This window comes from Schistocerca nitens, unplaced genomic scaffold (assembly GCF_023898315.1).
Source record: "Schistocerca nitens isolate TAMUIC-IGC-003100 unplaced genomic scaffold, iqSchNite1.1 HiC_scaffold_468, whole genome shotgun sequence".
Classification (NCBI taxonomy): Eukaryota; Metazoa; Arthropoda; class Insecta; order Orthoptera; family Acrididae; genus Schistocerca; species Schistocerca nitens.
Window position 1 is genome coordinate 10,064,497 of NW_026046001.1, and position 72,089 is coordinate 10,136,585.

A 72,089-nucleotide genomic window follows, 5' to 3' on the forward strand; every position below is an offset into this window, starting at 1 on the left:
TGCATCAACTTAGATGCTTCTTCTGTGTTCTACTGTGCTGCTTGTATTGTCCCCACATACCGCAGCACGCGACAAGGGCTGGCAGACCATAAATGTAACCGTTTCAGAGAGAAATGCGACCAATGTGACGATCTCGCGTTATATCGATTCGATGGTGAATGACGAAACACGGAGATTTTCTAAGGTTTTTACTAAATATTAACACTTTTCACATTTTCTCGTGATACGTGGGTGCCAGTCCTCGGTTCATGCAAAATCTTAAGGTCCTCGGTCATGTCCAAGGCACCAAATCGACCAATAATTCAATAATCGATATCTAAAACTATAAATGTAGCTCTTCTTACTGGGCGATTGCATCAACTTAGATGCTTCTTCTGTGTTCTACTGTGCTGCTTGTATTGTCCCCACAAACCGCAGCACGCGACAAGGGCTGGCAGACCATAAATGTAACCGTTTCAGAGAGAAATGCGACCAATGTGACGATGTCGCGTTATATCGATTCGATGGTGAATGACGAAACACGGAGATTTTCTAAGGTTCTTAATACATATTAGCACTTTTCACATTTTCTTGTGTTACGTGGGTACCAGTCCTCGGTTCATGCAAAATCTTAAGGTCCTCGGTCATGTCCAAGGCACCAAACCGACCAATAATTCAATAATCGATAACTAAAACTATAAATGTAGCACTTCTTACTGGGCGATTGCATCAACTTAGATGCTTCTTCTGTGTTCTACTGTGCTGCTTGTATTGTCCCCACAAACCGCAGCACGCGACAAGGGCTGGCAGACCATAAATGTAACCGTTTCAGAGAGAAATGCGACCAATGTGACGATCTCGCGTTATATCGATTCGATGGTGAATGATGAAACACGGAGATTTTCTAAGGTTTTTACTACATATTAACACTTTTCACATTTTCTTGTGTTACGTGGGTACCAGTCCTCGGTTCATGCAAAATCTTAAGGTCCTCGGTCCTGTCCAAGGCACCAAACCGACCAATAATTCAATAATCGATAACTAAAACTATAAGTGTAGCACTTCTTACTGGGCGATTGCATCAACTTAGATGCTTCTCCTGTGTTCTACTGTGCTGCTTGTATTGTCCCCACATACCGCAGCACGCGACAAGGGCTGGCAGACCATAAATGTAACCGTTTCAGAAAGAAATGCGACCAATGTGACGATCTCGCGTTATATCGATTCGATGGTGAATGACGAAACACGGAGATTTTCTAAGGTTTTTACTACATATTAACACTTTTCATTTTTTCTCGTGTTACGTGGGTGCCAGTCCTCGGTTCATGCAAAATCTTAAGGTCCTCGGTCATGTCCATGGCACCAAATTGACCATAAAATTCAATAATCGATAACTAAAACTATAAATGTAGCTCTTCTTACTGGGCGATTGCATCAGCTTAGGTGCTTCTTCTGTGTTCTACTGTGCTGCTTGTATTGTCCCCACATACCGCAGCACGCGACAAGGGCTGGCAGACCATAAATGTAACCGTTTCAGAGAGAAATGCGACCAATGTGACGATCTCGCGTTATATCGATTCGATGGTGAATGACGAAACACGGAGATTTTCTAAGGTTTTTACTACATATTAACACTTTTCAAATTTTCTTGTGTTACATGTGTTCCAGTCCTCGGTTCATGCAAAATCATAAGGTCCTCGGTCATGTCCAAGGCACCAAACCGACCAATAATTCAATAATCGATAAGTAAAACTATAAATGTAGTTCTTCTTACTGGGCGATTGCATCAACTTAGATGCTTCTTCTGTGTTCTACTGTGCTGCTTGTATTGTCCCCACATACCGCAGCACGAGACAAGGGCTGGCAGATCATAAATGTAACCGTTTCAGAGAGAAATGCGACCAATGCGACGGTCTCGCATTATATCGATTCGATGGTGAATGAGGAAACACGGAGATTTTCTAAGGTTTTTACTACATATTAACACTTTTCACATTTTCTTGTGTTACGTGGGTACCAGTCCTCGGTTCATGCAAAATCTTAAGGTCCTCGGTCATGTCCAAGGCACCAAACCGACCAATAATTCAATAATCGATAACTAAAACTATAAATGTAGCTCTTCTTACTGGGCGATTGCATCAACTTAGATGCTTCTTCTGTGTTCTACTGTGCTGCTTGTATTGTCCCCACATACCGCAGCACGCGACAAGGGCTGGCAGACCATAAATGTAACCGTTTCAGAGAGAAATGCGACCAATGTGACGATCTCGCGTTATATCGATTCGATGGTGAATGACGAAACACGGAGATTTTCTAAGGTTTTTACTAAATATTAACACTTTTCATATTTTCTCGTGTTACGTGGGTGCCAGTCCTCGGTTCATGCAAAATCTTAAGGTCCTCGGTCATGTCCAAGGCACCAAATCGACCAATAATTCAATAATCGATATCTAAAACTATAAATGTAGCTCTTCTTACTGGGCGATTGCATCAGCTTAGGTGCTTCTTCTGTGTTCTACTGTGCTGCTTGTATTGTCCCCACAAACCGCAGCACGCGACAAGGGCTGGCAGACCATAAATGTAACCGTTTCAGAGAGAAATGCGACCAATGTGACGATCTCGCGTTATATCGATTCGATGGTGAATGACGAAACACGGAGATTTTCTAAGGTTCTTAATACATATTAACACTTTTCACATTTTCTTGTGTTACGTGGGTACCAGTCCTCGGTTCATGCAAAATCTTAAGGTCCTCGGTCATGTCCAATGCACCAAATCGACCAATAATTTAATAATCGATAACAAAAACTATAAATGTAGCACTTCTTACTGGGCGATTGCATCAACTTAGATGCTTCTTCTGTGTTCTACTGTGCTGCTTGTATTGTCCCCACATACCGCAGCACGCGACGAGGTTGGTTGGTTGGTTTGGGGAAGGAGACCAGACAGCGAGGTCATCGGTCTCATCGGATTAGGGAAGGACGGGGAAGGAAGTCGGCCGTGCCCTTTGAAAGGAACCATCCCGGCATTTGCCACGCGACAAGGGCTGGCAGACCATAAATGTAACCGTTTCAGAGAGAAATGCGACCAATGTGACGATCTCGCATTATATCGATTCGATGGTGAATGACGAAACACGGAGATTTTCTAAGGTTTTTACTACATATTAACACTTTTCACATTTTCTTGTGTTACGTGGGTACCAGTCCTCGGTTCATGCAAAATCTTAAGGTCCTCGGTCATGTCCAAGGCACCAAATCGACCAATAATTCAATAATCGATAACTAAAACTATAAATGTAGCTCTTCTTACTGGGCGATTGCATCAACTTAGATGCTTCTTCTGTGTTCTACTGTGCTGCTTGTATTGTCCCCACATACCGCAGCACGCGACAAGGGCTGGCAGACCATAAATGTAACCGTTTCAGAGAGAAATGCGACCAATGTGACGATCTCGCGTTATATCGATTCGATGGTGAATGACGAAACACGGAGATTTTCTAAGGTTTTTACTAAATATTAACACTTTTCACATTTTCTCGTGATACGTGGGTGCCAGTCCTCGGTTCATGCAAAATCTTAAGGTCCTCGGTCATGTCCAAGGCACCAAATCGACCAATAATTCAATAATCGATATCTAAAACTATAAATGTAGCTCTTCTTACTGGGCGATTGCATCAACTTAGATGCTTCTTCTGTGTTCTACTGTGCTGCTTGTATTGTCCCCACAAACCGCAGCACGCGACAAGGGCTGGCAGACCATAAATGTAACCGTTTCAGAGAGAAATGCGACCAATGTGACGATGTCGCGTTATATCGATTCGATGGTGAATGACGAAACACGGAGATTTTCTAAGGTTCTTAATACATATTAGCACTTTTCACATTTTCTTGTGTTACGTGGGTACCAGTCCTCGGTTCATGCAAAATCTTAAGGTCCTCGGTCATGTCCAAGGCACCAAACCGACCAATAATTCAATAATCGATAACTAAAACTATAAATGTAGCACTTCTTACTGGGCGATTGCATCAACTTAGATGCTTCTTCTGTGTTCTACTGTGCTGCTTGTATTGTCCCCACATACCGCAGCACGCGACAAGGGCTGGCAGACCATAAATGTAACCGTTTCAGAGAGAAATTCGACCAATGTGACGATCTCGCGTTACATCGATTCGATGGTGAATGACGAAACACGGAGATTTTCTAAGGTTTTTACTACATATTAACACTATTCACATTTTCTTGTGTTACGTGGGTGCCAGTCCTCGGTTCATGCAAAATCTTACGGTCCTCGGTCATGTCCAAGGCACCAAATCGACCAATAATTCAGTAATCGATAACTAAAACTATAAATGTAGCTCTTCTTACTGGGCGATTGCATCAACTTAGATGCTTCTTCTGTGTTCTACTGTGCTGCTTGTATTGTCCCCACATACCGCAGCACGCGACGAGGTTGGTTGGTTGGTTTGGGGAAGGAGACCAGACAGCGAGGTCATCGGTCTCATCGGATTAGGGAAGCACGGGGAAGGAAGTCGGCCGTGCCCTTTGAAAGGAACCATCCCGGCATTTGCCACGCGACAAGGGCTGGCAGACCATAAATGTAACCGTTTCAGAGAGAAATGCGACCAATGTGACGATCTCGCATTATATCGATTCGATGGTGAATGACGAAACACGGAGATTTTCTAAGGTTTTTACTACATATTAACACTTTTCACATTTTCTTGTGTTACGTGGGTACCAGTCCTCGGTTCATGCAAAATCTTAAGGTCCTCGGTCATGTCCAAGGCACCAAATCGACCAATAATTCAATAAACGATAACTAAAACTATAAATGTAGCTCTTCTTACTGGGCGATTGCATCAACTTAGATGCTTCTTCTGTGTTCTACTGTGCTGCTTGTATTGTCCCCACATACCGCAGCACGCGACAAGGGCTGGCAGACCATAAATGTAACCGTTTCAGAGAGAAATGCGACCAATGTGACGATCTCGCGTTATATCGATTCGATGGTGAATGACGAAACACGGAGATTTTCTAAGGTTTTTACTACATATTAACACTTTTCATATTTTCTCATGTTATGTGGGTGCCAGTCCTCGGTTCATGCAAAATCTTAAGGTCCTCGGTCATGTCCAAGGCACCAAATCGACCAATAATTCAATAATCGATAACTAAAACTATAAATGTAGCTCTTCTTACTGGGCGATTGCATCAACTTAGATGCTTCTTCTGTGTTCTACTGTGCTGCTTGTATTGTCCCCACATACCGCAGCACGCGACAAGGGCTGGCACACCATAAATGTAACCGTTTCAGAGAGAAATGCGACCAATGTGACGATCTCGCATTATATCGATTCGATGGTGAATGACGAAACTCGGAGATTTTCTAAAGTTTTTACTACATATTAACACTATTCACATTTTCTTGTGTTACGTGGGTACCAGTCCTCGGTTCATGCAAAATCTTAAGGTCCTCGGTCATGTCCAAGGCACCAAACCGACCAATAATTCAATAATCGATAACTAAAACTATAAATGTAGCTCATCTTACTGGGCGATTGCATCAACTTAGATGCTTCTCCTGTGTTCTACTGTGCTGCTTGTATTGTCCCCACATACCGCAGCACGCGACAAGGGCTGGCAGACCATAAATGTAACCGTTTCAGAAAGAAATGCGACCAATGTGACGATCTCGCGTTATATCGATTCGATGGTGAATGACGAAACACGGAGATTTTCTAAGGTTTTTACTACATATTAACACTTTTCACATTTTCTTGTGTTACGTGGGTACCAGTCCTCGGTTCATGCAAAATCTTAAGGTCCTCGGTCATGTCCAAGGCACCAAATCGACCAATAATTCAATAATCGATAACTAAAACTATAAATGTAGCTCTTCTTACTGGGCGATTGCATCAACTTAGATGCTTCTTCTGTGTTCTACTGTGCTGCTTGTATTGTCCCCACATACCGCAGCACGCGACAAGGGCTGGCAGACCATAAATGTAACCGTTTCAGAGAGAAATGCGACCAATGTGACGATCTCGCGTTATATCGATTCGATGGTGAATGACGAAACACGGAGATTTTCTAAGGTTTTTACTAAATATTAACACTTTTCACATTTTCTTGTGTTACGTGGGTACCAGTCCTCGGTTCATGCAAAATCTTAAGGTCCTCGGTCATGTCCAAGGCACCAAACCGACCAATAATTCAATAATCGATAACTAAAACTATAAATGTAGCACTTCTTACTGGGCGATTGCATCAACTTAGATGCTTCTTCTGTGTTCTACTGTGCTGCTTGTATTGTCCCCACATACCGCAACACGCGACAAGGGCTGGCAGACCATAAATGTAACCGTTTCAGAGAGAAATGCGACCAATGTGACGATCTCGCGTTATATCGATTCGATGGTGAATGACGAAACACGGAGATTTTCTAAGGTTTTTACCACATTTTAACACTTTTCACATTTTCTTGTGTTACGTGGGTACCAGTCCTCGGTTCATGCACAATCTTAAGGTCCTCGGTCATGTCCAAGGCACCAAATCGACCAATAATTCAATAATCGATAACTAAAACTATAAATGTAGCTCTTCTTACTGGGCGATTGCAGCAACTTAGATGCTTCTTCTGTGTTCTACTGTGCTGCTTGTATTGTCCCCACATACCGCAGCACGCGACAAGGGCTGGCAGACCATAAATGTAACCGTTTCAGAGAGAAATGCGACCAATGTGACGATCTCGCATTATATCGATTCGATGGTGAATGACGAAACACGGAGATTTTCTAAGGTTTTTACTACATATTAACACTATTCACATTTTCTTGTGTTACGTGGGTACCAGTCCTCGGTTCATGCAAAATCTTAAGGTCCTCGGTCATGTCCAAGGCACCAAACCGACCAATAATTCAATAATCGATAACTAAAACTAAAAATGTAGCACTTCTTACTGGGCGATTGCATCAACTTAGATGCTTCTCCTGTGTTCTACTGTGCTGCTTGTATTGTCCCCACATACCGCAGCACGCGATAAGGGCTGGCAGACCATAAATGTAACCGTTGCAGAAAGAAATGCGACAAATGTGACGATCTCGCGTTATATCGATTCGATGGTGAATGACGAAACACGGAGATTTTCTAAGGTTTTTACTACATATTAACACTTTTAATTTTTTCTCGTGTTACGTGGGTGCCAGTCCTCGGTTCATGCAAAATCTTAAGGTCCTCGGTCATGTCCAAGGCACCAAATTGACCAATAATTCAATAATCGATAACTAAAACTATAAATGTAGCTCTTCTTACTGGGCGATTGCATCAACTTAGATGCTTCTTCTGTGTTCTACTGTGCTGCTTGTATTGTCCCCACATACCGCAGCACGCGACAAGGGCTGGCAGACCATAAATGTAACCGTTTCAGAGAGAAATGCGACCAATGTGACGACCTCGCATTATATCGATTCGATGCTGAATGACGAAACACGGAGATTTTCTAAGGTTTTTACTACATATTAACACTTTTCACATTTTCTTGTGTTACGTGGGTACCAGTCCTCGGTTCATGCAAAATCTCAAGGATCTCGGTCATGTCCAAGGCACCAAACCGACCAATAATTCAATAATCGATAACTAAAACTATAAATGTAGCACTTCTTACTGGGCGATTGCATCAACTTAGATGCTTCTTCTGTGTTCTACTGTGCTGCTTGTATTGTCCCCACATACCGCAGCACGCGACAAGGGCTGGCAGATCATAAATGTAACCGTTTCAGAAAGAAATGCGACCAATGTGACGATCTCGCGTTATATCGATTCGATGGTGAATGACGAAACACGGAGATTTTCTAAGGTTTTTACTACATATTAACACTTTTCATTTTTTCTCGTGTTACGTGGGTGCCAGTCCTCGGTTCATGCAAAATCTTAAGGTCCTCGGTCATGTCCATGGCACCAAATTGACCATAAAATTCAATAATCGATAACTAAAACTATAAATGTAGCTCTTCTTACTGGGCGATTGCATCAACTTAGATGCTTCTTCTGTGTTCTACTGTGCTGCTTGTATTGTCCCCACATACCGCAGCACGCGACAAGGGCTGGCAGACCATAAATGTAACCGTTTCAGAGAGAAATGCGACCAATGTGACGATCTCGCGTTATATCGATTCGATGGTGAATGACGAAACACGGAGATTTTCTAAGGTTTTTACTACATATTAACACTTTTCACATTTTCTTGTGTTACGTGGGTACCAGTCCTCGGTTCATGCAAAATCTTAAGGTCCTCGGTCCTGTCCAAGGCACCAAACCGACCAATAATTCAATAATCGATAACTAAAACTATAAGTGTAGCACTTCTTACTGGGCGATTGCATCAACTTAGATGCTTCTTCTGTGTTCTACTGTGCTGCTTGTATTGTCCCCACATACCGCAGCACGCGACAAGGGCTGGCAGACCATAAATCTAACCGTTTCAGAGAGAAATGCGACCAATGTGACGATCTCGCGTTATATCGATTCGATGGTGAATGACGAAACACGGAGATTTTCTAAGGTTTTTACTACATATTAACACTTTTCAAATTTTCTTGTGTTACATGGGTTCCAGTCCTCGGTTCATGCAAAATCATAAGGTCCTCGGTCATGTCCAAGGCACCAAACCGACCATTAATTCAATAATCGATAAGTAAAACTATAAATGTAGTTCTTCTTACTGGGCAATTGCATCAACTTAGATGCTTCTTCTGTGTTCTACTGTGCTGCTTGTATTGTCCCCACATACCGCAGCATGCGACAAGGGCTGGCAGACCATAAATGTAACCGTTTCAGAGAGAAATGCGACCAATGTGACGATCTCGCGTTATATCAATTCGATGGTGAATGACGAAACACGGAGATTTTCTAAGGTTTTCACTGCATATTAACACTTTTCACATTTTCTTGTGTCACGTGGGTACTAGTCCTCGGTTCATGCAAAATCTTAAGGTCCTCGGTCATGTCCAAGGCACCAAACCGACCAATAATTCAATAATCGATAACTAAAACTATTAATATAGCTCTTCTTACTGGGCGATTGCATCAACTTAGATGCTTCTTCTGTGTTGTACTGTGCTGCTTGTATTGTCCCCACATACCGCAGCACGCGACAAGGGCTGGCAGACCATAAATGTAACCGTTTCAGAGAGAAATGCGACCAATGTGACGATCTCGCGTTACATCGATTCGATGGTGAATGACGAAACACGGAGATTTTCTAAGGTTTTTACTACATATTAACACTTTTCACATTTTCTTGTGTTACGTGGGTACCAGTCCTCGGTTCATGCAAAATCTTAAGGTCCTCGGTCATGTCCAAGGCACCAAATCGACCAATAATTCAATAATCGATAACTAAAACTATAAATGTAGCTCTTCTTACTGGGCGATTGCATCAACTTAGATGCTTCTCCTGTGTTCTACTGTGCTGCTTGTATTGTCCCCACATACCGCAGCACGCGATAAGGGCTGGCAGACCATAAATGTAACCGTTGCAGAAAGAAATGCGACAAATGTGACGATCTCGCGTTATATCGATTCGATGGTGAATGACGAAACACGGAGATTTTCTAAGGTTTTTACTACATATTAACACTTTTAATTTTTTCTCGTGTTACGTGGGTGCCAGTCCTCGGTTCATGCAAAATCTTAAGGTCCTCGGTCATGTCCAAGGCACCAAATTGACCAATAATTCAATAATCGATAACTAAAACTATAAATGTAGCACTTCTTACTGGGGTGCCTTGGACATGAGCGAGGACCTTAAGATTTTGCATGAACCGAGGACTGGCGCCCACGTAACACGAGAAAATTTGAAAAGTGTTAATATGTAGTAAAAACCTTAGAAAATCTAAGTGTTTCGTCATTCACCATCGAATCGATATAACGCGAGATCGTCACATTGGTCGCATTTCTCTCTGAAACGGTTACATTTATGGTCTGCCAGCCCTTGTCTCGTGCTGCGGTATGTGGGGACAATACAAGCAGCACAGTAGAACACAGGAGAAGCATCTAAGTTGATGCAATCGCCCAGTAAGAAGTGCTACATTTATAGTTTTAGTTATCGATTATTGAATTATTGGTCGATTTGGTGCCTTGGACTTGACACAGGACCTTAAGATTTTGCATGAACCGAGGACTGTTACCCACGTATCACAAGAAAATGTGAAAAGTGTTAATATGTAGTAAAAACCTTAGAAAATCTCCGTGTTTCGTCATTCACCATCGAATCGATATAACGCGAGATCGTCACATTGGTCGCATTTCTCTCTGAAACGGTTACATTTATGGTCTGCCAGCCCTTGTCGCGTGCTGCGGTATGTGGGGACAATACAAGCAGCACAGTAGAACACAGAAGAAGCATCTAAGTTGATGCAATCGCCCAGTAAGAAGAGCTACATTTATAGTTTTAGTTATCGATTATTGAATTATTGGTCGGTTTGGTGCCTTGGACATGACCGAGGACCTTAAGATTTTGCATGAACCGAGGACTGGTACCCACGTAACACAAGAAAATGTGAAAAGTGTTAAAATGTGGTAAAAACCTTAAAAAATCTCCGTGTTTCGTCATTCACCATCGAATCGATATAACGCGAGATCGTCACATTTGTCGCATTTCTTTCTGCAACGGTTACATTTATGGTCTGCCAGCCCTTATCGCGTGCTGCGGTATGTGGGGACAATACAAGCAGCACAGTAGAACACAGGAGAAGCATCTAAGTTGATGCAATCGCCCAGTAAGAAGAGCTACATTTATAGTTTTAGTTATCGATTATTGAATTATTGGTCGATTTGGTGCCTTGGACATGACCGAGGACCTTAAGATTTTGCATGAACCGAGGACTGGTACCCACGTAACACGAGAAAATGTGAAAAGTGTTAATATGTAGTATAAACCTTAGAAAATCTAAGTGTTTCGTCATTCACCATCGAATCGATATAACGCGAGATCGTCACATTGGTCGCATTTCTCTCTGAAACGGTTACATTTATGGTCTGCCAGCCCTTGTCTCGTGCTGCGGTATGTGGGGACAATACAAGCAGCACAGTAGAACACAGGAGAAGCATCTAAGTTGATGCAATCGCCCAGTAAGAAGTGCTACATTTATAGTTTTAGTTATCGATTATTGAATTATTGGTCGATTTGGTGCCTTGGACTTGACACAGGACCTTAAGATTTTGCATGAACCGAGGACTGTTACCCACGTATCACAAGAAAATGTGAAAAGTGTTAATATGTAGTAAAAACCTTAGAAAATCTCCGTGTTTCGTCATTCACCATCGAATCGATATAACGCGAGATCGTCACATTGGTCGCATTTCTCTCTGAAACGGTTACATTTATGGTCTGCCAGCCCTTGTCGCGTGCTGCGGTATGTGGGGACAATACAAGCAGCACAGTAGAACACAGAAGAAGCATCTAAGTTGATGCAATCGCCCAGTAAGAAGAGCTACATTTATAGTTTTAGTTATCGATTATTGAATTATTGGTCGGTTTGGTGCCTTGGACATGACCGAGGACCTTAAGATTTTGCATGAACCGAGGACTGGTACCCACGTAACACAAGAAAATGTGAAAAGTGTTAAAATGTGGTAAAAACCTTAAAAAATCTCCGTGTTTCGTCATTCACCATCGAATCGATATAACGCGAGATCGTCACATTGGTCGCATTTCTCTCTGAAACGGTTACATTTATGGTCTGCCAGCCCTTGTCGCGTGCTGCGGTATGTGGGGACAATACAAGCAGCACAGTAGAACACAGAAGAAGCATCTAAGTTGATGCAATCGCCCAGTAAGAAGAGCTACATTTATAGTTTTAGTTATCGATTATTGAATTATTGGTCGATTTGGTGCCTTGGACATGACCGAGGACCTTAAGATTTTGCATGAACCGAGGACTGGCACCCACGTAACACGAGAAAATATGAAAAGTGTTAATATGTAGTAAAAACCTTAGAAAATCTCCGTGTTTCGTCATTCACCATCGAATCGATATAACGCGAGATCGTCACATTGGTCGCATTTCTCTCTGAAACGGTTACATTTATGGTCTGCCAGCCCTTGTCGCGTGCTGCGGTATGTGGGGACAATACAAGCAGCACAGTAGAACACAGAAGAAGCATCTAAGTTGATGCAATCGCCCAGTAAGAAGAGCTACATTTATAGTTTTAGTTATCGATTATTGAATTATTGGTCGGTTTGGTGCCTTGGACATGACCGAGGACCTTAAGATTTTGCATGAACCGAGGACTGGTACCCACGTAACACAAGAAAATGTGAAAAGGGTTAATATGTAGTAAAAACCTTAGAAAATCTCCGTGTTTCGTCATTCACCATCGAATCGATATAACGCGAGATCGTCACATTGGTCGCATTTCTCTCTGAAACGGTTACATTTATGGTCTGCCAGCCCTTGTCGCGTGCTGCGGTATGTGGGGACAATACAAGCAGCACAGTAGAACACAGAAGAAGCATCTAAGTTGATGCAATCGCTCAGTAAGAAGTGCTACATTTATAGTTTTAGTTATCGATTATTGAATTATTGGTCGGTATGGTGCCTTGGACATGACCGAGGGACCTTAAGATTTTGCATGATCCGAGGACTGGCAGCCACGTAACACGAGGAAATGTGAAAAGTGTTAATATGTAGTAAAAACCTTAGAAAATCTCCGTGTTTCGTCATTCACCATCGAATCGATATAACGCGAGATCGTCACATTGGTCGCATTTCTCTCTGAAACGGTTACATTTATGGTCTGCCAGCCCTTGTCGCGTGCTGCGGTATGTGGGGACAATACAAGCAGCACAGTAGAACACAGGAGAAGCATCTAAGTTGATGCAATCGCCCAGTAAGAAGAGCTACATTTATAGTTTTAGTTATCGATTATTGAATTATTGGTCGGTTTGGTGCCTTGTACATGACCGAGGACCTTAAGATTTTGCATGAACCGAGGACTGGCAGCCACGTAACACGAGAAAATGTGAAAAGTGTTAATATGTAGTAAAAACCTTAGAAAATCTCCGTGTTTCGTCATTCACCATCGAATCGATATAACGCGAGATCGTCACATTGGTGGCATTTCTCTCTGAAACGGTTACATTTATGGTCTGCCAGCCCTTGTCGCGTGCTGCGGTATGTGGGGACAATACAAGCAGCACAGTAGAACACAGGAGAAGCATCTAAGTTGATGCAATCGCCCAGTAAGAAGAGCTACATTTATAGTTTTAGTTATCGATTATTGAATTATTGGTCTTTTTGGTGCCTTGGACATGACCGAGGACCTTAAGATTTTGCATGAACCGAGGACTGGCAGCCACGTAACACGAGAAAATGTGAAAAGTGTTAATATGTAGTAAAAACCTTAGAAAATCTCCGTGTTTCGTCATTCACCATCGAATCGATATAACGCGAAATCGTCACATTGGTCGCATTTCTCTCTGAAACGGTTACATTTATGGTCTGCCAGCCCTGGTCGCGTGCTGCGGTATGTGGGGACAATACAAGCAGCACAGTAGAACACAGGAGAAGCATCTAAGTTGATGCAATCGCCCAGTAAGAAGAGCTACATTTATAGTTTTAGTTATCGATTATTGAATTATTGGTCAGTTTGGTGCCTTGGACATGACCGAGGACCTTAAGATTTTGGATGAACCGAGGACTGGCAGCCACGTAACACGAGAAAATGTGAAAAGTGTTAATATGTAGTAAAAACCTTAGAAAATCTCCGTGTTTCGTCATTCACCATCGAATCGATATAACGCGAGATCGTCGCATTGGTCGCATTTCTCTCTGAAACGGTTACATTTATGGTCTGCCAGCCCTTGTCGCGTGCTGCGGTATGTGGGGACAATACAAGCAGCACAGTAGAACACAGGAGAAGCATCTAAGTTGATGCAATCGCCCAGTAAGAAGAGCTACATTTATAGTTTTAGTTATCGATTATTGAATTATTGGTCGGTTTGGTGCCTTGGACATGACCGAGGACCTTAAGATTTTGCATGAACCGAGGACTGGCAGCCACGTAACACGAGAAAATGTGAAAAGTGTTAATATGTAGTAAAAACCTTAGAAAATCTCCTATTTCGTCATTCACCATCGAATCGATATAACGCGAGATCGTCACATTGGTCGCATTTCTCTCTGAAACGGTTACATTTATGGTCTGCCAGCCCTTGTCGCGTGCTGCGGTATGTGGGGACAATACAAGCAGCACAGTAGAACGCAGGAGAAGCATCTAAGTTGATGCAATCGCCCAGTAAGAAGAGCTACATTTATAGTTTTAGTTATCGATTATTAAATTATTGGTCGGTTTGGTGTCTTGGACATGACCGAGGACCTTAAGATTTTGCATGAACCGAGGACTAGCAGCCACGTAACACGAGGAAATGTGAAAAGTGTTAATATGTAGTAAAAACCTTAGAAAATCTCTGTGTTTCGTCATTCACCATCGAATCGATATAACGCGAGATCGTCACATTGGTCGCATTTCTCTCTGAAACGGTTACATTTATGGTCTGCCAGCCCTTGTCGCGTGCTGCGGTATGTGGGGACAATACAAGCAGCACAGTAGAACACAGGAGAAGCATCTAAGTTGATGCAATCGCCCAGTAAGAAGAGCTACATTTATAGTTTTAGTTATCGATTATTGAATTATTGGTCGGTTTGGTGCCTTGGACATGACCGAGGACCTTAAGATTTTGCATGAACCGAGGACTGGCAGCCACGTAACACGAGAAAATGTGAAAAGTGTTAATATGTAGTAAAAACCTTAGAAAATCTCCGTGTTTCGTCTTTCACCATCGAATCGATATAACGCGAGATCGTCACATTGGTCGCATTTCTCTCTGAAACGGTTACATTTATGGTCTGCCAGCCCTTGTCGCGTGCTGCGGTATGTGGGGACAATACAAGCAGCACAGTAGAAGACAGGAGAAGCATCTGAGTTGATGCAATCGCCCAGTAAGAAGAGCTACATTTATAGTTTTAGTTATCGATTATTAAATTATTGGTCGGTTTGGTGCCTTGGACATGACCGAGGACCTTAAGATTTTGCATGAACCGAGGACTGGCAGCCACGTAACACGAGAAAATGTGAAAAGTGTTAATATGTAGTAAAAACCTTAGAAAATCTCCGTGTTTCGTCATTCACCATCGAATCGATATAACGCGAGATCGTCACATTGGTCGCATTTCTCTCTGAAACGGTTACATTTATGGTCTGCCAGCCCTTGTCGCGTGCTGCGGTATGTGGGGACAATACAAGCAGCACAGTAGAACACAGGAGAAGCATCTAGGTTGATGCAATCGCCCAGTAAGAAGAGCTACATTTATAGTTTTAGTTATCAATTATTGAATTATTGGTCGGTTTGGTGCCTTGGACATGACCGAGGACCTTAAGATTTTGCATGAACCGAGGACTGGCAGCCACGTAACACGAGAAAATGTGAAAAGTGTTAATATGTAGTAAAAACCTTAGAAAATCTCCGTGTTTCGTCATTCACCATCGAATCGATATAACGCGAGATCGTCACATTGGTCGCATTTCTCTCTGAAACGGTTACATTTATGGTCTGCCAGCCCTTGTCGCGTGCTGCGGTATGTGGGGACAATACAAGCAGCACAGTAGAACACAGGAGAAGCATCTAAGTTGATGCAATCGCCCAGTAAGTAGAGCTACATTTATAGATTTATTTATCGATTATTGAATTATTGGTCGGTTTGGTGCCTTGGACATGACCGAGGACCTTAAGATTTTGCATGAACCGAGGACTGGCAGCCACGTAACACGAGAAAATGTGAAAAGTGTTAATATGTAGTAAAAACCTTAGAAAATCTTCGTGGTTCGTCATTCACCATCGAATCGATATAACGCGAGATCGTCACATTGGTCGCATTTCTCTCTGAAACGGTTACATTTATGGTCTGCCAGCCCATGTCGCGTGCTGCGGTATGTGGGGACAATACAAGCAGCACAGTAGAACACAGGAGAAGCATCGAAGTTGATGCAATCGCCCAGTAAGATGAGCTACATTTATAGTTTTAGTTATCGATTATTAAATTATTGGTCGGTTTGGTGCTTTGGACATGACAGAGGACCTTCAGATTGTGCATAAACCGAGGACTGGTACCCACGTAACACGAAAAAATGTGAAAAGTGTTAATATGTAGTAAAAACCTTTGAAAATCTCCGTGTTTCGTCATTCACCATCGAATCGATATAACGCGAGATCGTCACATTGGTCGCATTTCTCTCTGAAACGGTTACATTTATGGTCTGCCAGCCCTTGTCGCGTGCTGCGGTATGTGGGGACAATACAAGCAGCAGAGTAGAACACAGGAGAAGCATCTAAGTTGATGCAATCGCCCAGTAAGAAGACCTACATTTATAGTTTTAGTTATCGATTATTGAATTATTGGTCGGTTTGGTGCCTTGGACATGACCGAGGACCTAAGATTTTGCATGAACCGAGGACTGGCAGCCACGTAACACGAGAAAATGTGAAAAGTGTTAATATGTAGTAAAAACCTTAGAAAATCTCCGTGTTTCGTCATTCACCATCGAATCGATATAACGCGAGATCGTCACATTGGTCGCATTTCTCTCTGAAACGGTTACATTTATGGTCTGCCAGCCCTTGTCGCGTGCTGCGGTATGTGGGGACAATACAAGCAGCACAGTTGAACACAGGAGAAGCATCTAAGTTGATGCAATCGCCCAGTAAGTAGAGCTACATTTATAGATTTAGTTATCGATTATCAAATTATTGGTCGGTTTGGTGCCTTGGACATGACCGAGGACCTTAAGATTTTGCATGAACCGAGGACTGGCAGCCACGTAACACGAGAAAATGTGAAAAGTGTTAATATGTAGTAAAAACCTTAGAAAATCTCCGTGTTTCGTCATTCACCATCGAATCGATAAAACGCGAGATCGTCACATTGGTCGCATTTCTCTCTGAAACGGTTACATTTATGGTCTGCCAGCCCTTGTCGCGTGCTGCGGTATGTGGGGACAATACAAGCAGCACAGTAGAACACAGGAGAAGCATCTAAGTTGATGCAATCGCCCAGTAAGAAGAGCTACATTTATAGTTTTAGTTATCGATTATTGAATTATTGGTCGGTTTGGCGGCTTGGACATGACAGAGGACCTTAAGATTTTGCATGAACCGAGGACTGGCAGCCACGTAACACGAGAAAATGTGAAAAGTGTTAATATGTAGTAAAAACCTTAGAAAATCTCCGTGTTTCGTCATTCACCATCGAATCGATATAACGCGAGATCGTCACATTGGTCGCATTTCTCTCTGAAACGGTTACATTTATGGTCTGCCAGCCCTTGTCGCATGCTGCGGTATGTGGGGACAATACAAGCAGCACAGTAGAACACAGGAGAAGCATCTAAGTTGATGCAATCGCCCTGTAAGAAGAGCTACATTTATAGTTTTAGTTATCGATTATTAAATTATTGGTCGGTTTGGTGCCTTGGACATGACCGAGGACCTTAAGATTTTGCATGAACCGAGGACTGGCAGCCACGTAACACGAGAAAATGTGAAAAGTGTTAATATGTAGTAAAAACCTTAGAAAATCTCCGTGTTTCGTCATTCACCATCGAATCGATATAACGCGAGATCGTCACATTGGTCGCATTTCTCTCTGAAACGGTTACATTTATGGTCTGCCAGCCCTTCTCGCGTGCTGCGGTATGTGGGGACAATACAAGCAACACAGTAGAACACAGGAGAAGCATCTAAGGTGATGCAATCGCCCAGTAAGAAGAGCTACATTTATAGTTTTAGTTATCGATTATTGAATTATTGGTCGGTTTGGTGCCTTGGACATGACCGTGGACCTTAAGATTTTGCATGAACCGAGGACTGGCAGCCACGTAACACGAGAAAATGTGTTAATATGTAGTAAAAACCTTAGAAAATCTCCGTGTTTCGTCATTCACCATCGAATCGATATAACGCTAGATCGTCACATTGGTCGCATTTCTCTCTGAAACGGTTACATTTATGGTCTGCCAGCCCTTGTCGCGTGCTGCGGTATGTGGGGACAATACAAGCAGCACAGTAGAACACAGGAGAAGCATCTAAGTTGATGCAATCGCCCAGTAAGAAGAGCTACATTTATAGTTTTAGTTATCGATTATTGAATTATTGGTCGGTTTGGTGCCTTGGACATGACCGAGGACCTTAAGATTGTGCATGAACCGAGGACTGGTACCCACGTAACACGAGAAAATATGAAAAGTGTTAATATGTAGTAAAAACCTTAGAAAATCTCCGTGTTTCGTCATTCACCATCGAATCGATATAACGCGAGATCGTCACATTGGTCGCATTTCTCTCTGAAACGGTTACATTTATGGTCTGCCAGCCCTTGTCGCGTGCTGCGGTATGTGGGGACAATACAAGCAGCACAGTAGAACACAGGAGAAGCATCTAAGTTGATGCAATCGCCCAGTAAGAAGAGCTACATTTATAGTTTTAGTTATCGATTATTGAATTATTGGTCGGTTTGGTGCCTTGGACATGACCGAGGACCTTAAGATTTTGCATGAACCGAGGACTGGCAGCCACGTAACACGAGAAAATGTGAAAAGTGTTAATATGTAGTAAAAACCTTAGAAAATCTCCGTGTTTCGTCATTCACCATCGAATCGATATAACGCGAGATCGTCACATTGGTCGCATTTCTCTCTGAAACGGTTACATTTATGGTCTGCCAGCCCTTGTCGCGTGCTGCGGTATGTGGGGACAATACAAGCAGCACAGTAGAACACAGGAGAAGCATCTAAGTTGATGCAATCGCCCAGTAAGAAGAGCTACATTTATAGTTTTAGTTATCGATTATTAAATTATTGGTCGGTTTGGTGCCTTGGACATGACCGAGGACCTTAAGATTGTGCATGAACCGAGGACTGGCAGCCACGTAACACGAGAAAATGTGAAAAGTGTTAATATGTAGTAAAAACCTTAGAAAATCTCCGTGTTTCGTCATTCACCATCGAATCGATATAACGCGAGATCGTCACATTGGTCGCATTTCTCTCTGAAACGGTTACATTTATGGTCTGCCAGCCCTTGTCGCGTGCTGCGGTATGTGGGGACAATACAAGCAGCACAGTAGAACACAGGAGAAGCATCTAAGGTGATGCAATCGCCCAGTAAGAAGAGCTACATTTATAGTTTTAGTTATCGATTATTGAATTATTGGTCGGTTTGGTGCCTTGGACATGACCGAGGACCTTAAGATTGTGCATGAACCGAGGACTGGTACCCACGTAACACGAGAAAATATGAAAAGTGTTAATATGTAGTAAAAACCTTAGAAAATCTCCGTGTTTCGTCATTCACCATCGAATCGATAAAACGCGAGATCGTCACATTGGTCGCATTTCTCTCTGAAACGGTTACATTTATGGTCTGCCAGCCCTTGTCGCGTGCTGCGGTATGTGGGGACAATACAAGCAGCACAGTAGAACACAGGAGAAGCATCTAAGTTGATGCAATCGCCCAGTAAGAAGAGCTACTTTTATAGTTTTAGTTATCGATTATTGAATTATTGGTCGGTTTGGTGCCTTGGACATGACCGAGGACCTTAAGATTTTGCATGAACCGAGGACTGGTACCCACGTAACACGAGAAAATGTGAAAAGTGTTAATATGTAGTATAAACCTTAGAAAATCTAAGTGTTTCGTCATTCACCATCGAATCGATATAACGCGAGATCGTCACATTGGTCGCATTTCTCTCTGAAACGGTTACATTTATGGTCTGCCAGCCCTTGTCTCGTGCTGCGGTATGTGGGGACAATACAAGCAGCACAGTAGAACACAGAAGAAGCATCTAAGTTGATGCAATCGCCCAGTAAGAAGAGCTACATTTATAGTTTTAGTTATCGATTATTGAATTATTGGTCGATTTGGTGCCTTGGACATGACCGAGGACCTTAAGATTTTGCATGAACCGAGGACTGGTACCCACGTAACACGAGAAAATGTGAAAAGTGTTAATATGTAGTATAAACCTTAGAAAATCTAAGTGTTTCGTCATTCACCATCGAATCGATATAACGCGAGATCGTCACATTGGTCGCATTTCTCTCTGAAACGGTTACATTTATGGTCTGCCAGCCCTTGTCTCGTGCTGCGGTATGTGGGGACAATACAAGCAGCACAGTAGAACACAGGAGAAGCATCTAAGTTGATGCAATCGCCCAGTAAGAAGTGCTACATTTATAGTTTTAGTTATCGATTATTGAATTATTGGTCGATTTGGTGCCTTGGACATGACACAGGACCTTAAGATTTTGCATGAACCGAGGACTGTTACCCACGTATCACAAGAAAATGTGAAAAGTGTTAATATGTAGTAAAAACCTTAGAAAATCTCCGTGTTTCGTCATTCACCATCGAATCGATATAACGCGAGATCGTCACATTGGTCGCATTTCTCTCTGAAACGGTTACATTTATGGTCTGCCAGCCCTTGTCGCGTGCTGCGGTATGTGGGGACAATACAAGCAGCACAGTAGAACACAGAAGAAGCATCTAAGTTGATGCAATCGCCCAGTAAGAAGAGCTACATTTATAGTTTTAGTTATCGATTATTGAATTATTGGTCGGTTTGGTGCCTTGGACATGACCGAGGACCTTAAGATTTTGCATGAACCGAGGACTGGTACCCACGTAACACGAGAAAATGTGAAAAGTGTTAAAATGTGGTAAAAACCTTAAAAAATCTCCGTGTTTCGTCATTCACCATCGAATCGATATAACGCGAGATCGTCACATTGGTCGCATTTCTCTCTGAAACGGTTACATTTATGGTCTGCCAGCCCTTGTCGCGTGCTGCGGTATGTGGGGACAATACAAGCAGCACAGTAGAACACAGAAGAAGCATCTAAGTTGATGCAATCGCCCAGTAAGAAGAGCTACATTTATAGTTTTAGTTATCGATTATTGAATTATTGGTCGATTTGGTGCCTTGGACATGACCGAGGACCTTAAGATTTTGCATGAACCGAGGACTGGCACCCACGTAACACGAGAAAATATGAAAAGTGTTAATATGTAGTAAAAACCTTAGAAAATCTCCGTGTTTCGTCATTCACCATCGAATCGATATAACGCGAGATCGTCACATTGGTCGCATTTCTCTCTGAAACGGTTACATTTATGGTCTGCCAGCCCTTGTCGCGTGCTGCGGTATGTGGGGACAATACAAGCAGCACAGTAGAACACAGAAGAAGCATCTAGGTTGATGCAATCGCCCAGTAAGAAGAGCTACATTTATAGTTTTAGTTATCGATTATTGAATTATTGGTCGGTTTGGTGCCTTGGACATGACCGAGGACCTTAAGATTTTGCATGAACCGAGGACTGGTACCCACGTAACACAAGAAAATGTGAAAAGGGTTAATATGTAGTAAAAACCTTAGAAAATCTCCGTGTTTCGTCATTCACCATCGAATCGATATAACGCGAGATCGTCACATTGGTCGCATTTCTCTCTGAAACGGTTACATTTATGGTCTGCCAGCCCTTGTCGCGTGCTGCGGTATGTGGGGACAATACAAGCAGCACAGTAGAACACAGAAGAAGCATCTAAGTTGATGCAATCGCCCAGTAAGAAGAGCTACATTTATAGTTTTAGTTATCGATTATTGAATTATTGGTCGGTTTGGTGCCTTGGACATGACCGAGGACCTTAAGATTATGCATGAACCGAGGACTGGTACCCACGTAACACAATAAAATGTGAAAAGTGTTAATATGTAGTAGAAACCTTAGAAAATCTCCGTGTTTCGTCATTCACCATCGAATCGATATAACGCGAGATCGTCACATTGGTCGCATTAATCTCTGAAACGGTTACATTTATGGTCTGCCAGCCCTTGTCGCGTGCTGCGGTATGTGGGGACAATACAAGCAGCACAGTAGAAAACAGAAGAAGCATCTAAGTTGATGCAATCGCCCAGTAAGAAGAGCTACATTTATAGTTTTAGTTATCGGTTATTGAATTATTGGTCGATTTGGTGCCTTGGACATGACCGAGGACCTTAAGATTTTGCATGAACCGAGGACTGGCACCCACGTAACACGAGAAAATATGAAAAGTGTTAATATGTAGTAAAAACCTTAGAAAATCTCCGTGTTTAGTCATTCACCATCGAATCGATATAACGCGAGATCGTCACATTGGTCGCATTTCTCTCTGAAACGGTTACATTTATGGTCTGCCAGCCCTTGTCGCGTGCTGCGGTATGTGGGGACAATACAAGCAGCACAGTAGAACACAGCAGAAGCATCTAAGTTGATGCAATTGCCCAGTAAGAAGTGCTACATTTATAGTTTTAGTTATCGATTATTGAATTATTGGTCGGTTTGCTGCCTTGGACATGACCGTGGACCTTAAGATTTTGCATGAACCGAGGACTGGTACCCACGTAACACAAGAAAATGTGAAAAGTGTTAATATGTAGTAAAAACCTTAGAAAATCTCCGTGTTTCGTCATTCACCATCGAATCGATATAACGCGAGATCGTCACATTGGTCGCATTTCTCTCTGAAACGGTTACATTTATGGTCTGCCAGCCCTTGTCGCGTGCTGCGGTATGTGGGGACAATACAAGCAGCACAGTAGAACACAGAAGAAGCATCTAAGTTGATGCAATCGCTCAGTAAGAAGTGCTACATTTATAGTTTTAGTTATCGATTATTGAATTATTGGTCGGTATGGTGCCTTGGACATGACCGAGGGACCTTAAGATTTTGCATGATCCGAGGACTGGCAGCCACGTAACACGAGGAAATGTGAAAAGTGTTAATATGTAGTAAAAACCTTAGAAAATCTCCGTGTTTCGTCATTCACCATCGAATCGATATAACGCGAGATCGTCACATTGGTCGCATTTCTCTCTGAAACGGTTACATTTATGGTCTGCCAGCCCTTGTCGCGTGCTGCGGTATGTGGGGACAATACAAGCAGCACAGTAGAACACAGGAGAAGCATCTAAGTTGATGTAATCGCCCAGTAAGAAGAGCTACATTTATAGTTTTAGTTATCGATTATTGAATTATTGGTCGGTTTGGTGCCTTGTACATGACCGAGGACCTTAAGATTTTGCATGAACCGAGGACTGGCAGCCACGTAACACGAGAAAATGTGAAAAGTGTTAATATGTAGTAAAAACCTTAGAAAATCTCCGTGTTTCGTCATTCACCATCGAATCGATATAACGCGAGATCGTCACATTGGTGGCATTTCTCTCTGAAACGGTTACATTTATGGTCTGCCAGCCCTTGTCGCGTGCTGCGGTATGTGGGGACAATACAAGCAGCACAGTAGAACACAGGAGAAGCATCTAAGTTGATGCAATCGCCCAGTAAGAAGAGCTACATTTATAGTTTTAGTTATCGATTATTGAATTATTGGTCGGTTTGGTGCCTTGGACATGACCGAGGACCTTAAGATTTTGCATGAACCGAGGACTGGCAGCCACGTAACACGAGAAAATGTGAAAAGTGTTAATATGTAGTAAAAACCTTAGAAAATCTCCGTGTTTCGTCATTCACCATCGAATCGATATAACGCGAAATCGTCACATTGGTCGCATTTCTCTCTGAAACGGTTACATTTATGGTCTGCCAGCCCTGGTCGCGTGCTGCGGTATGTGGGGACAATACAAGCAGCACAGTAGAACACAGGAGAAGCATCTAAGTTGATGCAATCGCCCAGTAAGAAGAGCTACATTTATAGTTTTAGTTATCGATTATTGAATTATTGGTCAGTTTGGTGCCTTGGACATGACCGAGGACCTTAAGATTTTGGATGAACCGAGGACTGGCAGCCACGTAACACGAGAAAATGTGAAAAGTGTTAATATGTAGTAAAAACCTTAGAAAATCTCCGTGTTTCGTCATTCACCATCGAATCGATATAACGCGAGATCGTCGCATTGGTCGCATTTCTCTCTGAAACGGTTACATTTATGGTCTGCCAGCCCTTGTCGCGTGCTGCGGTATGTGGGGACAATACAAGCAGCACAGTAGAACACAGGAGAAGCATCTAAGTTGATGCAATCGCCCAGTAAGAAGAGCTACATTTATAGTTTTAGTTATCGATTATTGAATTATTGGTCGGTTTGGTGCCTTGGACATGACCGAGGACCTTAAGATTTTGCATGAACCGAGGACTGGCAGCCACGTAACACGAGAAAATGTGAAAAGTGTTAATATGTAGTAAAAACCTTAGAAAATCTCCTATTTCGTCATTCACCATCGAATCGATATAACGCGAGATCGTCACATTGGTCGCATTTCTCTCTGAAACGGTTACATTTATGGTCTGCCAGCCCTTGTCGCGTGCTGCGGTATGTGGGGACAATACAAGCAGCACAGTAGAACGCAGGAGAAGCATCTAAGTTGATGCAATCGCCCAGTAAGAAGAGCTACATTTATAGTTTTAGTTATCGATTATTAAATTATTGGTCGGTTTGGTGTCTTGGACATGACCGAGGACCTTAAGATTTTGCATGAACCGAGGACTAGCAGCCACGTAACACGAGGAAATGTGAAAAGTGTTAATATGTAGTAAAAACCTTAGAAAATCTCTGTGTTTCGTCATTCACCATCGAATCGATATAACGCGAGATCGTCACATTGGTCGCATTTCTCTCTGAAACGGTTACATTTATGGTCTGCCAGCCCTTGTCGCGTGCTGCGGTATGTGGGGACAATACAAGCAGCACAGTAGAACGCAGGAGAAGCATCTAAGTTGATGCAATCGCCCAGTAAGAAGAGCTACATTTATAGTTTTAGTTATCGATTATTAAATTATTGGTCGGTTTGGTGTCTTGGACATGACCGAGGACCTTAAGATTTTGCATGAACCGAGGACTAGCAGCCACGTAACACGAGAAAATGTGAAAAGTGTTAATATGTAGTAAAAACCTTAGAAAATCTCCGTGTTTCGTCATTCACCATCGAATCGATATAACGCGAGATCGTCACATTGGTCGCATTTCTCTCTGAAACGGTTACATTTATGGTCTGCCAGCCCTTGTCGCGTGCTGCGGTATGTGGGGACAATACAAGCAGCACAGTAGAACACAGGAGAAGCATCTAAGTTGATGCAATCGCCTAGTAAGATGAGCTACATTTATAGTTTTAGTTATCGATTATTAAATTATTGGTCGGTTTGGTGCTTTGGACATGACAGAGGACCTTCAGATTGTGCATGAACCGAGGACTGGTACCCACGTAACACGAAAAAATGTGAAAAGTGTTAATATGTAGTAAAAACCTTAGAAAATCTCTGTGTTTCGTCATTCACCATCGAATCGATATAACGCGAGATCGTCACATTGGTCGCATTTCTCTCTGAAACGGTTACATTTATGGTCTGCCAGCCCTTGTCGCGTGCTGCGGTATGTGGGGACAATACAAGCAGCACAGTAGAACACAGGAGAAGCATCTAAGTTGATGCAATCGCCCAGTAAGAAGACCTACATTTATAGTTTTAGTTATCGATTATTGAATTATTGGTCGGTTTGGTGCCTTGGACATGACCGAGGACCTTAAGATTTTGCATGAACCGAGGACTGGCAGCCACGTAACACGAGAAAATGTGAAAAGTGTTAATATGTAGTAAAAACCTTAGAAAATCTCCGTGTTTCGTCTTTCACCATCGAATCGATATAACGCGAGATCGTCACATTGGTCGCATTTCTCTCTGAAACGGTTACATTTATGGTCTGCCAGCCCTTGTCGCGTGCTGCGGTATGTGGGGACAATACAAGCAGCACAGTAGAAGACAGGAGAAGCATCTGAGTTGATGCAATCGCCCAGTAAGAAGAGCTACATTTATAGTTTTAGTTATCGATTATTAAATTATTGGTCGGTTTGGTGCCTTGGACATGACCGAGGACCTTAAGATTTTGCATGAACCGAGGACTGGCAGCCACGTAACACGAGAAAATGTGAAAAGTGTTAATATGTAGTAAAAACCTTAGAAAATCTCCGTGTTTCGTCATTCACCATCGAATCGATATAACGCGAGATCGTCACATTGGTCGCATTTCTCTCTGAAACGGTTACATTTATGGTCTGCCAGCCCTTGTCGCGTGCTGCGGTATGTGGGGACAATACAAGCAGCACAGTAGAACACAGGAGAAGCATCTAGGTTGATGCAATCGCCCAGTAAGAAGAGCTACATTTATAGTTTTAGTTATCAATTATTGAATTATTGGTCGGTTTGGTGCCTTGGACATGACCGAGGACCTTAAGATTTTGCATGAACCGAGGACTGGCAGCCACGTAACACGAGAAAATGTGAAAAGTGTTAATATGTAGTAAAAACCTTAGAAAATCTCCGTGTTTCGTCATTCACCATCGAATCGATATAACGCGAGATCGTCACATTGGTCGCATTTCTCTCTGAAACGGTTACATTTATGGTCTGCCAGCCCTTGTCGCGTGCTGCGGTATGTGGGGACAATACAAGCAGCACAGTAGAACACAGGAGAAGCATCTAAGTTGATGCAATCGCCCAGTAAGTAGAGCTACATTTATAGATTTATTTATCGATTATTGAATTATTGGTCGGTTTGGTGCCTTGGACATGACCGAGGACCTTAAGATTTTGCATGAACCGAGGACTGGCAGCCACGTAACACGAGAAAATGTGAAAAGTGTTAATATGTAGTAAAAACCTTAGAAAATCTTCGTGGTTCGTCATTCACCATCGAATCGATATAACGCGAGATCGTCACATTGGTCGCATTTCTCTCTGAAACGGTTACATTTATGGTCTGCCAGCCCATGTCGCGTGCTGCGGTATGTGGGGACAATACAAGCAGCACAGTAGAACACAGGAGAAGCATCGAAGTTGATGCAATCGCCCAGTAAGATGAGCTACATTTATAGTTTTAGTTATCGATTATTAAATTATTGGTCGGTTTGGTGCTTTGGACATGACAGAGGACCTTCAGATTGTGCATAAACCGAGGACTGGTACCCACGTAACACGAAAAAATGTGAAAAGTGTTAATATGTAGTAAAAACCTTAGAAAATCTCCGTGTTTCGTCATTCACCATCGAATCGATATAACGCGAGATCGTCACATTGGTCGCATTTCTCTCTGAAACGGTTACATTTATGGTCTGCCAGCCCTTGTCGCGTGCTGCGGTATGTGGGGACAATACAAGCAGCAGAGTAGAACACAGGAGAAGCATCTAAGTTGATGCAATCGCCCAGTAAGAAGACCTACATTTATAGTTTTAGTTATCGATTATTGAATTATTGGTCGGTTTGGTGCCTTGGACATGACCGAGGACCTAAGATTTTGCATGAACCGAGGACTGGCAGCCACGTAACACGAGAAAATGTGAAAAGTGTTAATATGTAGTAAAAACCTTAGAAAATCTCCGTGTTTCGTCATTCACCATCGAATCGATATAACGCGAGATCGTCACATTGGTCGCATTTCTCTCTGAAACGGTTACATTTATGGTCTGCCAGCCCTTGTCGCGTGCTGCGGTATGTGGGGACAATACAAGCAGCACAGTAGAACACAGGAGAGGCATCTAGGTTGATGCAATCGCCCAGTAAGAAGAGCTACATTTATAGTTTTAGTTATCAATTATTGAATTATTGGTCGGTTTGGTGCCTTGGACATGACCGAGGACCTTAAGATTTTGCATGAACCGAGGACTGGCAGCCACGTAACACGAGAAAATGTGAAAAGTGTTAATATGTAGTAAAAACCTTAGAAAATCTCCGTGTTTCGTCATTCACCATCGAATCGATATAACGCGAGATCGTCACATTGGTCGCATTTCTCTCTGAAACGGTTACATTTATGGTCTGCCAGCCCTTGTCGCGTGCTGCGGCATGTGGGGACAATACAAGCAGCACAGTTGAACACAGGAGAAGCATCTAAGTTGATGCAATCGCCCAGTAAGTAGAGCTACATTTATAGATTTAGTTATCGATTATCAAATTATTGGTCGGTTTGGTGCCTTGGACATGACCGAGGACCTTAAGATTTTGCATGAACCGAGGACTGGCAGCCACGTAACACGAGAAAATGTGAAAAGTGTTAATATGTAGTAAAAACCTTAGAAAATCTCCGTGTTTCGTCATTCACCATCGAATCGATAAAACGCGAGATCGTCACATTGGTCGCTTTTCTCTCTGAAACGGTTACATTTATGGTCTGCCAGCCCTTGTCGCGTGCTGCGGTATGTGGGGACAATACAAGCAGCACAGTAGAACACAGGAGAAGCATCTAAGTTGATGCAATCGCCCAGTAAGAAGAGCTACTTTTATAGTTTTAGTTATCGATTATTGAATTATTGGTCGGTTTGGTGCCTTGGACATGACCGAGGACCTTTAGATATTGCATGAACCGAGGACTGGCAGCCACGTAACACGAGAAAATGTGAAAAGTGTTAATATGTAGTAAAAACCTTAGAAAATCTCCGTGTTTCGTCATTCACCATCGAATCGATATAACGCGAGATCGTCACATTGGTCGCATTTCTCTCTGAAACGGTTACATTTATGGTCTGCCAGCCCTTGTCGCGTGCTGCGGTATGTGGGGACAATACAAGCAACACAGTAGAACACAGGAGAAGCATCTAAGTTGATGCAATCGCCCAGTAAGAAGAGCTACATTTATAGTTTTAGTTATCGATTATTGAATTATTGGTCGGTTTGGTGCCTTGGACATGACCGAGGACCTTAAGATTTTGCATGAACCGAGGACTGGCAGCCACGTAACACGAGAAAATGTGAAAAGTGCTAATAAGTAGTAAAAACCTTAGAAAATCTCCGTGTTTCGTCATTCACCATCGAATCGATATAACGCGAGATCGTCACATTGGTCGCATTTCTCTCTGAAACGGTTACATTTATGGTCTGCCAGCCCTTGTCGCGTGCTGCGGTATGTGGGGACAATACAAGCAGCACAGTAGAACACAGGAGAAGCATCTAAGTTGATGCAATCGCCCAGTAAGAAGAGCTACATTTATAGTTTTAGTTATCGATTATTGAATTATTGGTCGGTTTGGCGGCTTGGACATGACAGAGGACCTTAAGATTTTGCATGAACCGAGGACTGGCAGCCACGTAACACGAGAAAATGTGAAAAGTGTTAATATGTAGTAAAAACCTTTGAAAATCTCCGTGTTTCGTCATTCACCATCGAATCGATATAACGCGAGATCGTCACATTGGTCGCATTTCTCTCTGAAACGGTTACATTTATGGTCTGCCAGCCCTTGTCGCATGCTGCGGTATGTGGGGACAATACAAGCAGCACAGTAGAACACAGAAGAAGCATCTAAGTTGATGCAATCGCCCTGTAAGAAGAGCTACATTTATAGTTTTAGTTATCGATTATTAAATTATTGGTCGGTTTGGTGCCTTGGACATGACCGAGGACCTTAAGATTTTGCATGAACCGAGGACTGGCAGCCACGTAACACGAGAAAATGTGAAAAGTGTTAATATGTAGTAAAAACCTTAGAAAATCTCCGTGTTTCGTCATTCACCATCGAATCGATATAACGCGAGATCGTCACATTGGTCGCATTTCTCTCTGAAACGGTTACATTTATGGTCTGCCAGCCCTTCTCGCGTGCTGCGGTATGTGGGGACAATACAAGCAACAGAGTAGAACACAGGAGAAGCATCTAAGGTGATGCAATCGCCCAGTAAGAAGAGCTACATTTATAGTTTTAGTTATCGATTATTGAATTATTGGTCGGTTTGGTGCCTTGGACATGACCGTGGACCTTAAGATTTTGCATGAACCGAGGACTGGCAGCCACGTAACACGAGAAAATGTGAAAAGTGTTAATATGTAGTAAAAACCTTAGAAAATCTCCGTGTTTCGTCATTCACCATCGAATCGATATAACGCTAGATCGTCACATTGGTCGCATTTCTCTCTGAAACGGTTACATTTATGGTCTGCCAGCCCTTGTCGCGTGCTGCGGTATGTGGGGACAATACAAGCAGCACAGTAGAACACAGGAGAAGCATCTAAGTTGATGCAATCGCCCAGTAAGAAGAGCTACATTTATAGTTTTAGTTATCGATTATTGAATTATTGGTCGGTTTGGTGCCTTGGACATGACCGAGGACCTTAAGATTGTGCATGAACCGAGGACTGGTACCCACGTAACACGAGAAAATATGAAAAGTGTTAATATGTAGTAAAAACCTTAGAAAATCTCCGTGTTTCGTCATTCACCATCGAATCGATATAACGCGAGATCGTCACATTGGTCGCATTTCTCTCTGAAACGGTTACATTTATGATCTGCCAGCCCTTGTCGCGTGCTGCGGTATGTGGGGACAATACAAGCAGCACAGTAGAACACAGGAGAAGCATCTAAGTTGATGCAATCGCCCAGTAAGAAGAGCTACATTTATAGTTTTAGTTATCGATTATTGAATTATTGGTCGGTTTGGTGCCTTGGACATGACCGAGGACCTTAAGATTTTGCATGAACCGAGGACTGGCAGCCACGTAACACGAGAAAATGTGAAAAGTGTTAATATGTAGTAAAAACCTTAGAAAATCTCCGTGTTTCGTCATTCACCATCGAATCGATATAACGCGAGATCGTCACATTGGTCGCATTTCTCTCTGAAACGGTTACATTTATGGTCTGCCAGCCCTTGTCGCGTGCTGCGGTATGTGGGGACAATACAAGCAGCACAGTAGAACACAGGAGAAGCATCTAAGTTGATGCAATCGCCCAGTAAGAAGTGCTACATTTATAGTTTTAGTTATCGATTATTGAATTATTGGTCGATTTGGTGCCTTGGACATGACACAGGACCTTAAGATTTTGCATGAACCGAGGACTGTTACCCACGTATCACAAGAAAATGTGAAAAGTGTTAATATGTAGTAAAAACCTTAGAAAATCTCCGTGTTTCGTCATTCACCATCGAATCGATATAACGCGAGATCGTCACATTGGTCGCATTTCTCTCTGAAACGGTTACATTTATGGTCTGCCAGCCCTTGTCGCGTGCTGCGGTATGTGGGGACAATACAAGCAGCACAGTAGAACACAGGAGAAGCATCTAAGTTGATGCAATCGCCCAGTAAGAAGAGCTACATTTATAGTTTTAGTTATCGATTATTGAATTATTGGTCGGTTTGGTGCCTTGTACATGACCGAGGACCTTAAGATTTTGCATGAACCGAGGACTGGCAGCCACGTAACTCGAGAAAATGTGAAAAGTGTTAATATGTAGTAAAAACCTTAGAAAATCTCCGTGTTTCGTCATTCACCATCGAATCGATATAACGCGAGATCGTCACATTGGTGGCATTTCTCTCTGAAACGGTTACATTTATGGTCTGCCAGCCCTTGTCGCGTGCTGCGGTATGTGGGGACAATACAAGCAGCACAGTATAGAACACAGGAGAAGCATCTAAGTTGATGCAATCGCCCAGTAAGAAGAGCTACATTTATAGTTTTAGTTATCGATTATTGAATTATTGGTCGGTTTGGTGCCTTGGACATGACCGAGGACCTTAAGATTTTGCATGAACCGAGGACTGGCAGCCACGTAACACGAGAAAATGTGAAAAGTGTTAATATGTAGTAAAAACCTTAGAAAATCTCCGTGTTTCGTCATTCACCATCGAATCGATATAACGCGAAATCGTCACATTGGTCGCATTTCTCTCTGAAACGGTTACATTTATGGTCTGCCAGCCCTGGTCGCGTGCTGCGGTATGTGGGGACAATACAAGCAGCACAGTAGAACACAGGAGAAGCATCTAAGTTGATGCAATCGCCCAGTAAGAAGAGCTACATTTATAGTTTTAGTTATCGATTATTGAATTATTGGTCAGTTTGGTGCCTTGGACATGACCGAGGACCTTAAGATTTTGGATGAACCGAGGACTGGCAGCCACGTAACACGAGAAAATGTGAAAAGTGTTAATATGTAGTAAAAACCTTAGAAAATCTCCGTGTTTCGTCATTCACCATCGAATCGATATAACGCGAGATCGTCGCATTGGTCGCATTTCTCTCTGAAACGGTTACATTTATGGTCTGCCAGCCCTTGTCGCGTGCTGCGGTATGTGGGGACAATACAAGCAGCACAGTAGAACACAGGAGAAGCATCTAAGTTGATGCAATCGCCCAGTAAGAAGAGCTACATTTATAGTTTTAGTTATCGATTATTGAATTATTGGTCGGTTTGGTGCCTTGGACATGACCGAGGACCTTAAGATTTTGCATGAACCGAGGACTGGCAGCCACGTAACACGAGAAAATGTGAAAAGTGTTAATATGTAGTAAAAACCTTAGAAAATCTCCTATTTCGTCATTCACCATCGAATCGATATAACGCGAGATCGTCACATTGGTCGCATTTCTCTCTGAAACGGTTACATTTATGGTCTGCCAGCCCTTGTCGCGTGCTGCGGTATGTGGGGACAATACAAGCAGCATAGTAGAACGCAGGAGAAGCATCTAAGTTGATGCAATCGCCCAGTAAGAAGAGCTACATTTATAGTTTTAGTTATCGATTATTAAATTATTGGTCGGTTTGGTGTCTTGGACATGACCGAGGACCTTAAGATTTTGCATGAACCGAGGACTAGCAGCCACGTAACACGAGGAAATGTGAAAAGTGTTAATATGTAGTAAAAACCTTAGAAAATCTCTGTGTTTCGTCATTCACCATCGAATCGATATAACGCGAGATCGTCACATTGGTCGCATTTCTCTCTGAAACGGTTACATTTATGGTCTGCCAGCCCTTGTCGCGTGCTGCGGTATGTGGGGACAATACAAGCAGCACAGTAGAACACAGGAGAAGCATCTAAGTTGATGCAATCGCCCAGTAAGAAGAGCTACATTTATAGTTTTAGTTATCGATTATTGAATTATTGGTCGGTTTGGTGCCTTGGACATGACAGAGGACCTTAAGATTTTGCATGAACCGAGGACTGGCAGCCACGTAACACGAGAAAATGTGAAAAGTGTTAATATGTAGTAAAAACCTTAGAAAATCTCCGTGTTTCGTCATTCACCATCGAATCGATATAACGCGAGATCGTCACATTGGTCGCATTTCTCTCTGAAACGGTTACATTTATGGTCTGCCAGCCCTTGTCGCGTGCTGCGGTATGTGGGGACAATACAAGCAGCACAGTAGAACGCAGGAGAAGCATCTAAGTTGATGCAATCGCCCAGTAAGAAGAGCTACATTTATAGTTTTAGTTATCGATTATTAAATTATTGGTCGGTTTGGTGTCTTGGACATGACCGAGGACCTTAAGATTTTGCATGAACCGAGGACTAGCAGCCACGTAACACGAGAAAATGTGAAAAGTGTTAATATGTAGTAAAAACCTTAGAAAATCTCCGTGTTTCGTCATTCACCATCGAATCGATATAACGCGAGATCGTCACATTGGTCGCATTTCTCTCTGAAACGGTTACATTTATGGTCTGCCAGCCCTTGTCGCGTGCTGCGGTATGTGGGGACAATACAAGCAGCACAGTAGAACACAGGAGAAGCATCTAAGTTGATGCAATCGCCCAGTAAGATGAGCTACATTTATAGTTTTAGTTATCGATTATTAAATTATTGGTCGGTTTGGTGCTTTGGACATGACAGAGGACCTTCAGATTGTGCATGAACCGAGGACTGGTACCCACGTAACACGAAAAAATGTGAAAAGTGTTAATATGTAGTAAAAACCTTAGAAAATCTCCGTGTTTCGTCATTCACCATCGAATCGATATAACGCGAGATCGTCACATTGGTCGCATTTCTCTCTGAAACGGTTACATTTATGGTCTGCCAGCCCTTGTCGCGTGCTGCGGTATGTGGGGACAATACAAGCAGCACAGTAGAACACAGGAGAAGCATCTAAGTTGATGCAATCGCCCAGTAAGAAGACCTACATTTATAGTTTTAGTTATCGATTATTGAATTATTGGTCGGTTTGGTGCCTTGGACATGACCGAGGACCTTAAGATTTTGCATGAACCGAGGACTGGCAGCCACGTAACACGAGAAAATGTGAAAAGTGTTAATATGTAGTAAAAACCTTAGAAAATCTCCTTGTTTCGTCTTTCACCATCGAATCGATATAACGCGAGATCGTCACATTGGTCGTATTTCTCTCTGAAACGGTTACATTTATGGTCTGCCAGCCCTTGTCGCGTGCTGCGGTATGTGTGGACATTACAAGCAGCACAGTAGAACACAGGAGAAGCATCTAAGTTGATGCAATCGCCCAGTAAGAAGAACTACATTTATAGTTTTAGTTATCGATTATTGAATTATTGGTTGGTTTGGTGCCTTGGACATGACCGAGGACCTTAAGATTTTGCATGAACCGAGGACTGGCAGCCACGTAACACGAGAAAATGTGAAAAGTGTTAATATGTAGTAAAAACCTTAGAAAATCTCCGTGTTTCGTCATTCACCATCGAATCGATATAACGCGAGATCGTCACATTGGTCGCATTTCTCTCTGAAACGGTTACATTTATGGTCTGCCAGCCCTTGTCGCGTGCTGCGGTATGTGGGGACAATACAAGCAGCACAGTAGAACACAGGAGAAGCATCTAGGTTGATGCAATCGCCCAGTAAGAAGAGCTACATTTATAGTTTTAGTTATCAATTATTGAATTATTGGTCGGTTTGGTGCCTTGGACATGACCGAGGACCTTAAGATTTTGCATGAACCGAGGACTGGCAGCCACGTAACACGAGAAAATGTGAAAAGTGTTAATATGTAGTAAAAACCTTAGAAAATCTCCGTGTTTCGTCATTCACCATCGAATCGATATAACGCGAGATCGTCACATTGGTCGCATTTCTCTCTGAAACGGTTACATTTATGGTCTGCCAGCCCTTGTCGCGTGCTGCGGTATGTGGGGACAATACAAGCAGCACAGTAGAACACAGGAGAAGCATCTAAGTTGATGCAATCGCCCAGTAAGTAGAGCTACATTTATAGATTTATTTATCGATTATTGAATTATTGGTCGGTTTGGTGCCTTGGACATGACCGAGGACCTTAAGATTTTGCATGAACCGAGGACTGGCAGCCACGTAACACGAGAAAATGTGAAAAGTGTTAATATGTAGTAAAAACCTTAGAAAATCTTCGTGGTTCGTCATTCACCATCGAATCGATATAACGCGAGATCGTCACATTGGTCGCATTTCTCTCTGAAACGGTTACATTTATGGTCTGCCAGCCCATGTCGCGTGCTGCGGTATGTGGGGACAATACAAGCAGCACAGTAGAACACAGGAGAAGCATCGAAGTTGATGCAATCGCCCAGTAAGATGAGCTACATTTATAGTTTTAGTTATCGATTATTAAATTATTGGTCGGTTTGGTGCTTTGGACATGACAGAGGACCTTCAGATTGTGCATAAACCGAGGACTGGTACCCACGTAACACGAAAAAATGTGAAAAGTGTTAATATGTAGTAAAAACCTTAGAAAATCTCCGTGTTTCGTCATTCACCATCGAATCGATATAACGCGAGATCGTCACATTGGTCGCATTTCTCTCTGAAACGGTTACATTTATGGTCTGCCAGCCCTTGTCGCGTGCTGCGGTATGTGGGGACAATACAAGCAGCAGAGTAGAACACAGGAGAAGCATCTAAGTTGATGCAATCGCCCAGTAAGAAGACCTACATTTATAGTTTTAGTTATCGATTATTGAATTATTGGTCGGTTTGGTGCCTTGGACATGACCGAGGACCTAAGATTTTGCATGAACCGAGGACTGGCAGCCACGTAACACGAGAAAATGTGAAAAGTGTTAATATGTAGTAAAAACCTTAGAAAATCTCCGTGTTTCGTCATTCACCATCGAATCGATATAACGCGAGATCGTCACATTGGTCGCATTTCTCTCTGAAACGGTTACATTTATGGTCTGCCAGCCCTTGTCGCGTGCTGCGGTATGTGGGGACAATACAAGCAGCACAGTAGAACACAGGAGAGGCATCTAGGTTGATGCAATCGCCCAGTAAGAAGAGCTACATTTATAGTTTTAGTTATCAATTATTGAATTATTGGTCGGTTTGGTGCCTTGGACATGACCGAGGACCTTAAGATTTTGCATGAACCGAGGACTGGCAGCCACGTAACACGAGAAAATGTGAAAAGTGTTAATATGTAGTAAAAACCTTAGAAAATCTCCGTGTTTCGTCATTCACCATCGAATCGATATAACGCGAGATCGTCACATTGGTCGCATTTCTCTCTGAAACGGTTACATTTATGGTCTGCCAGCCCTTGTCGCGTGCTGCGGTATGTGGGGACAATACAAGCAGCACAGTTGAACACAGGAGAAGCATCTAAGTTGATGCAATCGCCCAGTAAGTAGAGCTACATTTATAGATTTAGTTATCGATTATCAAATTATTGGTCGGTTTGGTGCCTTGGACATGACCGAGGACCTTAAGATTTTGCATGAACCGAGGACTGGCAGCCACGTAACACGAGAAAATGTGAAAAGTGTTAATATGTAGTAAAAACCTTAGAAAATCTCCGTGTTTCGTCATTCACCATCGAATCGATAAAACGCGAGATCGTCACATTGGTCGCATTTCTCTCTGAAACGGTTACATTTATGGTCTGCCAGCCCTTGTCGCGTGCTGCGGTATGTGGGGACAATACAAGCAGCACAGTAGAACACAGGAGAAGCATCTAAGTTGATGCAATCGCCCAGTAAGAAGAGCTACTTTTATAGTTTTAGTTATCGATTATTGAATTATTGGTCGGTTTGGTGCCTTGGACATGACCGAGGACCTTTAGATATTGCATGAACCGAGGACTGGCAGCCACGTAACACGAGAAAATGTGAAAAGTGTTAATATGTAGTAAAAACCTTAGAAAATCTCCGTGTTTCGTCATTCACCATCGAATCGATATAACGCGAGATCGTCACATTGGTCGCATTTCTCTCTGAAACGGTTACATTTATGGTCTGCCAGCCCTTGTCGCGTGCTGCGGTATGTGGGGACAATACAAGCAACACAGTAGAACACAGGAGAAGCATCTAAGTTGATGCAATCGCCCAGTAAGAAGAGCTACATTTATAGTTTTAGTTATCGATTATTGAATTATTGGTCGGTTTGGTGCCTTGGACATGACCGAGGACCTTAAGATTTTGCATGAACCGAGGACTGGCAGCCACGTAACACGAGAAAATGTGAAAAGTGCTAATAAGTAGTAAAAACCTTAGAAAATCTCCGTGTTTCGTCATTCACCATCGAATCGATATAACGCGAGATCGTCACATTGGTCGCATTTCTCTCTGAAACGGTTACATTTATGGTCTGCCAGCCCTTGTCGCGTGCTGCGGTATGTGGGGACAATACAAGCAGCACAGTAGAACACAGGAGAAGCATCTAAGTTGATGCAATCGCCCAGTAAGAAGAGCTACATTTATAGTTTTAGTTATCGATTATTGAATTATTGGTCGGTTTGGCGGCTTGGACATGACAGAGGACCTTAAGATTTTGCATGAACCGAGGACTGGCAGCCACGTAACACGAGAAAATGTGAAAAGTGTTAATATGTAGTAAAAACCTTAGAAAATCTCCGTGTTTCGTCATTCACCATCGAATCGATATAACGCGAGATCGTCACATTGGTCGCATTTCTCTCTGAAACGGTTACATTTATGGTCTGCCAGCCCTTGTCGCATGCTGCGGTATGTGGGGACAATACAAGCAGCACAGTAGAACACAGGAGAAGCATCTAAGTTGATGCAATCGCCCTGTAAGAAGAGCTACATTTATAGTTTTAGTTATCGATTATTAAATTATTGGTCGGTTTGGTGCCTTGGACATGACCGAGGACCTTAAGATTTTGCATGAACCGAGGACTGGCAGCCACGTAACACGAGAAAATGTGAAAAGTGTTAATATGTAGTAAAAACCTTAGAAAATCTCCGTGTTTCGTCATTCACCATCGAATCGATATAACGCGAGATCGTCACATTGGTCGCATTTCTCTCTGAAACGGTTACATTTATGGTCTGCCAGCCCTTCTCGCGTGCTGCGGTATGTGGGGACAATACAAGCAACACAGTAGAACACAGGAGAAGCATCTAAGGTGATGCAATCGCCCAGTAAGAAGAGCTACATTTATAGTTTTAGTTATCGATTATTGAATTATTGGTCGGTTTGGTGCCTTGGACATGACCGTGGACCTTAAGATTTTGCATGAACCGAGGACTGGCAGCCACGTAACACGAGAAAATGTGAAAAGTGTTAATATGTAGTAAAAACCTTAGAAAATCTCCGTGTTTCGTCATTCACCATCGAATCGATATAACGCTAGATCGTCACATTGGTCGCATTTCTCTCTGAAACGGTTACATTTATGGTCTGCCAGCCCTTGTCGCGTGCTGCGGTATGTGGGGACAATACAAGCAGCACAGTAGAACACAGGAGAAGCATCTAAGTTGATGCAATCGCCCAGTAAGAAGAGCTACATTTATAGTTTTAGTTATCGATTATTGAATTATTGGTCGGTTTGGTGCCTTGGACATGACCGAGGACCTTAAGATTGTGCATGAACCGAGGACTGGTACCCACGTAACACGAGAAAATATGAAAAGTGTTAATATGTAGTAAAAACCTTAGAAAATCTCCGTGTTTCGTCATTCACCATCGAATCGATATAACGCGAGATCGTCACATTGGTCGCATTTCTCTCTGAAACGGTTACATTTATGGTCTGCCAGCCCTTGTCGCGTGCTGCGGTATGTGGGGACAATACAAGCAGCACAGTAGAACACAGGAGAAGCATCTAAGTTGATGCAATCGCCCAGTAAGAAGAGCTACATTTATAGTTTTAGTTATCGATTATTGAATTATTGGTCGGTTTGGTGCCTTGGACATGACCGAGGACCTTAAGATTTTGCATGAACCGAGGACTGGCAGCCACGTAACACGAGAAAATGTGAAAAGTGTTAATATGTAGTAAAAACCTTAGAAAATCTCCGTGTTTCGTCATTCACCATCGAATCGATATAACGCGAGATCGTCACATTGGTCGCATTTCTCTCTGAAACGGTTACATTTATGGTCTGCCAGCCCTTGTCGCGTGCTGCGGTATGTGGGGACAATACAAGCAGCACAGTAGAACACAGGAGAAGCATCTAAGTTGATGCAATCGCCCAGTAAGAAGAGCTACTTTTATAGTTTTAGTTATCGATTATTGAATTATTGGTCGGTTTGGTGCCTTGGACATGACCGAGGACCTTTAGATATTGCATGAACCGAGGACTGGCAGCCACGTAACACGAGAAAATGTGAAAAGTGTTAATATGTAGTAAAAACCTTAGAAAATCTCCGTGTTTCGTCATTCACCATCGAATCGATATAACGCGAGATCGTCACATTGGTCGCATTTCTCTCTGAAACGGTTACATTTCTGGTCTGCCAGCCCTTGTCGCGTGCTGCGGTATGTGGGGACAATACAAGCAACACAGTAGAACACAGGAGAAGCATCTAAGTTGATGCAATCGCCCAGTAAGAAGAGCTACATTTATAGTTTTAGTTATCGATTATTGAATTATTGGTCGGTTTGGTGCCTTGGACATGACAGAGGACCTTAAGATTTTGCATGAACCGAGGACTGGCAGCCACGTAACACAAGAAAATGTGAAAAGTGTTAATATGTAGTAAAAACCTTAGAAAATCTCCGTGTTTCGTCATTCACCATCGAATCGATATAACGCGAGATCGTCACATTGGTCGCATTTCTCTCTGAAACGGTTACATTTATGGTCTGCCAGCCCTTGTCGCATGCTGCGGTATGTGGGGACAATACAAGCAGCACAGTAGAACACAGGAGAAGCATCTAAGTTGATGCAATCGCCCTGTAAGAAGAGCTACATTTATAGTTTTAGTTATCGATTATTAAATTATTGGTCGGTTTGGTGCCTTGGACATGACCGAGGACCTTAAGATTTTGCATGAACCGAGGACTGGCAGCCACGTAACACGAGAAAATGTGAAAAGTGTTAATATGTAGTAAAAACCTTAGAAAATCTCCGTGTTTCGTCATTCACCATCGAATCGATATAACGCGAGATCGTCACATTGGTCGCATTTCTCTCTGAAACGGTTACATTTATGGTCTGCCAGCCCTTCTCGCGTGCTGCGGTATGTGGGGACAATACAAGCAACACAGTAGAACACAGGAGAAGCATCTAAGGTGATGCAATCGCCCAGTAAGAAGAGCTACATTTATAGTTTTAGTTATCGATTATTGAATTATTGGTCGGTTTGGTGCCTTGGACATGACCGAGGACCTTAAGATTTTGCATGAACCGAGGACTGGCAGCCACGTAACACGAGAAAATGTGAAAAGTGTTAATATGTAGTAAAAACCTTAGAAAATCTCCGTGTTTCGTCATTCACCATCGAATCGATATAACGCTAGATCGTCACATTGGTCGCATTTCTCTCTGAAACGGTTACATTTATGGTCTGCCAGCCCTTGTCGCGTGCTGCGGTATGTGGGGACAATACAAGCAGCACAGTAGAACACAGGAGAAGCATCTAAGTTGATGCAATCGCCCAGTAAGAAGAGCTACATTTATAGTTTTAGTTATCGATTATTGAATTATTGGTCGGTTTGGTGCCTTGGACATGACCGAGGACCTTAAGATTGTGCATGAACCGAGGACTGGTACCCACGTAACACGAGAAAATATGAAAAGTGTTAATATGTAGTAAAAACCTTAGAAAATCTCCGTGTTTCGTCATTCACCATCGAATCGATATAACGCGAGATCGTCACATTGGTCGCATTTCTCTCTGAAACGGTTACATTTATGGTCTGCCAGCCCTTGTCGCGTGCTGCGGTATGTGGGGACAATACAAGCAGCACAGTAGAACACAGGAGAAGCATCTAAGTTGATGCAATCGCCCAGTAAGAAGAGCTACATTTATAGTTTTAGTTATCGATTATTGAATTATTGGTCGGTTTGGTGCCTTGGACATGACCGAGGACCTTAAGATTTTGCATGAACCGAGGACTGGCAGCCACGTAACACGAGAAAATGTGAAAAGTGTTAATATGTAGTAAAAACCTTAGAAAATCTCCGTGTTTCGTCATTCACCATCGAATCGATATAACGCGAGATCGTCACATTGGTCGCATTTCTCTCTGAAACGGTTACATTTATGGTCTGCCAGCCCTTGTCGCGTGCTGCGGTATGTGGGGACAATACAAGCAGCACAGTAGAACACAGGAGAAGCATCTAAGTTGATGCAATCGCCCAGTAAGAAGAGCTACATTTATAGTTTTAGTTATCGATTATTAAATTATTGGTCGGTTTGGTGCCTTGGACATGACCGAGGACCTTAAGATTGTGCATGAACCGAGGACTGGCAGCCACGTAACACGAGAAAATGTGAAAAGTGTTAATATGTAGTAAAAACCTTAGAAAATCTCCGTGTTTCGTCATTCACCATCGAATCGATATAACGCGAGATCGTCACATTGGTCGCATTTCTCTCTGAAACGGTTACATTTATGGTCTGCCAGCCCTTGTCGCGTGCTGCGGTATGTGGGGACAATACAAGCAGCACAGTAGAACACAGGAGAAGCATCTAAGTTGATGCAATCGCCCAGTAAGAAGAGCTACATTTATAGTTTTAGTTATCGATTATTGAATTATTGGTCGGTTTGGTGCCTTGGACATGACCGAGGACCTTAAGATTTTGCATGAACCGAGGACTGGCAGCCACGTAACACGAGTAAATGTGAAAAGTGTTAATATGTAGTAAAAACCTTAGAAAATCTCCGTGTTTCGTCATTCACCATCGAATCGATATAACGCGAGATCGTCACATTGGTCGCATTTCTCTCTGAAACGGTTACATTTATGGTCTGCCAGCCCTTGTCGCGTGCTGCGGTATGTGGGGACAATACAAGCAGCACAGTAGAACACAGGAGAAGCATCTAAGTTGATGCAATCGCCCAGTAAGAAGAGCTACATTTATAGTTTTAGTTATCGATTATTGAATTATTGGTCGGTTTGGTGCCCTGGACATGACCGAGGACCTTAAGATTTTGCATGAACCGAGGACTGGCAGCCACGTAACACGAGAAAATGTGAAAAGTGTTAATATGTATTAAAAACCTTAGAAAATCTCCGTGTTTCGTCATTCGCCATCGAATCGATATAACGCGATATCGTCACATTGGTCGCATTTCTCTCTGAAACGGTTACATTTATGGTCTGCCAGCCCTTGTCGCGTGCTGCGGTATGTGGGGACAATACAAGCAGCACAGTAGAACACAGGAGAAGCATCTAAGTTGATGCAATCGCCCAGTAAGAAGAGCTACATTTATAGTTTTAGTTATCGATTATTGAATTATTGGTCGGTTTGGTGCCTTGGACATGACAGAGGACCTTAAGATTTTGCATGAACGGAGGACTGGCAGCCACGTAACACGAGAAAATGTGAAAAGTGTTAATATGTAGTAAAAACCTTAGAAAATCTCCGTGTTTCGTCATTCACCATCGAATCGATATAACGCGAGATCGTAACATTGGTCGCATTTCTCTCTGAAACGGTTACATTTATAGTCTGCCAGCCCTTGTCGCGTGCTGCGGTATGTGGGGACAATACAAGCAGCACAGTAGAACACAGGAGAAGCATCTAAGTTGATGCGATCGCCCAGTAAGAAGAGCTACATTTATAGTTTTAGTTATCGATTATTGAACTATTGGTCGGTTTGGTGCCTTGGACATGACCGAGGACCTTAAGATTGTGCATGAACCGAGGACTGGCAGCCACGTAACACGAGAAAATGTGAAAAGTGTTAATATGTAGTAAAAACCTTAGAAAATCTCCGTGTTTCGTCATTCACCATCGAATCGCTATAACGCGAGATCGTCACATTGGTTGCATTTCTCTCTGAAACGGTTACATTTATGGTCTGCCAGCCCTTGTCGCGTGCTGCGGTATGTGGGGACAATACAAGCAGCACAGTAGAACACAGGAGAAGCATCTAAGTTGATGCAATCGCCCAGTAAGAAGAGCTACATTTATAGTTTTAGTTATCGATTATTAAATTATTGGTCGGTTTGGTGCCTTGGACATGACCGAGGACCTTAAGATTTTGCATGAACCGAGGACTGGCAGCCACGTAACACGAGAAAATGTGAAAAGTGTTAATATGTAGTAAAAACCTTAGAAAATCTCCGTGTTTCGTCATTCACCATCGAATCGATATAACGCGAGATCGTCACATTGGTCGCATTTCTCTCTGAAACGGTTACATTTATGGTCTGCCAGCCCTTGTCGCGTGCTGCGGTATGTGGGGACAATACAAGCAACACAGTAGAACACAGGAGAAGCATCTAAGTTGATGCAATCGCCCAGTAAGAAGAGCTACATTTATAGTTTTAGTTATCGATTATTGATTTATTGGTCGGTTTGGTGCCTTGGACATGACCGTGGACCTTAAGATTTTGCATGAACCGAGGACTGGCAGCCACGTAACACGAGAAAATGTGAAAAGTGTTAATATGTAGTAAAAACCTTAGAAAATCTCCGTGTTTCGTCATTCACCATCGAATCGATATAACGCGAGATCGTCACATTGGTCGCATTTCTCTCTGAAACGGTTACATTTATGGTCTACCAGCCCTTGTCGCGTGCTGCGGTATGTGGGGACAATACAAGCAGCACAGTAGAACACAGGAGAAGCATCTAAGTTGATGCAATCGCCCAGTAAGAAGAGCTACATTTATAGTTTTAGTTATCGATTATTGAATTATTGGACGGTTTGGACCTTGGACATGACCGAGGACCTTAAGATTTTGCATGAACCGAGGACTGGCAGCCACGTAACACGAGAAAATGTGAAAAGTGTTAATATGTTGTAAAAACCTTAGAAAATCTCCGTGTTTCGTCATTCACCATCGAATCGATATAACGCGAGATCGTCACATTGGTCGCATTTCTCTCTGAAACGGTTACATTTATGGTCTGCCAGCCCTTGCCGCGTGCTGCGGTATGTGGGGACAATACAAGCAGCACAGTAGAACACAGGAGACGCATCTAAGTTGATGCAATCGCCCAGTAAGAAGAGCTACATTTATAGTTTTAGTTATCGATTATTGAATTATTGGTCGGTTTGGTGCCTTGGACATGACCGAGGACCTTAAGATTTTGCATGAACCGAGGACTGGCAGCCACGTAACACGAGAAAATGTGAAAAGTGTTAATATGTAGTAAAAACCTTAGAAAATCTCCGTGTTTCGTCATTCACCATCGATTCGATATAACGCGAGATCGTCACATTGGTCGCATTTCTCTCTGAAACGGTTACATTTATGGTCTGCCAGCCTTTGTCGCGTGCTGCGGTATGTGGGGACAATACAAGCAGCACAGTAGAACACAGGAGAAGCATCTAAGTTGATGCAATCGCCCAGTAAGAAGAGCTACATTTATAGTTTTAGTTATCGATTATTGAATTATTGGTCGGTTTGGTGCCTTGGACATGACCGAGGACCTTAAGATTTTGCATGAACCGAGGACTGGCAGCCACGTAACACGAGAAAATGTGAAAAGTGTTAATATGTAGTAAAAACCTTAGAAAATCTCCGTGTTTCGTCATTCACCATCGAATCGATATAACGCGAGATCGTCACATTGGTCGCATTTCTCTCTGAAACGGTTACATTTATGGTCTGCCAGCCCTTGTAGCGTGCTGCGGTATGTGGGGACAATACAAGCAGCACAGTAGAACACAGGAGAAGCATCTAAGTTGATGCAATCGCCCAGTAAGAAGAGCTACATTTATAGTTTTAGTTATCGATTATTGAATTATTGGTCGGTTTGGTGCCTTGGACATGACAGAGGACCTTAAGATTTTGCATGAACCGAGGACTGGCAGCCACGTAACACGAGAAAATGTGAAAAGTGTTAATATGTAGTAAAAACCTTAGAAAATCTCCGTGTTTCGTCATTCACCATCGAATCGATATAACGCGAGATCGTCACATTGGTCGCATTTCTCTCTGAAACGGTTACATTTATGGTCTGCCAGCCCTTGTCGCGTGCTGCGGTATGTGGGGACAATACAAGCAGCACAGTAGAACACAGGAGAAGCATCTAAGTTGATGCAATCGCCCAGTAAGAAGAGCTACATTTATAGTTTTAGTTATCGATTATTGAATTATTGGTCGGTTTGGTGCCTTGGACATGACCGAGGACCTTAAGATTTTGCATGAACCGAGGACTGGCAGCCACGTAACACGAGAAAATGTGAAAAGTGTTAATATGTAGTAAAAACCTTAGAAAATCTCCGTGTTTCGTCATTCACCATCGAATCGATATAACGCGAGATCGTCACATTGGTCGTATTTCTCTCTGAAACGGTTACATTTATGGTCTGCCAGCCCTTGTCGCGTGCTGCGGTATGTGTGGACAATACAAGCAGCACAGTAGAACACAGGAGAAGCATCTAAGTTGATGCAATCGCCCAGTAAGAAGAACTACATTTATAGTTTTAGTTATCGATTATTGAATTATTGGTTGGTTTGGTGCCTTGGACATGACCGAGGACCTTAAGATTTTGCATGAACCGAGGACTGGCAGCCACGTAACACGAGAAAATGTGAAAAGTGTTAATATGTAGTAAAAACCTTAGAAAATCTCCGTGTTTCGTCATTCACCATCAAATCGATATAACGCGAGATCGTCACATTGGTCGCATTTCTCTCTGAAACGGTTACATTTATGGTCTGCCAGCCCTTGTCGCGTGCTGCGGTATGTGGGGACAATACAAGCAGCACAGTAGAACACAGGAGAAGCATCTATGTTGATGCAATCGCCCAGTAAGAAGAGCTACATTTATAGTTTTAGTTATCGATTATTGAATTATTGGTCGGTTTGGTGCCTTGGACATGACCGAGGACCTTAAGATTTTGCATGAACCGAGGGCTGGCAGCCACGTAACACGAGAAAATGTGAAAAGTGTTAATATGTAGTAAAAACCTTAGAAAATCTCCGTGTTTCGTCATTCACCATCGAATCGATATAACGCGAGATCGTCACATTGGTCGCATTTCTCTCTGAAATGGTTACATTTATGGTCTGCCAGCCCTTGTCGCGTGCTGCGGTATGTGGGGACAATACAAGCAGCACAGTAGAACACAGGAGAAGCATCTAAGTTGATGCAATCGCCCCGTAAGAAGAGCTACATTTATAGTTTTAGTTATCGATTATTGAATTATTGGTCGGTTTGGTGCCTTGGACATGACCGAGGACCTTAAGATTTTGCATGAACCGAGGACTGGCAGCCACGTAACACGAGAAAATGTGAAAAGTGTTAATATGTAGTAAAAACCTTAGAAAATCTCCGTGTTTCGTCATTCACCATCGAATCGATATAACGCGAGATCGTCACATTGGTCGCATTTCTCTCTGAAACGGTTACATTTATGGTCTGCCAGCCCTTGTCGCGTGCTGCGGTATGTGGGGACAATACAAGCAGCACAGTAGAACACAGGAGAAGCATCTAAGTTGATGCAATCGCCCAGTAAGAAGAGCTACATTTATAGTTTTAGTTATCGATTATTGAATTATTGGTCGGTTTGGTGCCTTGGACATGACCGAGGACCTTAAGATTTTGCATGAACCGAGGACTGGCAGCCACGTAACACGAGAAAATGTGAAAAGTGTTAATATGTAGTAAACACCTTAGAAAATCTCCGTGTTTCGTCATTCACCATCGAATCGATATAACGCGAGATCGTCACATTGGTGGCATTTCTCTCTGAAACGGTTACATTTATGGTCTGCCAGCCCTTGTCGCGTGCTGCGGTATGTGGGGACAATACAAGCAGCACAGTAGAACACAGGAGAAGCATCTAAGTTGATGCAATCGCCCAGTAAGAAGAGCTACATTTATAGTTTTAGTTATCGATTATTGAATTATTGGTCGGTTTGGTGCCTTGGACATGACCGAGGACCTTAAGATTTTGCATGAACCGAGGACTGGCAGCCACGTAACACGAGAAAATGTGAAAAGTGTTAATATGTAGTAAAAACCTTAGAAAATCTCCGTGTTTCGTCATTCACCATCGAATCGATATAACGCGAGATCGTCACATTGGTCGCATTTCTCTCTGAAACGGTTACATTTATGGTCTGCCAGCCCTTGTCGCGTGCTGCGGTATGTGGGGACAATACAAGCAGCACAGTAGAACACAGGAGAAGCATCTAAGTTGATGCAATCGCCCAGTAAGAAGAGCTACATTTATAGTTTTAGTTATCGATTATTGAATTATTGGTCGGTTTGGTGCCTTGGACATGACCGAGGACCTTAAGATTGTGCATGATCCGAGGACTGGTACCCACGTAACACGAGAAAATGTGAAAAGTGCTAATATGTAGTAAAAACCTTAGAAAATCTCCGTGTTTCGTCATTCACCATCGAATCGATATAACGCGAGATCGTCACATTGGTCGCATTTCTCTCTGAAACGGTTACATTTATGGTCTGCCAGCCCTTGTCGCGTGCTGCGGTATGTGGGGACAATACAAGCAGCACAGTAGAACACAGGAGAAGCATCTAAGTTGATGCAATCGCCCAGTAAGAAGAGCTACATTTATAGTTTTAGTTATCGATTATTGAATTATTGGTCGGTTTGGTGCCTTGGACATGACCGAGGACCTTAAGATTTTGCATGAACCGAGGACTGGCAGCCACGTAACACGAGAAAATGTGAAAAGTGTTAATATGTAGTAAAAACCTTAGAAAATCTCCGTGTTTCGTCATTCACCATCGAATCGATATAACGCGAGATCGTCACATTGGTCGCATTTCTCTCTGAAACGGTTACATTTATGGTCTGCCAGCCCTTGTCGCGTGCTGCGGTATGTGGGGACAATACAAGCAGCACAGTAGAACACAGGAGAAGCATCTAAGTTGATGCAATCGCCCAGTAAGAAGAGCTACATTTATAGTTTTAGTTATCGATTATTGAATTATTCGTCGGTTTGGTGCCTTGGACATGACCGAGGACCTTAAGATTTTGCATGAACCGAGGACTGGCAGCCACGTAACACGAGAAAATGTGAAAAGTGTTAATATGTAGTAAAAACCTTAGAAAATCTCCGTGTTTCGTCATTCACCATCGAATCGATATAACGCGAGATCGTCACATTGGTCGCATTTCTCTCTGAAACGGTTACATTTATGGTCTGCCAGCCCTTGTCGCGTGCTGCGGTATGTGGGGACAATACAAGCAGCACAGTAGAACACAGGAGAAGCATCTAAGTTGATGCAATCGCCCAGTAAGAAGAGCTACATTTATAGTTTTAGTTATCGATTATTGAATTATTGGTCGGTTTGGTGCCTTGGACATGACCGAGGACCTTAAGATTTTGCATGAACCGAGGACTGGCAGCCACGTAACACGAGAAAATGTGAAAAGTGTTAATATGTAGTAAAAACCTTAGAAAATCTCCGTGTTTCGTCATTCACCATCGAATCGATATAACGCGAGATCGTCACATTGGTCGCATTTCTCTCTGAAACGGTTACATTTATGGTCTGCTAGCCCTTGTCGCGTGCTGCGGTATGTGGGGACAATACAAGCAGCACAGTAGAACACAGGAGAAGCATCTAAGTTGATGCAATCGCCCAGTAAGAAGAGCTACATTTATAGTTTTAGTTATCGATTATTGAATTATTGGTCGGTTTGGTGCCTTGGACATGACCGAGGACCTTAAGATTTTGCATGAACCGAGGACTGGCAGCCACGTAACACGAGAAAATGTGAAAAGTGTTAATATGTAGTAAAAACCTTAGAAAATCTCCGTGTTTCGTCATTCACCATCGAATCGATATAACGCGAGATCGTCACATTGGTCGCATTTCTCTCTGAAACGGTTACATTTATGGTCTGCCAGCCCTTGTCGCGTGCTGCGGTATCTGGGGACAATACAAGCAACACAGTAGAACACAGGAGAAGCATCTAAGTTGATGCAATCGCCCAGTAAGAAGAGCGACATTTATAGTTTTAGTTATCGATTATTGAATTATTGGTCGGTTTGGTGCCTTGGACATGACCGAGGACCTTAAGATTTTGCATGAACCGAGGACTGGCAGCCACGTAACACGAGAAAGTGTGAAAAGTGTTAATATGTAGTAAAAACCTTAGATAATCTCCGTGTTTCGTCATTCACCATCGAATCGATATAACGCGAGATCGTCACATTGGTCGCATTTCTCTCTGAAACGGTTACATTTATGGTCTGCCAGCCCTTGTCGCGTGCTGCGGTATGTGGGGACAATACAAGCAGCACAGTAGAACACAGGAGAAGCATCTAAGTTGATGCAATCGCCCAGTAAGAAGAGCTACATTTATAGTTTTAGTTATCGATTATTGAATTATTGGTCGGTTTGGTGCCTTGGACATGACCGAGGACCTTAAGATTTTGCATGAACCGAGGACTGGCAGCCACGTAACACGAGAAAATGTGAAAAGTGTTAATATGTAGTAAAAACCTTAGAAAATCTCCGTGTTTCGTCATTCACCATCGAATCGATATAACGCGAGATCGTCACATTGGTTGCATTTCTCTCTGAAACGGTTACATTTATGGTCTGCCAGCCCTTGTCGCGTGCTGCGGTATGTGGGGACAATACAAGCAGCACAGTAGAACACAGGAGAAGCATCTAAGGTGATGCAATCGCCCAGTAAGAAGAGCTACATTTATAGTTTTAGTTATCGATTATTGAATTATTGGTCGGTTTGGTGCCTTGGACATGACCGAGGACCTTAGGATTGTGCATGAACCGAGGACTGGCAGCCACGTAACACGAGAAAATGTGAAAAGTGTTAATATGTAGTAAAAACCTTAGAAAATCTCCGTGTTTCGTCATTCACCATCGAATCGATATAACGCGAGATCGTCACATTGGTCGCATTTCTCTCTGAAACGGTTACATTTATGGTCTGCCAGCCCTTGTCGCGTGCTGCGGTATGTGGGGACAATACAAGCGGCACAGTAGAACACAGGAGAAGCATCTAAGTTGATGCAATCGCCCAGTAAGAAGAGCTACATTTATAGTTTTAGTTATCGATTATTGAATTATTGGTCGGTTTGGCGGCTTGGACATGACAGAGGACCTTAAGATTTTGCATGAACCGAGGACTGGCAGCCACGTAACACGAGAAAATGTGAAAAGTGTTAATATGTAGTAAAAACCTTAGAAAATCTCCGTGTTTCGTCATTCACCATCGAATCGATATAACGCGAGATCGTCACATTGGTCGCATTTCTCTCTGAAACGGTTACATTTATGGTCTGCCAGCCCTTGTCGCGTGCTGCGGTATGTGGGGACAATACAAGCAGCACAGTAGAACACAGGAGAAGCATCTAAGTTGATGCAATCGCCCAGTAAGAAGAGCTACATTTATAGTTTTAGTTATCGATTATTAAATTATTGGTCGGTTTGGTGCCTCGGACATGACCGAGGACCTTAAGATTGTGCATGAACCGAGGACTGGCAGCCACGTACCACGAGAAAATGTGAAAAGTGTTAATATGTAGTAAAAACCTTAGAAAATCTCCATGTTTCATCATTCACCATCGAATCGATATAACGCGAGATCGTCACATTGGTCGCATTTCTCTCTGAAACGGTTACATTTATGGTCTGCCAGCCCTTGTCGCGTGCTGCGGTATGTGGGGACAATACAAGCAGCACAGTAGAACACAGGAGAAGCATCTAAGTTGATGCAATCGCCCAGTAAGAAGAGCTACATTTATAGTTTTAGTTATCGATTATTAAATTATTGGTCGGTTTGGTGCCTTGGACATGACCGAGGACCTTAAGATTTTGCATGAACCGAGGACTGGCAGCCACGTAACACGAGAAAATGTGAAAAGTGTTAATATGTAGTAAAAACTTTAGAAAATCTCCGTGTTTCGTCATTCACCATCGAATCGATATAACGCGAGATCGTCACATTGGTCGCATTTCTCTCTGAAACGGTTACATTTATGGTCTGCCAGCCCTTGTCGCGTGCTGCGGTATGTGGGGACAAAACAAGCAACACAGTAGAACACAGGAGAAGCATCTAAGGTGATGCAATCGCCCAGTAAGAAGAGCTACATTTATAGTTTTAGTTATCGATTATTGAATTATTGGTCGGTTTGGTGCCTTGGACATGACCGTGGACCTTAAGATTTTGCATGAACCGAGGACTGGCAGCCACGTAACACGAGAAAATGTGAAAAGTGTTAATATGTAGTAAAAACCTTAGAAAATCTCCGTGTTTCGTCATTCACCATCGAATCGATATAACGCGAGATCGTCACATTGGTCGCATTTCTCTCTGAAACGGTTACATTTATGGTCTGCCAGCCCTTGTCGCGTGCTGCGGTATGTGGGGACAATACAAGCAGCACAGTATAACACAGGAGAAGCATCTAAGTTGATGCAATCGCCCAGTAAGAAGAGCTACATTTATAGTTTTAGTTATCGATTATTGAATTATTGGTCGGTTTGGTGCCTTGGACATGACCGAGGACCTTAAGATTTTGCATGAACTGAGGACTGGTACCCACGTAACACGAGAAAATGTGAAAAGTGTTAATATGTAGTAAAAACCTTAGAAAATCTCCGTGTTTCGTCATTCACCATCGAATCGATATAACGCGAGATCGTCACATTGGTCGTATTTCTCTCTGAAACGGTTACATTTATGGTCTGCCAGCCCTTGTCGCGTGCTGCGGTATGTGGGGACAATACAAGCAGCACAGTAGAACACAGGAGAAGCATCTAAGTTGATGCAATCGCCCAGTAAGAAGAACTACATTTATAGTTTTAGTTATCGATTATTGAATTATTGGTCGGTTTGGTGCCTTGGACATGACCGAGGACCTTAAGATTTTGCATGAACCGAGGACTGGCAGCCACGTAACACGAGAAAATGTGAAAAGTGTTAATATGTAGTAAAAACCTTAGAAAATCTCCGTGTTTCTTCACCATCGAATCGATATAACGCGAGATCGTCACATTGGTCGCATTTCTCACTGAAACGGTTACATTTATGGTCTGCCAGCCATTGTCGCGTGCTGCGGTATGTGGGGACAATACAAGCAGCACAGTAGAACACAGGAGAAGCATCTAAGTTGATGCAATCGCCCAGTAAGAAGAGCTACATTTATAGTTTTAATTATCGATTATTGAATTATTGGTCGGTTTGGTGCCTTGGACATGACAGAGGACCTAAAGATTTTGCATGAACCGAGGACTGGCAGCCACGTAACACGAGAAAATGTGAAAAGTGTTAATATGTAGTAAAAACCTTAGAAAATCTCCGTGTTTCGTCATTCACCATCGAATCGATATAACGCGAGATCGTCACATTGGTTGCATTTCTCTCTGAAACGGTTACATTTATGGTCTGCCAGCCCTTGTCGCGTGCTGCGGTATGTGGGGACAATACAAGCAGCACAGTAGAACACAGGAGAAGCATCTAAGTTGATGCAATCGCCCAGTAAGAAGAGCTACATTTATAGTTTTAGTTATCGATTATTGAATTATTGGTCGATTTGGTGCCTTGGACATGACCGAGGACCTTAAGATTTTGCATGAACCGAGGACTGGTACCCACGTAACACGAGAAAATGTGAAAAGTGTTAATATGTAGTATAAACCTTAGAAAATCTAAGTGTTTCGTCATTCACCATCGAATCGATATAACGCGAGATCGTCACATTGGTCGCATTTCTCTCTGAAACGGTTACATTTATGGTCTGCCAGCCCTTGTCTCGTGCTGCGGTATGTGGGGACAATACAAGCAGCACAGTAGAACACAGGAGAAGCATCTAAGTTGATGCAATCGCCCAGTAAGAAGTGCTACATTTATAGTTTTAGTTATCGATTATTGAATTATTGGTCGATTTGGTGCCTTGGACATGACACAGGACCTTAAGATTTTGCATGAACCGAGGACTGTTACCCACGTATCACAAGAAAATGTGAAAAGTGTTAATATGTAGTAAAAACCTTAGAAAATCTCCGTGTTTCGTCATTCACCATCGAATCGATATAACGCGAGATCGTCACATTGGTCGCATTTCTCTCTGAAACGGTTACATTTATGGTCTGCCAGCCCTTGTCGCGTGCTGCGGTATGTGGGGACAATACAAGCAGCACAGTAGAACACAGAAGAAGCATCTAAGTTGATGCAATCGCCCAGTAAGAAGAGCTACATTTATAGTTTTAGTTATCGATTATTGAATTATTGGTCGGTTTGGTGCCTTGGACATGACCGAGGACCTTAAGATTTTGCATGAACCGAGGACTGGTACCCACGTAACACGAGAAAATGTGAAAAGTGTTAAAATGTGGTAAAAACCTTAAAAAATCTCCGTGTTTCGTCATTCACCATCGAATCGATATAACGCGAGATCGTCACATTGGTCGCATTTCTCTCTGAAACGGTTACATTTATGGTCTGCCAGCCCTTGTCGCGTGCTGCGGTATGTGGGGACAATACAAGCAGCACAGTAGAACACAGAAGAAGCATCTAAGTTGATGCAATCGCCCAGTAAGAAGAGCTACATTTATAGTTTTAGTTATCGATTATTGAATTATTGGTCGATTTGGTGCCTTGGACATGACCGAGGACCTTAAGATTTTGCATGAACCGAGGACTGGCACCCACGTAACACGAGAAAATATGAAAAGTGTTAATATGTAGTAAAAACCTTAGAAAATCTCCGTGTTTCGTCATTCACCATCGAATCGATATAACGCGAGATCGTCACATTGGTCGCATTTCTCTCTGAAACGGTTACATTTATGGTCTGCCAGCCCTTGTCGCGTGCTGCGGTATGTGGGGACAATACAAGCAGCACAGTAGAACACAGAAGAAGCATCTAGGTTGATGCAATCGCCCAGTAAGAAGAGCTACATTTATAGTTTTAGTTATCGATTATTGAATTATTGGTCGGTTTGGTGCCTTGGACATGACCGAGGACCTTAAGATTTTGCATGAACCGAGGACTGGTACCCACGTAACACAAGAAAATGTGAAAAGGGTTAATATGTAGTAAAAACCTTAGAAAATCTCCGTGTTTCGTCATTCACCATCGAATCGATATAACGCGAGATCGTCACATTGGTCGCATTTCTCTCTGAAACGGTTACATTTATGGTCTGCCAGCCCTTGTCGCGTGCTGCGGTATGTGGGGACAATACAAGCAGCACAGTAGAACACAGAAGAAGCATCTAAGTTGATGCAATCGCCCAGTAAGAAGAGCTACATTTATAGTTTTAGTTATCGATTATTGAATTATTGGTCGGTTTGGTGCCTTGGACATGACCGAGGACCTTAAGATTATGCATGAACCGAGGACTGGTACCCACGTAACACAATAAAATGTGAAAAGTGTTAATATGTAGTAGAAACCTTAGAAAATCTCCGTGTTTCGTCATTCACCATCGAATCGATATAACGCGAGATCGTCACATTGGTCGCATTAATCTCTGAAACGGTTACATTTATGGTCTGCCAGCCCTTGTCGCGTGCTGCGGTATGTGGGGACAATACAAGCAGCACAGTAGAAAACAGAAGAAGCATCTAAGTTGATGCAATCGCCCAGTAAGAAGAGCTACATTTATAGTTTTAGTTATCGGTTATTGAATTATTGGTCGATTTGGTGCCTTGGACATGACCGAGGACCTTAAGATTTTGCATGAACCGAGGACTGGCACCCACGTAACACGAGAAAATATGAAAAGTGTTAATATGTAGTAAAAACCTTAGAAAATCTCCGTGTTTAGTCATTCACCATCGAATCGATATAACGCGAGATCGTCACATTGGTCGCATTTCTCTCTGAAACGGTTACATTTATGGTCTGCCAGCCCTTGTCGCGTGCTGCGGTATGTGGGGACAATACAAGCAGCACAGTAGAACACAGCAGAAGCATCTAAGTTGATGCAATTGCCCAGTAAGAAGTGCTACATTTATAGTTTTAGTTATCGATTATTGAATTATTGGTCGGTTTGCTGCCTTGGACATGACCGTGGACCTTAAGATTTTGCATGAACCGAGGACTGGTACCCACGTAACACAAGAAAATGTGAAAAGTGTTAATATGTAGTAAAAACCTTAGAAAATCTCCGTGTTTCGTCATTCACCATCGAATCGATATAACGCGAGATCGTCACATTGGTCGCATTTCTCTCTGAAACGGTTACATTTATGGTCTGCCAGCCCTTGTCGCGTGCTGCGGTATGTGGGGACAATACAAGCAGCACAGTAGAACACAGAAGAAGCATCTAAGTTGATGCAATCGCTCAGTAAGAAGTGCTACATTTATAGTTTTAGTTATCGATTATTGAATTATTGGTCGGTATGGTGCCTTGGACATGACCGAGGGACCTTAAGATTTTGCATGATCCGAGGACTGGCAGCCACGTAACACGAGGAAATGTGAAAAGTGTTAATATGTAGTAAAAACCTTAGAAAATCTCCGTGTTTCGTCATTCACCATCGAATCGATATAACGCGAGATCGTCACATTGGTCGCATTTCTCTCTGAAACGGTTACATTTATGGTCTGCCAGCCCTTGTCGCGTGCTGCGGTATGTGGGGACAATACAAGCAGCACAGTAGAACACAGGAGAAGCATCTAAGTTGATGCAATCGCCCAGTAAGAAGAGCTACATTTATAGTTTTAGTTATCGATTATTGAATTATTGGTCGGTTTGGTGCCTTGTACATGACCGAGGACCTTAAGATTTTGCATGAACCGAGGACTGGCAGCCACGTAACACGAGAAAATGTGAAAAGTGTTAATATGTAGTAAAAACCTTAGAAAATCTCCGTGTTTCGTCATTCACCATCGAATCGATATAACGCGAGATCGTCACATTGGTGGCATTTCTCTCTGAAACGGTTACATTTATGGTCTGCCAGCCCTTGTCGCGTGCTGCGGTATGTGGGGACAATACAAGCAGCACAGTAGAACACAGGAGAAGCATCTAAGTTGATGCAATCGCCCAGTAAGAAGAGCTACATTTATAGTTTTAGTTATCGATTATTGAATTATTGGTCGGTTTGGTGCCTTGGACATGACCGAGGACCTTAAGATTTTGCATGAACCGAGGACTGGCAGCCACGTAACACGAGAAAATGTGAAAAGTGTTAATATGTAGTAAAAACCTTAGAAAATCTCCGTGTTTCGTCATTCACCATCGAATCGATATAACGCGAAATCGTCACATTGGTCGCATTTCTCTCTGAAACGGTTACATTTATGGTCTGCCAGCCCTGGTCGCGTGCTGCGGTATGTGGGGACAATACAAGCAGCACAGTAGAACACAGGAGAAGCATCTAAGTTGATGCAATCGCCCAGTAAGAAGAGCTACATTTATAGTTTTAGTTATCGATTATTGAATTATTGGTCAGTTTGGTGCCTTGGACATGACCGAGGACCTTAAGATTTTGGATGAACCGAGGACTGGCAGCCACGTAACACGAGAAAATGTGAAAAGTGTTAATATGTAGTAAAAACCTTAGAAAATCTCCGTGTTTCGTCATTCACCATCGAATCGATATAACGCGAGATCGTCGCATTGGTCGCATTTCTCTCTGAAACGGTTACATTTATGGTCTGCCAGCCCTTGTCGCGTGCTGCGGTATGTGGGGACAATACAAGCAGCACAGTAGAACACAGGAGAAGCATCTAAGTTGATGCAATCGCCCAGTAAGAAGAGCTACATTTATAGTTTTAGTTATCGATTATTGAATTATTGGTCGGTTTGGTGCCTTGGACATGACCGAGGACCTTAAGATTTTGCATGAACCGAGGACTGGCAGCCACGTAACACGAGAAAATGTGAAAAGTGTTAATATGTAGTAAAAACCTTAGAAAATCTCCTATTTCGTCATTCACCATCGAATCGATATAACGCGAGATCGTCACATTGGTCGCATTTCTCTCTGAAACGGTTACATTTATGGTCTGCCAGCCCTTGTCGCGTGCTGCGGTATGTGGGGACAATACAAGCAGCACAGTAGAACGCAGGAGAAGCATCTAAGTTGATGCAATCGCCCAGTAAGAAGAGCTACATTTATAGTTTTAGTTATCGATTATTAAATTATTGGTCGGTTTGGTGTCTTGGACATGACCGAGGACCTTAAGATTTTGCATGAACCGAGGACTAGCAGCCACGTAACACGAGGAAATGTGAAAAGTGTTAATATGTAGTAAAAACCTTAGAAAATCTCTGTGTTTCGTCATTCACCATCGAATCGATATAACGCGAGATCGTCACATTGGTCGCATTTCTCTCTGAAACGGTTACATTTATGGTCTGCCAGCCCTTGTCGCGTGCTGCGGTATGTGGGGACAATACAAGCAGCACAGTAGAACGCAGGAGAAGCATCTAAGTTGATGCAATCGCCCAGTAAGAAGAGCTACATTTATAGTTTTAGTTATCGATTATTAAATTATTGGTCGGTTTGGTGTCTTGGACATGACCGAGGACCTTAAGATTTTGCATGAACCGAGGACTAGCAGCCACGTAACACGAGAAAATGTGAAAAGTGTTAATATGTAGTAAAAACCTTAGAAAATCTCCGTGTTTCGTCATTCACCATCGAATCGATATAACGCGAGATCGTCACATTGGTCGCATTTCTCTCTGAAACGGTTACATTTATGGTCTGCCAGCCCTTGTCGCGTGCTGCGGTATGTGGGGACAATACAAGCAGCACAGTAGAACACAGGAGAAGTATCTAAGTTGATGCAATCGCCTAGTAAGATGAGCTACATTTATAGTTTTAGTTATCGATTATTAAATTATTGGTCGGTTTGGTGCTTTGGACATGACAGAGGACCTTCAGATTGTGCATGAACCGAGGACTGGTACCCACGTAACACGAAAAAATGTGAAAAGTGTTAATATGTAGTAAAAACCTTAGAAAATCTCCGTGTTTCGTCATTCACCATCGAATCGATATAACGCGAGATCGTCACATTGGTCGCATTTCTCTCTGAAACGGTTACATTTATGGTCTGCCAGCCCTTGTCGCGTGCTGCGGTATGTGGGGACAATACAAGCAGCACAGTAGAACACAGGAGAAGCATCTAAGTTGATGCAATCGCCCAGTAAGAAGACCTACATTTATAGTTTTAGTTATCGATTATTGAATTATTGGTCGGTTTGGTGCCTTGGACATGACCGAGGACCTTAAGATTTTGCATGAACCGAGGACTGGCAGCCACGTAACACGAGAAAATGTGAAAAGTGTTAATATGTAGTAAAAACCTTAGAAAATCTCCGTGTTTCGTCTTTCACCATCGAATCGATATAACGCGAGATCGTCACATTGGTCGCATTTCTCTCTGAAACGGTTACATTTATGGTCTGCCAGCCCTTGTCGCGTGCTGCGGTATGTGGGGACAATACAAGCAGCACAGTAGAAGACAGGAGAAGCATCTGAGTTGATGCAATCGCCCAGTAAGAAGAGCTACATTTATAGTTTTAGTTATCGATTATTAAATTATTGGTCGGTTTGGTGCCTTGGACATGACCGAGGACCTTAAGATTTTGCATGAACCGAGGACTGGCAGCCACGTAACACGAGAAAATGTGAAAAGTGTTAATATGTAGTAAAAACCTTAGAAAATCTCCGTGTTTCGTCATTCACCATCGAATCGATATAACGCGAGATCGTCACATTGGTCGCATTTCTCTCTGAAACGGTTACATTTATGGTCTGCCAGCCCTTGTCGCGTGCTGCGGTATGTGGGGACAATACAAGCAGCACAGTAGAACACAGGAGAAGCATCTAGGTTGATGCAATCGCCCAGTAAGAAGAGCTACATTTATAGTTTTAGTTATCAATTATTGAATTATTGGTCGGTTTGGTGCCTTGGACATGACCGAGGACCTTAAGATTTTGCATGAACCGAGGACTGGCAGCCACGTAACACGAGAAAATGTGAAAAGTGTTAATATGTAGTAAAAACCTTAGAAAATCTCCGTGTTTCGTCATTCACCATCGAATCGATATAACGCGAGATCGTCACATTGGTCGCATTTCTCTCTGAAACGGTTACATTTATGGTCTGCCAGCCCTTGTCGCGTGCTGCGGTATGTGGGGACAATACAAGCAGCACAGTAGAACACAGGAGAAGCATCTAAGTTGATGCAATCGCCCAGTAAGTAGAGCTACATTTATAGATTTATTTATCGATTATTGAATTATTGGTCGGTTTGGTGCCTTGGACATGACCGAGGACCTTAAGATTTTGCATGAACCGAGGACTGGCAGCCCCGTAACACGAGAAAATGTGAAAAGTGTTAATATGTAGTAAAAACCTTAGAAAATCTTCGTGGTTCGTCATTCACCATCGAATCGATATAACGCGAGATCGTGACATTGGTCGCATTTCTCTCTGAAACGGTTACATTTATGGTCTGCCAGCCCATGTCGCGTGCTGCGGTATGTGGGGACAATACAAGCAGCACAGTAGAACACAGGAGAAGCATCGAAGTTGATGCAATCGCCCAGTAAGATGAGCTACATTTATAGTTTTAGTTATCGATTATTAAATTATTGGTCGGTTTGGTGCTTTGGACATGACAGAGGACCTTCAGATTGTGCATAAACCGAGGACTGGTACCCACGTAACACGAAAAAATGTGAAAAGTGTTAATATGTAGTAAAAACCTTAGAAAATCTCCGTGTTTCGTCATTCACCATCGAATCGATATAACGCGAGATCGTCACATTGGTCGCATTTCTCTCTGAAACGGTTACATTTATGGTCTGCCAGCCCTTGTCGCGTGCTGCGGTATGTGGGGACAATACAAGCAGCAGAGTAGAACACAGGAGAAGCATCTAAGTTGATGCAATCGCCCAGTAAGAAGACCTACATTTATAGTTTTAGTTATCGATTATTGAATTATTGGTCGGTTTGGTGCCTTGGACATGACCGAGGACCTAAGATTTTGCATGAACCGAGGACTGGCAGCCACGTAACACGAGAAAATGTGAAAAGTGTTAATATGTAGTAAAAACCTTAGAAAATCTCCGTGTTTCGTCATTCACCATCGAATCGATATAACGCGAGATCGTCACATTGGTCGCATTTCTCTCTGAAACGGTTACATTTATGGTCTGCCAGCCCTTGTCGCGTGCTGCGGTATGTGGGGACAATACAAGCAGCACAGTAGAACACAGGAGAGGCATCTAGGTTGATGCAATCGCCCAGTAAGAAGAGCTACATTTATAGTTTTAGTTATCAATTATTGAATTATTGGTCGGTTTGGTGCCTTGGACATGACCGAGGACCTTAAGATTTTGCATGAACCGAGGACTGGCAGCCACGTAACACGAGAAAATGTGAAAAGTGTTAATATGTAGTAAAAACCTTAGAAAATCTCCGTGTTTCGTCATTCACCATCGAATCGATATAACGCGAGATCGTCACATTGGTCGCATTTCTCTCTGAAACGGTTACATTTATGGTCTGCCAGCCCTTGTCGCGTGCTGCGGTATGTGGGGACAATACAAGCAGCACAGTTGAACACAGGAGAAGCATCTAAGTTGATGCAATCGCCCAGTAAGTAGAGCTACATTTATAGATTTAGTTATCGATTATCAAATTATTGGTCGGTTTGGTGCCTTGGACATGACCGAGGACCTTAAGATTTTGCATGAACCGAGGACTGGCAGCCACGTAACACGAGAAAATGTGAAAAGTGTTAATATGTAGTAAAAACCTTAGAAAATCTCCGTGTTTCGTCATTCACCATCGAATCGATAAAACGCGAGATCGTCACATTGGTCGCATTTCTCTCTGAAACGGTTACATTTATGGTCTGCCAGCCCTTGTCGCGTGCTGCGGTATGTGGGGACAATACAAGCAGCACAGTAGAACACAGGAGAAGCATCTAAGTTGATGCAATCGCCCAGTAAGAAGAGCTACTTTTATAGTTTTAGTTATCGATTATTGAATTATTGGTCGGTTTGGTGCCTTGGACATGACCGAGGACCTTTAGATATTGCATGAACCGAGGACTGGCAGCCACGTAACACGAGAAAATGTGAAAAGTGTTAATATGTAGTAAAAACCTTAGAAAATCTCCGTGTTTCGTCATTCACCATCGAATCGATATAACGCGAGATCGTCACATTGGTCGCATTTCTCTCTGAAACGGTTACATTTATGGTCTGCCAGCCCTTGTCTCGTGCTGCGGTATGTGGGGACAATACAAGCAACACAGTAGAACACAGGAGAAGCATCTAAGTTGATGCAATCGCCCAGTAAGAAGAGCTACATTTATAGTTTTAGTTATCGATTATTGAATTATTGGTCGGTTTGGTGCCTTGGACATGACCGAGGACCTTAAGATTTTGCATGAACCGAGGACTGGCAGCCACGTAACACGAGAAAATGTGAAAAGTGCTAATAAGTAGTAAAAACCTTAGAAAATCTCCGTGTTTCGTCTTTCACCATCGAATCGATATAACGCGAGATCGTCACATTGGTCGCATTTCTCTCTGAAACGGTTACATTTATGGTCTGCCAGCCCTTGTCGCGTGCTGCGGTATGTGGGGACAATACAAGCAGCACAGTAGAACACAGGAGAAGCATCTAAGTTGATGCAATCGCCCAGTAAGAAGAGCTACATTTATAGTTTTAGTTATCGATTATTGAATTATTGGTCGGTTTGGCGGCTTGGACATGACAGAGGACCTTAAGATTTTGCATGAACCGAGGACTGGCAGCCACGTAACACGAGAAAATGTGAAAAGTGTTAATATGTAGTAAAAACCTTTGAAAATCTCCGTGTTTCGTCATTCACCATCGAATCGATATAACGCGAGATCGTCACATTGGTCGCATTTCTCTCTGAAACGGTTACATTTATGGTCTGCCAGCCCTTGTCGCATGCTGCGGTATGTGGGGACAATACAAGCAGCACAGTAGAACACAGAAGAAGCATCTAAGTTGATGCAATCGCCCTGTAAGAAGAGCTACATTTATAGTTTTAGTTATCGATTATTAAATTATTGGTCGGTTTGGTGCCTTGGACATGACCGAGGACCTTAAGATTTTGCATGAACCGAGGACTGGCAGCCACGTAACACGAGAAAATGTGAAAAGTGTTAATATGTAGTAAAAACCTTAGAAAATCTCCGTGTTTCGTCATTCACCATCGAATCGATATAACGCGAGATCGTCACATTGGTCGCATTTCTCTCTGAAACGGTTACATTTATGGTCTGCCAGCCCTTCTCGCGTGCTGCGGTATGTGGGGACAATACAAGCAACACAGTAGAACACAGGAGAAGCATCTAAGGTGATGCAATCGCCCAGTAAGAAGAGCTACATTTATAGTTTTAGTTATCGATTATTGAATTATTGGTCGGTTTGGTGCCTTGGACATGACCGTGGACCTTAAGATTTTGCATGAACCGAGGACTGGCAGCCACGTAACACGAGAAAATGTGAAAAGTGTTAATATGTAGTAAAAACCTTAGAAAATCTCCGTGTTTCGTCATTCACCATCGAATCGATATAACGCTAGATCGTCACATTGGTCGCATTTCTCTCTGAAACGGTTACATTTATGGTCTGCCAGCCCTTGTCGCGTGCTGCGGTATGTGGGGACAATACAAGCAGCACAGTAGAACACAGGAGAAGCATCTAAGTTGATGCAATCGCCCAGTAAGAAGAGCTACATTTATAGTTTTAGTTATCGATTATTGAATTATTGGTCGGTTTGGTGCCTTGGACATGACCGAGGACCTTAAGATTGTGCATGAACCGAGGACTGGTACCCACGTAACACGAGAAAATATGAAAAGTGTTAATATGTAGTAAAAACCTTAGAAAATCTCCGTGTTTCGTCATTCACCATCGAATCGATATAACGCGAGATCGTCACATTGGTCGCATTTCTCTCTGAAACGGTTACATTTATGATCTGCCAGCCCTTGTCGCGTGCTGCGGTATGTGGGGACAATACAAGCAGCACAGTAGAACACAGGAGAAGCATCTAAGTTGATGCAATCGCCCAGTAAGAAGAGCTACATTTATAGTTTTAGTTATCGATTATTGAATTATTGGTCGGTTTGGTGCCTTGGACATGACCGAGGACCTTAAGATTTTGCATGAACCGAGGACTGGCAGCCACGTAACACGAGAAAATGTGAAAAGTGTTAATATGTAGTAAAAACCTTAGAAAATCTCCGTGTTTCGTCATTCACCATCGAATCGATATAACGCGAGATCGTCACATTGGTCGCATTTCTCTCTGAAACGGTTACATTTATGGTCTGCCAGCCCTTGTCGCGTGCTGCGGTATGTGGGGACAATACAAGCAGCACAGTAGAACACAGGAGAAGCATCTAAGTTGATGCAATCGCCCAGTAAGAAGAGCTACATTTATAGTTTTAGTTATCGATTATTAAATTATTGGTCGGTTTGGTGCCTTGGACATGACCGAGGACCTTAAGATTGTGCATGAACCGAGGACTGGCAGCCACGTAACACGAGAAAATGTGAAAAGTGTTAATATGTAGTAAAAACCTTAGAAAATCTCCGTGTTTCGTCATTCACCATCGAATCGATATAACGCGAGATCGTCACATTGGTCGCATTTCTCTCTGAAACGGTTACATTTATGGTCTGCCAGCCCTTGTCGCGTGCTGCGGTATGTGGGGACAATACAAGCAGCACAGTAGAACACAGGAGAAGCATCTAAGGTGATGCAATCGCCCAGTAAGAAGAGCTACATTTATAGTTTTAGTTATCGATTATTGAATTATTGGTCGGTTTGGTGCCTTGGACATGACCGAGGACCTTAAGATTGTGCATGAACCGAGGACTGGTACCCACGTAACACGAGAAAATATGAAAAGTGTTAATATGTAGTAAAAACCTTAGAAAATCTCCGTGTTTCGTCATTCACCATCGAATCGATAAAACGCGAGATCGTCACATTGGTCGCATTTCTCTCTGAAACGGTTACATTTATGGTCTGCCAGCCCTTGTCGCGTGCTGCGGTATGTGGGGACAATACAAGCAGCACAGTAGAACACAGGAGAAGCATCTAAGTTGATGCAATCGCCCAGTAAGAAGAGCTACTTTTATAGTTTTAGTTATCGATTATTGAATTATTGGTCGGTTTGGTGCCTTGGACATGACCGAGGACCTTAAGATTTTGCATGAACCGAGGACTGGTACCCACGTAACACGAGAAAATGTGAAAAGTGTTAATATGTAGTATAAACCTTAGAAAATCTAAGTGTTTCGTCATTCACCATCGAATCGATATAACGCGAGATCGTCACATTGGTCGCATTTCTCTCTGAAACGGTTACATTTATGGTCTGCCAGCCCTTGTCTCGTGCTGCGGTATGTGGGGACAATACAAGCAGCACAGTAGAACACAGAAGAAGCATCTAAGTTGATGCAATCGCCCAGTAAGAAGAGCTACATTTATAGTTTTAGTTATCGATTATTGAATTAATGGTCGATTTGGTGCCTTGGACATGACCGAGGACCTTAAGATTTTGCATGAACCGAGGACTGGTACCCACGTAACACGAGAAAATGTGAAAAGTGTTAATATGTAGTATAAACCTTAGAAAATCTAAGTGTTTCGTCATTCACCATCGAATCGATATAACGCGAGATCGTCACATTGGTCCCATTTCTCTCTGAAACGGTTACATTTATGGTCTGCCAGCCCTTGTCTCGTGCTGCGGTATGTGGGGACAATACAAGCAGCACAGTAGAACACAGGAGAAGCATCTAAGTTGATGCAATCGCCCAGTAAGAAGTGCTACATTTATAGTTTTAGTTATCGATTATTGAATTATTGGTCGATTTGGTGCCTTGGACATGACACAGGACCTTAAGATTTTGCATGAACCGAGGACTGTTACCCACGTATCACAAGAAAATGTGAAAAGTGTTAATATGTAGTAAAAACCTTAGAAAATCTCCGTGTTTCGTCATTCACCATCGAATCGATATAACGCGAGATCGTCACATTGGTCGCATTTCTCTCTGAAACGGTTACATTTATGGTCTGCCAGCCCTTGTCGCGTGCTGCGGTATGTGGGGACAATACAAGCAGCACAGTAGAACACAGAAGAAGCATCTAAGTTGATGCAATCGCCCAGTAAGAAGAGCTACATTTATAGTTTTAGTTATCGATTATTGAATTATTGGTCGGTTTGGTGCCTTGGACATGACCGAGGACCTTAAGATTTTGCATGAACCGAGGACTGGTACCCACGTAACACAAGAAAATGTGAAAAGTGTTAAAATGTGGTAAAAACCTTAAAAAATCTCCGTGTTTCGTCATTCACCATCGAATCGATATAACGCGAGATCGTCACATTGGTCGCATTTCTCTCTGAAACGGTTACATTTATGGTCTGCCAGCCCTTGTCGCGTGCTGCGGTATGTGGGGACAATACAAGCAGCACAGTAGAACACAGAAGAAGCATCTAAGTTGATGCAATCGCCCAGTAAGAAGAGCTACATTTATAGTTTTAGTTATCGATTATTGAATTATTGGTCGATTTGGTGCCTTGGACACGACCGAGGACCTTAAGATTTTGCATGAACCGAGGACTGGCACCCACGTAACACGAGAAAATATGAAAAGTGTTAATATGTAGTAAAAACCTTAGAAAATCTCCGTGTTTCGTCATTCACCATCGAATCGATATAACGCGAGATCGTCACATTGGTCGCATTTCTCTCTGAAACGGTTACATTTATGGTCTGCCAGCCCTTGTCGCGTGCTGCGGTATGTGGGGACAATACAAGCAGCACAGTAGAACACAGAAGAAGCATCTAAGTTGATGCAATCGCCCAGTAAGAAGAGCTACATTTATAGTTTTAGTTATCGATTATTGAATTATTGGTCGGTTTGGTGCCTTGGACATGACCGAGGACCTTAAGATTTTGCATGAACCGAGGACTGGTACCCACGTAACACAAGAAAATGTGAAAAGTGTTAATATGTAGTAAAAACCTTAGAAAATCTCCGTGTTTCGTCATTCACCATCGAATCGATATAACGCAAGATCGTCACATTGGTCGCATTAATCTCTGAAACGGTTACATTTATGGTCTGCCAGCCCTTGTCGCGTGCTGCGGTATGTGGGGACAATACAAGCAGCACAGTAGAAAACAGAAGAAGCATCTAAGTTGATGCAATCGCCCAGTAAGAAGAGCTACATTTATAGTTTTAGTTATCGGTTATTGAATTATTGGTCGATTTGGTGCCTTGGACATGACCGAGGACCTTAAGATTTTGCATGAACCGAGGACTGGCACCCACGTAACACGAGAAAATATGAAAAGTGTTAATATGTAGTAAAAACCTTAGAAAATCTCCGTGTTTAGTCATTCACCATCGAATCGATATAACGCGAGATCGTCACATTGGTCGCATTTCTCTCTGAAACGGTTACATTTATGGTCTGCCAGCCCTTGTCGCGTGCTGCGGTATGTGGGGACAATACAAGCAGCACAGTAGAACACAGCAGAAGCATCTAAGTTGATGCAATTGCCCAGTAAGAAGTGCTACATTTATAGTTTTAGTTATCGATTATTGAATTATTGGTCGGTTTGCTGCCTTGGACATGACCGTGGACCTTAAGATTTTGCATGAACCGAGGACTGGTACCCACGTAACACAAGAAAATGTGAAAAGTGTTAATATGTAGTAAAAACCTTAGAAAATCTCCGTGTTTCGTCATTCACCATCGAATCGATATAACGCGAGATCGTCACATTGGTCGCATTTCTCTCTGAAACGGTTACATTTATGGTCTGCCAGCCCTTGTCGCGTGCTGCGGTATGTGGGGACAATACAAGCAGCACAGTAGAACACAGAAGAAGCATCTAAGTTGATGCAATCGCTCAGTAAGAAGTGCTACATTTATAGTTTTAGTTATCGATTATTGAATTATTGGTCGGTATGGTGCCTTGGACATGACCGAGGGACCTTAAGAATTTGCATGATCCTAGGACTGGCAGCCACGTAACACGAGGAAATGTGAAAAGTGTTAATATGTAGTAAAAACCTTAGAAAATCTCCGTGTTTCGTCATTCACCATCGAATCGATATAACGCGAGATCGTCACATTGGTCGCATTTCTCTCTGAAACGGTTACATTTATGGTCTGCCAGCCCTTGTCGCGTGCTGCGGTATGTGGGGACAATACAAGCAGCACAGTAGAACACAGGAGAAGCATCTAAGTTGATGCAATCGCCCAGTAAGAAGAGCTACATTTATAGTTTTAGTTATCGATTATTGAATTATTGGTCGGTTTGGTGCCTTGTACATGACCGAGGACCTTAAGATTTTGCATGAACCGAGGACTGGCAGCCACGTAACACGAGAAAATGTGAAAAGTGTTAATATGTAGTAAAAACCTTAGAAAATCTCCGTGTTTCGTCATTCACCATCGAATCGATATAACGCGAGATCGTCACATTGGTGGCATTTCTCTCTGAAACGGTTACATTTATGGTCTGCCAGCCCTTGTCGCGTGCTGCGGTATGTGGGGACAATACAAGCAGCACAGTAGAACACAGGAGAAGCATCTAAGTTGATGCAATCGCCCAGTAAGAAGAGCTACATTTATAGTTTTAGTTATCGATTATTGAATTATTGGTCGGTTTGGTGCCTTGGACATGACCGAGGACCTTAAGATTTTGCATGAACCGAGGACTGGCAGCCACGTAACACGAGAAAATGTGAAAAGTGTTAATATGTAGTAAAAACCTTAGAAAATCTCCGTGTTTCGTCATTCACCATCGAATCGATATAACGCGAAATCGTCACATTGGTCGCATTTCTCTCTGAAACGGTTACATTTATGGTCTGCCAGCCCTGGTCGCGTGCTGCGGTATGTGGGGACAATACAAGCAGCACAGTAGAACACAGGAGAAGCATCTAAGTTGATGCAATCGCCCAGTAAGAAGAGCTACATTTATAGTTTTAGTTATCGATTATTGAATTATTGGTCAGTTTGGTGCCTTGGACATGACCGAGGACCTTAAGATTTTGGATGAACCGAGGACTGGCAGCCACGTAACACGAGAAAATGTGAAAAGTGTTAATATGTAGTAAAAACCTTAGAAAATCTCCGTGTTTCGTCATTCACCATCGAATCGATATAACGCGAGATCGTCGCATTGGTCGCATTTCTCTCTGAAACGGTTACATTTATGGTCTGCCAGCCCTTGTCGCGTGCTGCGGTATGTGGGGACAATACAAGCAGCACAGTAGAACACAGGAGAAGCATCTAAGTTGATGCAATCGCCCAGTAAGAAGAGCTACATTTATAGTTTTAGTTATCGATTATTGAATTATTGGTCGGTTTGGTGCCTTGGACATGACCGAGGACCTTAAGATTTTGCATGAACCGAGGACTGGCAGCCACGTAACACGAGAAAATGTGAAAAGTGTTAATATGTAGTAAAAACCTTAGAAAATCTCCTATTTCGTCATTCACCATCGAATCGATATAACGCGAGATCGTCACATTGGTCGCATTTCTCTCTGAAACGGTTACATTTATGGTCTGCCAGCCCTTGTCGCGTGCTGCGGTATGTGGGGACAATACAAGCAGCACAGTAGAACGCAGGAGAAGCATCTAAGTTGATGCAATCGCCCAGTAAGAAGAGCTACATTTATAGTTTTAGTTATCGATTATTAAATTATTGGTCGGTTTGGTGTCTTGGACATGACCGAGGACCTTAAGATTTTGCATGAACCGAGGACTAGCAGCCACGTAACACGAGGAAATGTGAAAAGTGTTAATATGTAGTAAAAACCTTAGAAAATCTCTGTGTTTCGTCATTCACCATCGAATCGATATAACGCGAGATCGTCACATTGGTCGCATTTCTCTCTGAAACGGTTACATTTATGGTCTGCCAGCCCTTGTCGCGTGCTGCGGTATGTGGGGACAATACAAGCAGCACAGTAGAACACAGGAGAAGCATCTAAGTTGATGCAATCGCCCAGTAAGAAGAGCTACATTTATAGTTTTAGTTATCGATTATTAAATTATTGGTCGGTTTGGTGCTTTGGACATGACAGAGGACCTTCAGATTGTGCATGAACCGAGGACTGGTACCCACGTAACACGAAAAAATGTGAAAAGTGTTAATATGTAGTAAAAACCTTAGAAAATCTCCGTGTTTCGTCATTCACCATCGAATCGATATAACGCGAGATCGTCACATTGGTCGCATTTCTCTCTGAAACGGTTACATTTATGGTCTGCCAGCCCTTGTCGCGTGCTGCGGTATGTGGGGACAATACAAGCAGCACAGTAGAACACAGGAGAAGCATCTAAGTTGATGCAATCGCCCAGTAAGAAGACCTACATTTATAGTTTTAGTTATCGATTATTGAATTATTGGTCGGTTTGGTGCCTTGGACATGACCGAGGACCTTAAGATTTTGCATGAACCGAGGACTGGCAGCCACGTAACACGAGAAAATGTGAAAAGTGTTAATATGTAGTAAAAACCTTAGAAAATCTCCTTGTTTCGTCTTTCACCATCGAATCGATATAACGCGAGATCGTCACATTGGTCGCATTTCTCTCTGAAACGGTTACATTTATGGTCTGCCAGCCCTTGTCGCGTGCTGCGGTATGTGGGGACAATACAAGCAGCACAGTAGAAGACAGGAGAAGCATCTGAGTTGATGCAATCGCCCAGTAAGAAGAGCTACATTTATAGTTTTAGTTATCGATTATTAAATTATTGGTCGGTTTGGTGCCTTGGACATGACCGAGGACCTTAAGATTTTGCATGAACCGAGGACTGGCAGCCACGTAACACGAGAAAATGTGAAAAGTGTTAATATGTAGTAAAAACCTTAGAAAATCTCCGTGTTTCGTCATTCACCATCGAATCGATATAACGCGAGATCGTCACATTGGTCGCATTTCTCTCTGAAACGGTTACATTTATGGTCTGCCAGCCCTTGTCGCGTGCTGCGGTATGTGGGGACAATACAAGCAGCACAGTAGAACACAGGAGAAGCATCTAGGTTGATGCAATCGCCCAGTAAGAAGAGCTACATTTATAGTTTTAGTTATCAATTATTGAATTATTGGTCGGTTTGGTGCCTTGGACATGACCGAGGACCTTAAGATTTTGCATGAACCGAGGACTGGCAGCCACGTAACACGAGAAAATGTGAAAAGTGTTAATATGTAGTAAAAACCTTAGAAAATCTCCGTGTTTCGTCATTCACCATCGAATCGATATAACGCGAGATCGTCACATTGGTAGCATTTCTCTCTGAAACGGTTACATTTATGGTCTGCCAGCCCTTGTCGCGTGCTGCGGTATGTGGGGACAATACAAGCAGCACAGTAGAACACAGGAGAAGCATCTAAGTTGATGCAATCGCCCAGTAAGTAGAGCTACATTTATAGATTTATTTATCGATTATTGAATTATTGGTCGGTTTGGTGCCTTGGACATGACCGAGGACCTTAAGATTTTGCATGAACCGAGGACTGGCAGCCACGTAACACGAGAAAATGTGAAAAGTGTTAATATGTAGTAAAAACCTTAGAAAATCTTCGTGGTTCGTCATTCACCATCGAATCGATATAACGCGAGATCGTCACATTGGTCGCATTTCTCTCTGAAACGGTTACATTTATGGTCTGCCAGCCCATGTCGCGTGCTGCGGTATGTGGGGACAATACAAGCAGCACAGTAGAACACAGGAGAAGCATCGAAGTTGATGCAATCGCCCAGTAAGATGAGCTACATTTATAGTTTTAGTTATCGATTATTAAATTATTGGTCGGTTTGGTGCTTTGGACATGACAGAGGACCTTCAGATTGTGCATAAACCGAGGACTGGTACCCACGTAACACGAAAAAATGTGAAAAGTGTTAATATGTAGTAAAAACCTTAGAAAATCTCCGTGTTTCGTCATTCACCATCGAATCGATATAACGCGAGATCGTCACATTGGTCGCATTTCTCTCTGAAACGGTTACATTTATGGTCTGCCAGCCCTTGTCGCGTGCTGCGGTATGTGGGGACAATACAAGCAGCAGAGTAGAACACAGGAGAAGCATCTAAGTTGATGCAATCGCCCAGTAAGAAGACCTACATTTATAGTTTTAGTTATCGATTATTGAATTATTGGTCGGTTTGGTGCCTTGGACATGACCGAGGACCTAAGATTTTGCATGAACCGAGGACTGGCAGCCACGTAACACGAGAAAATGTGAAAAGTGTTAATATGTAGTAAAAACCTTAGAAAATCTCCGTGTTTCGTCATTCACCATCGAATCGATATAACGCGAGATCGTCACATTGGTCGCATTTCTCTCTGAAACGGTTACATTTATGGTCTGCCAGCCCTTGTCGCGTGCTGCGGTATGTGGGGACAATACAAGCAGCACAGTAGAACACAGGAGAGGCATCTAGGTTGATGCAATCGCCCAGTAAGAAGAGCTACATTTATAGTTTTAGTTATCAATTATTGAATTATTGGTCGGTTTGGTGCCTTGGACATGACCGAGGACCTTAAGATTTTGCATGAACCGAGGACTGGCAGCCACGTAACACGAGAAAATGTGAAAAGTGTTAATATGTAGTAAAAACCTTAGAAAATCTCCGTGTTTCGTCATTCACCATCGAATCGATATAACGCGAGATCGTCACATTGGTCGCATTTCTCTCTGAAACGGTTACATTTATGGTCTGCCAGCCCTTGTCGCGTGCTGCGGTATGTGGGGACAATACAAGCAGCACAGTTGAACACAGGAGAAGCATCTAAGTTGATGCAATCGCCCAGTAAGTAGAGCTACATTTATAGATTTAGTTATCGATTATCAAATTATTGGTCGGTTTGGTGCCTTGGACATGACCGAGGACCTTAAGATTTTGCATG